Source organism: Chelonoidis abingdonii, chromosome 11 (assembly GCF_003597395.2).
Source record: "Chelonoidis abingdonii isolate Lonesome George chromosome 11, CheloAbing_2.0, whole genome shotgun sequence".
Taxonomy (NCBI): Eukaryota; Metazoa; Chordata; order Testudines; family Testudinidae; genus Chelonoidis; species Chelonoidis abingdonii.
Genome location: NC_133779.1, coordinates 55,928,087 through 55,996,572, shown reverse-complemented (window position 1 = coordinate 55,996,572; position 68,486 = coordinate 55,928,087). Strand labels below are relative to the sequence as shown.

Sequence of the window (68,486 nt, the reverse complement as noted above, 5' to 3'; positions counted from 1 at the left end):
TCTCCCTAGCTCTGGGAGAGGGGTCTGGTGGGTTAGAGCAGGGGGGCTGGGAGCCAGGACTCCTGGGTTCTCTCCCCAGCTCTGGAAGGGGAGTGGGGGCTGGTGGATTAGAGCAGGGGGGCTGGGAGCCAGGACTCCTGGGTTCTATCTATGCCTTCATGTGTTTTGACTCTTAGGCAATGGTTCTTCCCAGCACTTGGGAGGGTTCCTGTTTGTTGTGGGGCCCTGTAATGGGTCAGTGAGTTCTCACACCTCAGTTTGATTCATGACAAGGGCCCAGCTGGTACTAAACTGGGCCCCTCAGCAGGAAGGTAAGGGCTGAATGGACTAAGAGGAGAAAGCTCCTTCCCCACCCGAGAAGGTTTCCCTTGCCTTTGACCCTCAGTTGCCCAGCACCAGGGCTGCCCAGAGGATTCAGGGGGTGTTCAGTGGCAGGGGGGTGGCCGTCAGCCTGCAGATGTGGCCTGGAGATTGGAGTTAACAGGCCCCAGCATCATGTCTCTTGGGAGCTTTTTTCCAAGCACAGGCCTGGGGGGACTGTAGGGTGAGATCATGGAAGAAAGTGGGGCAGAGCGCGGAGGGTAATTACCTCCGGCGGGAGGCTGGCTTTGTGCCAATCATGGAGCCGAGGCTGTGTCCCGGGCACCAGCTCCAGGGGGAGCGCAGCCTGTGGAAAATAAACAGCGCCTGGTGATGGGGCTAATTAAAGCACCTTTTGTGAGCCGCCTGGGGACAGCGTGCCTGGCTGTGGGTTGGATGGGAGACCCTCGGGGCGGTGCCGGGGGGCTTTAGTGGAAGGAGTGCAGGGAACAAGGGGAGCATCCATATGCAGTCGGGGATGGGGGTCTGGTGTCACAGCTTGTGGTTGATAGGAGATTGATCCCTAGCTGGAACCTTGACCCAGAGTGCACCTCTGTACACGCTGCCTCCCACTGCACCACTGTATATCCTTCTTCCCTCCTCTACCCTCCACTCTGCCCCCTATAGACAGCCACATTATATCCCCATGTACCTGCCCCCACTGTCCCCCAATATACACAGCCTCATTATATCCTCAATGTACCCTCCCCCACTGTGCCCTGCCCCCACTGCACCCCAATATACAGAACCTTATTATATCCCCCATGTACCCTGCCCCTCAATATACACAGCCCCATTATATCTCCATATACCCTGCCCCAAATGTACCCCAATATAAACAACCTCATTATATCCCCCATGTACCCTGCCCCCAGTGCGCCCCAATATACACAGCCCCATTATATTCCCCATGTACCCTGCCCCCACTGTCCCCAATACACACAGCCCCATTATATTCCCCATGTACCCTGCCCCCACTGTCCCCAATACACACAGCCCCATTATATTTCCATATACCTTGCCCCAAGTGTACCACAATTCAATATACACAGCCCCATTATTCATAGGGACCTCGAAGGTTCGTCGAGTCCAGTCCCCTGCCCTCATGGCAGGACAAAATACTGTCTAGACCATCCCTGGATAGAACAATGTATCTAAACCTACTCTTAAGAGATTCCATGACCTCCCTAGGCAGTTTATTCCAGTGTTTAACCACCCTGACAGGAACTTTTTCCTAATGTCCAACCTAAACCTCCCTTGCTGCAGTTTAAGCCCATTGCTTCTTGTTCTATCCTTAGAGGCTAAGGTGAACAAGTTTTCTCCCACTTCCTTATGACACCATTTTATATCCCTCATTTACCCTGCTCCCACTCCCCCCCAATACACAGAGCCCCATATATCTCCATATAACCTGCTCCCACTGTGCTCCCCCACCTTGCACCTCCAAGACTCCCTGCTCCCCCAGACTCACTGGGTACCCTGCCCCCCATCTCCTCCCCCCCACACCTCGGCCTGCCCTGCCTGTGGCGCCCTGTTGCCATTCAGGGGCTGACAGGCGGTGATGGACGGTGTGGCGGCCATCTGTTCCCCATGTGGGGATGGGCTGGTAGTCATCTGCCCTCGCCAAGGGCCGCGGAGGCCTCCAGATGGGGCTAGGCCTCTGCAGCCATCATGGACCTTGTGTCCACAACGGGCACTGAGCCTGCCCTGACTGTGGGGAGTCCTACCCGTTGCCCCCCAGCAGGGCAACATGGATGCTGATGTGATCCCCACAGCCTCCTTCAACTCACAGGGGAAACTTGGGATCAGAGAACAGTTCCCAGGAGTCCTAGCTGTCAGCCCCCCCATACTCTAACCACCAGACCCCACGACCCTCCCAAAACAAGGCAGAACTCAGGACTCCTGGCTCCCAGCCCCTCATGCTCTAACCACTAGACCCCATTCCCCTCCCACAGGCGGGGGGTCAGGCAGGGGCAGAACCCAGGGGTCCAGGCTCTGAGCTCCCATAGGCAGAGTGATGAGGGGCACATCCTGGGTGTTGGGGGGAGGAGGCCAGGGTGCTAGGCTTTGCATCAGGCTTCCCCTCCATTCTCCATGCCAGGCCCTGTCCTCTAACCCCCCATTCCTCCTCCAGGAGCTACCTCACGAGCTGCCCATTTCAGTTACAGGCCAATGTACCTGCCACAGACAGTGGGCCGAGTGGGTTATAGCAGGGAGGGCTGGGAATCAGGACTCCCGAGTTCTATCCACAGCTCTGGGAGGGGAGTGGAGTCTAGTAATTAGAGCAGAGGAGCTGGGAGCCAGGACTCCTGGGGTCTGTTCTCAGCTGTAACCTTGTAGAACCCACTGCCTAAAGCCGTGCCTCAGTTTCCCCATCTGTGAATTTGACACAGTTGCCCAGAGAAGGATGGGGAATTTCAGCCTTGGGCAGAGGCTGGACAGCAGCTGTGAGCAGGACACTGAGCTCCCTCTGCCATTAGAAAGCACCTTTCCTGTTGGAGGGGGAGGGAGAAGAAGGCAGGCTGAGACCAGCCCCAAACCCTAGGCCCTTAGCCTGGGCTGCTGGGACTTTAACTTCTCAGGAGCATTTTGCAGGGCTCCAGAGCCCCCAGGGCTGCTCCTGCCCACCTGGATATCTGCGTCTGAGAGGGGCACGGGGGAACTCCCCCCACCCAACTAGCTAGCTATCATCGCCAGGCACATCTATCTATCTATCTCCAGACACCCTCTCTAGCTAGCTAGCTAGCTATCCTGGCAGTTGGTTTACTATATAACCAAGTGCAAGCCCCTCCTCCCACTTTTGTCCCTGTGAGGCGAGGCGAGGCGAGGCGGGCGGGGGGCCCACTCTCACCATGACGACCTCTGCTCCCCTCCGCGGGGTCGGGGACTCCGATTGTACTGCCATGTCGTGCTTCATTAAATCTTGATCTGAGTTCATTAAAAGTGTGGTTTGGACATTCCTGCATAGTCTATTAATCCTGGCCCCCCGCCCCCACCCCCTCCCCCTTCACTCCCAGCCACGGCACCATTATCCCCTGCAGGGGTCACAAAAGTACCATCTGTTTCTGCTGCGTTCATTCCCTGCTGACATGTTGGCAGCGTGGGAGGGAGGGGATGGGGGGCTGCGTAGCTGGGCCTGCTCGCCTTCCTCTGGGCATTGCCCTGTGGCCTCCTTCCCTCACTGGGGTGAAGAGCCTGGGGATTGGCAGGCTACGGACCTAGTTAACCCCAGACACTCCCTCGGCTCTGTCTGTCTATCCCCAGACACCCCATCTGTCTATCTATCTATCTATCTATGCCCTGTCTATTTGGAGTGCAGGCCAGTCGGTCTCCATGGCCCATTCTAACAGGCTGCTTCTCTATAGAACATGGCACCTGGTTAAAGGACGTGGCAAAATGTAGTTCACCCCAAATCTTCATAGACGATGGAGACAGGATGGAGACAGGAATGGCTTTCACTCCTCCTCCTGCCCTGGGGCCGGAGAAAATAGAAGAAAGGGTCTGTGTCCCGTTCACCATCCCCTGAGCCAGCCAGTGCCCCCTACCCCTGGGCTTGATTACAGCCATTGTCCCCTGGAGGAGAAAGGCCCCAACTCCCATTCCCCACCCACCTTGATGGATAGGTCTTACAGTTGCATGGTGCTGTGTGTGGTGGGGGACACAGAGACAGGCTCACCCCACGGGGGACCCCTTCATTCCCAGCACCAGCATCGTCTATGCTTAGTTCTCTGGGAAGTATTTAATTTGGATTTTTGGGAAGCTCTCTAGTCCCTTCAAATGGATGAAAGATGGAGGCCAATACCCCAGCCAAGGTCATGGTGCCCACCAGAGCAGGTCTAGAGCAGTGCTGGGGGGAAGAACCTCAGGGTTGGTTTCACCAAACCAGCAGGCCTCATTTCTGTGGCAGGACCAGGGTTAAGTTACAGGACAGAGTGTGGGGGTGTGTGTGAAGAGGGGCAAAATGGAGTGGCAGGACCCCATTTTCCTCATGGGGGGAATCTTTCAAAATTTTGGGATAGTCTGAAATTTGTTTGGATTTCACCAACCACCCAGAGATCCCAGCATAGGAGTCTAGAGGTGGATGGCGGATTCCTTATGGCCCCTGCCCCACAACACCCCTCACCCTGGCATCTGGGCACATGTCCAATTTTATGCCCGCTGTCCAAGCGGCTGGTGTGTTTGGGGTGACGGGAGGGGAAGGTGGCCTCTTGCTAATCCTGTAATCTCATTAAGAAAAGATGATTAATTGCCAACAATCCTTAGAATTAATTAGAAAAGGGGACAGGGACAGGAGAGGCTAGTGAGGGGTGAGGTCACCAGACTGGCATTGTTTGTGTGGGGTGGGGGCAGGTATTCAGAGGGACTGTGATGAGAGGTGGCATCAGCTGGAAACAAGGCGGGAGCGGGCAAGGGGGACAATCCTGCCCGTTGATCCGTATTTCCTAGCTGTGGATTTTCGCACAGTTGGTCGGTTTAAAGCACACGGCCTTAAACCCCTCGTTTTGTTGGCGGATTAAGCCCTCAGCCCGTTTGTACAGGGCATATGTTGTGCCATTATGTTCGCTTGCGCGCACACACACACACACACACACACAAAACCTGTTGGCATTTTGCCGCCACCTGATGGCCAAGCGGTGCAATGCTGGGTGACTCCCACCCGCTGGGCCTCTCTCACAGCAAATTCTTTACAGGATTAAATAATTAATGGCTGGAGGGAGGCTTTGGTGAGCCTCGGCATCCCCCAGAGGTCCAGGCAGACGAATTCTTCACCCCTTCGGAACACCCTGGGAAAATGCTGGGTAGGCAAGGAAATGAATTTCCTGCCCACAGCCCCAGTAACTCCAGAGCTCTGTGGAAAAGAAGGATAATCTCTGTGACATGAAGCCAAAGCATCTGGCATGGCACTGAGCATGCAACCGGGCCAGTCACAAGAATCCCCCCTCCGAACAGCTCCCAGAGAGGGAAAAGTTTAAGGGCTCTGCGATGCGCAGGCCAGGAAAGACGGGGATAGCATATCCTTGGTCCTGGCCTTCCATCACAGGCCTTGCAGAGAGCAAGGTGGTCTGCATTGTCCTCCACGTGCTCTGCTGTCATATGATTGGTTCTGAGCCAATCACATGCTTCAGGGTGGCAGAGGAGCACCTGTAGCAGCCAGGAAGAGTTCCCCCCCTTCTCCCCACAATGCACATCTGGCCAGATGGCTTCTGTTTTTTTCTTTCTCTGCCTTCCTCTGCAGCGTCAGAGATCAGCCACAGCTGGGGACAGGACACCGGGCAGGGTTATCCCCTACTAGGGAGCTCTTTCTGGCTGCCTGGCTGGTGCGTCTTACACATGTGCTCAGGGCAGGCTGATCATCAGAGTCGGGGTGGGACAGGGCCAGCAGTGGTCAGTAGGGGGAACACCAGAGCCTGGAGCCATCCATGGCATGGCGATGCTATGGACCTCGAGGGCTGTAATGCCAGACTGAGCACCGGGATCCCATTGCCTGGGGAATGGGCCCTGCTGTGAGGGGGGGGTGGGGGGGGGCAGGCAATGCTGGGAGATGTCCCAGCTGGTGCCAGCTGGTGGAAGGGATGGGGGGAGGGCAGGAAGCGTCACCCAGAGCTGGAATCTCATCTCTTTCCCTCACTATTCAGGCAGCTGGGAGGCAAAAGTACCCAAAACAAAATACAAAACTACTCAAGATACTACTCAAGAAACTACTCAAGATTGTTAAGTCCCAGGCAGACTGCAAAGAGCTACAAAAGGATCTCACAAAACTGGGTGACTGGGCAACAGAATGGCAGATGAAATTTATTGTTGATAGATGCAAAGTAACGTACATTGGAAAACATAATCCTAACTATACATATGATGGAGTCTAAATTAGCTGTTACCACTCAAGAGAGACCTTGGAGTCATTGTGGATAGTTCTCTGAAATCATCCGCTCAATGTGCAGCGACAGTCAAAAAAGTGAACAGAATGTTGGGAATCATCAAAGAAAGGGATAGATAATAATACAGAAAATATCATACTGCCTCTGTATAAATCCATGGTACATCCGCAGCTTGAATACTGAGTGCAGATGTGGTGCTCCCATCTCCAAAAAGATAGATTGGAACTGGAAAAGGTTCAGAAAAGGGCAACAAAAATGATGAGGGGTATGGAACAGCTTCCATATGAGAAGAGATTAATAAGGCTGGGACTTTCCAGCTTGGAAAAGAGACGACTAAGAGGGGATATGACAGAGGTCTATAAAATCATAGGTGGTGTGGAGACAGTAAATAAAGAAGTGTTGTTTACTCCTTCTCAATACAAGAATCAGGGGCCATCAAATGAAATTAATAGGCAGCAGGTTTAAAACAAACACAAGAAAGTATTTTTTCACGCAATGCACTGTCAACCTGTTGCCAGAGGGTGTTGTGAAGGTCTGAATGAGGGCAGGGGATATGGGGTGGGATGGACCCATAGGTCTGATCAGAAAGGAGATACACGGCAGGACGGGCCTATTGGTCTGATGGGAGAGGAGGATATGGGGCTGTAGGGGCCATGGGTCTGATTGGGGTGGGAGGGAGAACACGGGGTGGGATGGGCCCATAGGACTGCTCAGGGGTGGGGTAGGGAAGCAGGTTACACGGCAGGGCATTGAGGCACCTCAGTCCCTCCTGTTCTTTGCCTTGGCACTCAGCAGCTGAGTCTATTGAGGCCCGAAATGTTCCAATCTAAAGTTACGGGGTTCATTATCCAGGGTTCTGTGGTGGCCCCTGGCCTGGGCTCTCCTGGCGCGCTGATTGGGCATTGAACTCCATGACACTGTGAATGGCAGATACTCGGGGGGCGGCAAGGCACGGAGGGCAGGAGATGCAGAAGGGAAGGCAACTGCACATACAGCCACCAAGCCCTGGCTTTCTGTCCTGAGCCCCAAATCCCAGAACAACTCCCCCTGTGCCCCCGGAGCCTGCAGCTCCTGTCTATGTCAGGACCGGCAGTGGACAGTAGGGGGGACACCCAGGGCCTGGACACCGACGGCTGTAACGCCAGACTGGACACTGAGATCCCATCACCTGGGAACAGGCCCTGCTCTGTGTGTGTGTGTGTGTGTGTACGCAGATGGGTGGGTGTGTATGCCCCTGCTGGATGGAACTAACCCTGCTCTGTGTATCCTACCCCTTGCACTGCTCCTGGCTACAGGGGATTCTCCTGCAGCTGATCCCTGAGCGGTGGGGTGGGTGGAGGCAAGTGCTGAGCTCTTGCCTGAAGAGCTCTGAGCCCAACCAGCCCCTCGCTTGCCTCTGCTTCATCCTGTAATTAACTGCGCCGCCCCCAGGGACTCCAGCCACATCCCTGGGCCAGGTTCACAGGCCAGGGGAGGCAGCCCTGGGAGATGTCCCAGCTGGTGCCATCTGGTGGGAGGAATAGGGGGAGGGCAGGGGGCGTCACCCAGGACTGGAATCTCATCCCTTCCCTTCACTCTGCAGGCAGCCAGAGGCTGGGCACACACGGGCTGGCATAGCCCCACGAGGATTCTCTTGCCCAGAGCTGGGGACACTGTGTGGACCTGGGCACCGGGTGAGTGGGGGGATATGGGGTAGGACAGGCCCATAGGTCTGATGTGGGGATGGTGATATGGGATGGGAAGGGCCCATGGGTCTGATGTGCGGCATACGGGGCTGGATGGGCCCATGGGTCTGATCGTGTGTTTGTGTGCAGGATACGGGGTGGGACAGGCCCATGGGTCTGTTCCGGGGGGCGGGGGGCAGGATAAGGGGCAGGATGGGCCTATTGGTCTGATGGGAGGGGAGGATACAGGGCTGGACGGGCCATGGTTCTGATCAGGGGTGGGAGGGGGAACACAGGGCGGGATGGGCCCATGGCACTGATCGGGATGGGGGAGAGGAAGCAGGCTCTGTCCCCAGCATCTCACTCTGGCAGCAGGACTGGCCTCCAGGCAGGGGAGATGGGGCACGGCCAGGGGATGAAGAGCAGAGCCCTCTAGTGCCAGGCAGGGGAGATGGGGCACGGCCAGGGGGATGAAGGGCAGTGCCCCCTAGCACCAGGCAGGGGAGATGGGGCACGGCCAGGAGATGAAGAGCAGCGCCCCCTAGCGCCAGGCAGGGGAGATGGGGCATGGCCAGGGGATGAAGGGCAGTGCCCCCTAGTGCCAGGCAGGGGAGATGGGGCATGGTCTGGGGGATAAAGGGCAGAGCTCCCTAGCGCCAGGGTTGGGAGAAGGGGCACAGCCAGGGGGTGGGGAGATGAGGCATGGCCGGAGTGGGGGTGAAAGGCAGCTCTCCTAGTGTGAGGCAGGGATACAGGGCATCGCCAGGGGGAAGAACGGCACCATGCTGGGGAGATAAGGTACATCCAAGGGGATGAAGGACAACTCCTCCTAGTGCCAGGCAGGGACATGGGGCATGGCGAGAGGGATGAAGGGCAGCTCCCACTAGAGCCAGGCGGGGAAGATTGGGCACGGCGGAGGGATAAAGGGCAGTGCCCCTTAGTGCCAGGCAGGGGAGAGGATGTACTGCGAGGGGGAAGAAGAACAGAGCCCCCTATCACCAGGCAGAGAATATGGGGCACAGCCAGGGGGATGGAGGGCAGCGCCCCCTAATGCCATGCTGGGGAAATGGGGCATGGCCAGGGGGATGAAGAGCACTGCCATTTAGCGCGAGGCTGGGAAGATGGGGCAGAGCTGGGGGGATGAAGGGCAGTACCCCTTAACACCAGGTGGGGAGATGGAGCAGAATGAGGGGGATGAAGGGCAGCGCCCCTTAGTGCCAGGTGGGGAGTTGGGGCAGAGCCAGGGGGATGAAGGGCAGCGCCCATTAGTGCCAGGTGGGGAGCTGGGGCAGAGCGAGGGGGATGAAGGGCAGCACTCATTAGCGTCAGGTGGGGAGAAGGGGCATGGGCAGGGAGATGAAGGGCAGCGCCCCCTAGTGCCGTGCTGGGGAAATGGGGCAGAGCCAGGGGGATGAAATGCAGCGCCCATTAGTGCCAGGTGGGGAGATGGGCCAGAGCTGGGGGGATGAAGGGCAGCGACCCTTAGTGCCAGGCAGGGGAGATGGGGCACAGCCAGAGGGATGAAGGGCAGCGCCCCCTAGTGCCAGGCAGGGGAGATGGGGCACAGCCAGAGGGATGAAGGGCAGCGCCCCCTAGTGCCAGGCAGGGGAGATGGGGCACAGCCAGAGGGATGAAGGGCAGCGCCCCCTAGCACCAGGCAGGGGAGATGGGGCACGGCCAGGGGGATGAAGGGCAGCGCCCCCTAGCGCCAGAGTTGGGAGATGGGGTATGGCCAGGGGGATAAAGGGCAGCCCCCCCTGGCCAGACGGCAGAGATGGGTCATCACAGGGGGAAGTAGGACAGCGTGCATTAGTGCAAGGCTGGAGAGAAGGGGCACAGTGTTGGGGATGAACGTCAGCGCCCCCGAGCACCAGGCAGGAAGATGGGTATGGTGAGTGGGATGAAGTGTAGTGCCCCCCATTGCCAGGCTGGTGAGATGGGGCACAGCCTGGGGGATGAAGGGCAGTGCCCCATAGCGCCAAGCTGGGGAGATGGGGCATGGCCAGGGGATGAAGGGCAGTGCCCCCTAGTGGCAGGCTGGTGAGATCCGGGACAGCCAGGGGATGAAGTGTTGTGCCCTCTAGTGCCAGGCTGGGGAGAAGGGGCACAGCCAGGAATGAAGTTCAGCGCCTCCTAGCGCCAGGTGGGGAGATGGGGCTTTCCGAGGGGATGAAGGGCAGTAGTCCTTAGAGCCAGCCTGGAGAGAAGGAACATGGGCAGGGGGAGGATGGGTAGTACCCCTTAGCACTAGGCTGGGGAGATGGGGCATGGGTGGGTGAGGAAGGGCAGCACCCCCTAGTGCCAGGCTGGGAAGATGGGACACAGATGTATTTCAGTATATCTCCAACTGTATTTCAGATTCACAACCATCCTCTGTGGTCCCAGTTTATCCTCCCAACCTGTCCCAGCAGCACTGGCGGGGATGGTGTCCAAGGGACCAGTCACCACGTTCCTCTGTCTTCTCCTTGGTGCCTTCACAAGAGGTAAGAGAACTTCCGCCGATGTTCTCTGCAGACGATCATCTCTAAGTAGTGCCAGGAGCCAGACATGGACCGACTCTCCCTTGCCTCCCAGCCACCTGTTCCCCATTGCTCACAGCTCTCCCAAACAAAATCCTGCCAGGCTAAAGATTTCTATGATGTATCTCGCTCCAGAGGGCACAATTTTTGTGAAGTTTCATTCAAATCTGTCTGAGCTTTTCTGAGTTACAACCAGAGGATCCCAAGCCCCAAAAGTCATCAGTGTTGGGGTTTTTTTTGCCCAGCTGTCACATCAAAACACGTGTACCAATTTCCTTCCAACTTGGCTTATTTTGGAGCTCTCACTGGTATCTAAACAACAAGCCGGAAAGGATGAGAAATGGAATAAGGGGGTTTAAACTTATGGATATTTCCATCTGTATTTCCACCAATGATCACATCAGAAATTTTGCATGTAAGTCAATTGAGAAACTCTGGGCCAATTTCTTTCAATCTTGGCTCACTTTGGAGTTCACAGAAAGATCTAAGGAACAGGCCAAGTTGGATGAAAATAGAACAAAGGATTTAAAGTCACATGGTTCTTCAGCACATTGTATCTTTCTGAGCTTAGGCGAGAAGGTGGGCCAGAGTGGGAGATTCTGGTGTGTGATCTCCTGGAATAATTAATTAATTTTGACAAGAAATCTTTAAAAATTAGAGATTAATTAAGTCTCTCCTCTTTCCTCTCGCAGGGGCCAGCACCCAGCAGGCTTTCAGAGTGGAGCCAGATAACATCACAGTCCTGGAAGGGGCTGTGGCTCTCTTGCAGTGCGTGGTGGACAATCCCTCAGGCGTGATCCAGTGGGTGAAGGATGGGTTGCTGCTAGGACCAGACACAAACATCCCTGGATTCCCCCGCTACAGTATGACGGGAGACCCCAGCAAAGGCGAGTGGCTTGGTCTGGCCTCTAGACAGCCAGCTGAGGCTAAGTGTGTCTATCCCTCCCACCCCCAGTTCAGCCATTGTGGCTGCGAACCAGCTCTGGGGACACCTGTGTGTGTGAGAGCCCTGACTGGCCCAGTTCTAGGACTCCTGGGTTCTATCCCTGGCTCTGGGAGGGGAGTGAGATCTAGTTGCTAGAGCGGGGCTGGGAGCCAGGAGCAGAGCCAGCATAGAACCCAGGCATCCGGGCCGTATAGATTCACCATCCCCTCTGTGTCCTGCCCAGCAGGGGAGCACCACCTGCGGATCGTGGGCACCCAGCTGGCAGACGACGGGGACTACGAGTGCCAGGCAGGGCGCTCCGAGGAAAGCCCAGGCATTGTGTCGCACACGGCGCTGCTCAGTGTGCTGGGTGAGCTGCCAGGTTGCAGGCGGGAGGGTAGCCTTGGCTCTGCGGAGCTGGGGGAGGGGTGACTCTTCAGGGCCATTCCTCCTTTCCCCTCCCCTGCAGTGCCCCCCAAGACACCCGCCTTCAAGGAATATGAGGCCAACAGCACAGTGACCTGGGTGGCCGGTGTGGAGTACAAGGTGACCTGCAGCGCCGCGGATGCCAAGCCGGCTGCAGAGATCTCCTTCAGCAAGGGTGAGTGCCCCCCATGGATCTGATTGGAGGAGCTGAGCTGGAGGGGCCCATGGGTCAGATCCAGGAAGGTGGATGGGCTGGAGGGGCCCATGGGTCTGATCTGGGGGGGATGGGCTGAAGGGGCCCAATGGGTCTGATTTCTGGGGGGGCTGGGCTGAAGGGGCCCAATGGGTCTGATTCGGGTGGGGGGCTGGGCTGGAGGGGCCTATGGGTCTGATCGGGGGGGGCTGGGCTGGAGGGGCCCATAGGTCTGATCCGAAGGGGGATGGGCTGGAGAGGCCGATGGGTCTGACTGGGGAGGGAGACTGGGCTGGAGGGGCCCATGGGTCTGATCAGGGAGGGGAGACTGGGCTATTATATGAGGCCAGCACTCACCATATTGTACCATAATGTGAGAGGGTCTTTCTTTTTCCATATACACCCCTCTATCTAATCCAGCCCCTCTCCCTGGTTTCTGGGCACCTGTCCCCCAGGGCGCATGGCTGTGGGGTGTCTCTCAATCACCCCATCCCAGCCCCCTGGTATCTGGGCATCTCTTCCCCGGGACACACGGCCGTGGGGGTGCCCTCAGCAACACTGTGATATGTTGGCCAGGGTGGGAGTGCTGGGAACCCCCCTCCCCTCACAACCCCTCCCGCCCCCAGGTGGCAGCCCCCTCCCTGACGTGTCACACCAGGTGCACTCTGGGTCCAGCAAGAAGCTCTCCAGCACCGTCGCGGTGCTCAGGTAAGAGGGTGCAGGGATGCCCCTCCCTGGTCCCTTTCCCTGTTGGAGCAGGGAGGCCCCGACTTAGGCAGGGGGTCACCAGCCAGGTGCCCCCTTTCACATACCAGCGCAGTGCCCCCTTCCCTCCCCAGCCTCCACTAGCAGACCTGAGCCCTCTACAGCTCTGCTGGTGTTCCTCACTCCCAACCTGCAGCTAGTTTGGGGGTGTGGGGGCAGGCAAACTTTTTGGCCTGAGGGCCACATCGGGGTTGCGAAACTGTATGGAGGGCCGGGTAGGGAAGGTTGTGTCTCCCCAAATAGCCTGGCTCCCACTCCCATCCACCCCCTCCCACTTCCCGGTCCCTGACTGCCTCCCTCAGAACACCCGACCCATCCAACCCCCCTGCTCCTTGTCCGCTGACTGGCCAGAGTGTTGATGGCGGGGCAAGCTGAGGCTGCGGGGGAGGGGAGACAGCAGGGGAGGGGGCCATAGTTTGCCCACTTCTGCGCTAGTTGGTATAGCCCGTTCCCCTTCTGTCCCCAGGGTCACCCCACAGAGCTTGGACAATGGGAAGCGTCTGGTCTGTGCAGCCACAAATGAGGCCATCTCGGCCTCTGTGGTGGCTGGCTTCACCATGAACATCTTGTGTGAGTAATGCCCACCATGCCCTGGGTGTCCCTCCAATCTCTGTGGGGACTCATTCACAGCTGGGGACACCAGTGAAAGGGTTAAAAAGATTCCCACAGCCATATTCTCCTGCATGTACATCAGCTCCTCCTATCAGCTGAAACTCAGTGGCTTCCCACTTAAAATATAAGCCTCACCCTATTCTCTCCTGAGTGTCTCCCCTTCCCTAGCCTGCACCCAGCTGTGGTGTTTGCCTCTGGCTCTTTCTATTTGCAGGCTTTCTGTTTACCACAATTAACTCATTAAGGAGACTATATAAATTGACCCCTCAGTCATTAACCCTTAGGAAAAGATCAGGAAGTGACATTTATATAAGTCAACCCTCAATGGCTCACCCTGAAAACAATGAGGTCTTGGAGACTCCTGTTGACTCATGTATATAAGTTGACCTCTCAAAGTTTAACCCTTCGGACAATGAGGCTACAGAGACTTGTGTATATAAGTTGGCCCTTCAATGTTTAACTGTTAGAACAATGGGGATTGGAAGACAAGGAACTGTCACTGAAAGAGGAGGGGAAGATGAGTTGGGTCTAGTATTTCAGTTGACCCCTCAACCATTAGTCTGTGGTGCCCTGAGGAGGTGACTCATTGGTAATCCCTAGAGCAATGATTTTCTGAAGAGCTGAGGTTGGCCCATGGATGTACTTTGAGCCCTCAGAACAAGATGTGGAATCCCTTCACTCTATAAGCTGGCCCTTTCTGTGACCAACTCTCAGGAGAATGAGGGGTCAGCTGCAGCGTATATAAACTGGACCCTCACCTCTTAACCTCTAGAACCCTGAGGAACTGGGGGCCTGTGCCTCAGTCAACCCATCCTCAGTTACTCCTTAAAGCAATGGAGAGTCAAAGCTGAGGATGTGACTGTCACCCCACCACCATTAACTTCACTCCCTATATATGTCAACCCCCTTAACCATCAACCCCTAGAAGACTGAGGTTCTGAAGGGGGAGAGCTGGCATATATAAGTCGACTCTTCAATAAGTAATGCTGAGAGCACCAAGGAGCTGTATTTTGAGTATATAAGTCAACCCCTGAACTGTTAACCCTGTGAGTGCTAGAGATGAAATGGGCATAGAATGCCAAACCCTAACCATTAACCCGTATCGCACCAAGGAGCCAGAGATGCTAGGAGGGTCTGTCTCTAACTGGCTCGAGGAACATGGGATACGTTGGTGTGGGATTGGAGGGGCTGGAGAATTCTCCCTGCTCCAATCCTACTCTGAGGAAACCCAGAGGCATAGGGCTCTGCCCCCCAGTTGGCGAAGGGGGTGGGGAAGATTATTTGATGGGGGGGTGATTCCACATCCGCTCGTCTCCAGCATGAGAGTCATTAGGCAGCTCGTTAAACAGCCTAATTATACACCTAGCACCCCGGGCTGTTCCCCTCCCCAAGCACCCTGATGAAGGAGCAGCTGCAGGAGGCCCCAGGCCATGGAGGGGGCCCTGCAGTGAGGAGAGGACTGTGCATGTTTCACGCATCCTTCCCATCCCCTTGTCTGTCTGTCCAGGTCCATCCCCTTCTCTATCTCCCCCCACCACCTCCCTTCTGTCCAGCTCCCTGACTATACTGCTACCCCTCACAGCTACCAGATCTGTCTGCCCCCCGGAGCGGGGTGGGGGGCAGCATATTTCAGCTCCAATTGACTGGGGCCATCTACGCCTGTCTTCCCAGTCCCCCAGCTGGCCCCACTGACTCCTCACCCTGGTGGCAGGACATGGCACTGTTGTGCCACAAAGGGGTGCCCCTGAGCACAGGCTGCGCCACAGTTCCCCCACCACCCGTCCTTGTCTCTTCGCCCCCAGTCCCACCTCAGCCACCCACCATTGAAGGATACAAACGCCCCGAAATCAAAGCTGGAGAGACTCTGAAACTCACCTGCATCTCGCTGAGCGGAAACCCACTGGCCACGCTGCAATGGCTAAAGGTAACAAGGAGAATGGACAGCAGGGGTTGTGGGTCGGGAGTGAGGGGCATTGGCAGAACTCGGGGGAGCCCAGGGCTGGGCTAGCAGGGCCTGCAGGTCGGGAGTGAGGAACACTGGTAGAGCTGTGTGGGGGAAAGCCCAGGGCTGGACTAGGAGGGGCTGTGGGTTGTGAGTGAGGGGCACCAGCAGAGCTAGTGGAGGCAGGGCTTGGCTACCAGGGGGCTGCGAGTTGTGAGTGAGGGGCACCAGCAGAGCTAGTGGGGGCAGGGCTTGGCTACCAGGGGCTGCAGGTCAGGAGAGAGGGACACTGGCAGAGCTGTGGGGGGGAGCCCAGGGCTGGGCTAGCAGGGGCTGCGGGTCAGGAGTGAAGGGCACAGGTAGCGCTGTGGGGGCGGAACCAGGACTGCGCTAGCAGGGGCTGCAGGCCAGGAGAGAGGGGCACCGGCAGAGCTGTGTGGGGGAGCCGAGGGCTGCGCGTTAGCACAGGGCTGCGGGTCAGGAGTGAGGGGCACCGGCAGAGCCATGGGGGACGCTAGCCCATGTCCCCACAGAATGGGAACGTGGTTTCCACCAGCTGGGAGACAGAGGATGCCAGCGGCGCCTCCCGCAGCCTCCTGACCCTCAGCATCAAACCCGAGGACAATGGGGCTCAGCTGCGCTGTGAAGCCATGAACCAGGTGTCGCCCCTGCCCCTGGTGGCCAGTGTGACCCTGCGTGTGGTCTGTGAGTGCCGCTTCCATCCCGCCAGCACCCTGTGCCCCCCAGCACTCCCTGCTGGCCAGTGTCATTCTGCATGTGGTCTGTGAATGCCCCCCCCCAGCACCCTGCACCCCCCCAGCGCCTCTGGACTGCCTCCCGGCTGTAACCCGCCAGGCAGTGCCCTGCTCCCCCCAGGGCCCCCTGCTGGCCAGTGTCATTCTGCATGTGGTCTGTGAGTACCCCACCCCCACCCCCCTAGCACCCTGCGTCCCCCTAGTGCTCCCTGCTGGCCAATGTCATTCTACATGTAGTCTGTGAATGCCCCATCCCAGCACCCTGCGCCCCCCAGCACTCCCTGCTGGCCAGTATCATTTTGTGTGGTCTGTGAGTGCTCGCCCCCACTCCCCCCAGGACCCTGTGCCCCCCAGCGCCTCTGGACTGCCTCCCGGCTTTAACCCACCAGCGCCCTACTCCCCCTAGGGCCCCCTGCTGGCTGGCGTCACCCTGTGTGTGGTCTGTGACTGCCCCCCACAGCGTCCCCTGGTGGATTAGGCTGGATCAGGCTGGAGTAGCCAGGAGTAGGGAGCTCCCTCCAAACCTGCTCCCCTGGCAGTGGCTGGGTCTGCAGTTCTGAGGTCTCTCCCCCTCCCCAGTTCTCCCCACAGAGATTTCCATCCTGGGCTCCAGCAGCACCCCGGAGAACAAGCAGATCTCGCTGTCCTGCTCCACCACCCCCAGCAACCCCCCGGTGCAGCTGCGTTGGTGGCTGGGGTGGCGGGAGCTCACCACCACCGAGGTCACCATCACTGAGGTCAGTCCCCAGCCACAGCCGCCCAGAGCTGCCCCATTTGCTGCCCCCACGGCCACCACAGGGGGAGACATTGAGCCAGGGAAATTGAGAGGGGCTGGGAGCCAGGACTCCTGGGTTCTCTCCCAGAATCTTTTGTGAATTTCAATGAGCTCCTCCCATTATGGGTACTTCAGTTTCCCTCCCTGCATAACAATAGTGATGGTCACTGTCCCTGCCCCCTACGCCAGCCAGTCCCCCTGGGACAGATCAAGGCTGGCGCCCCCTGGAGGGAACAGGCCCTGGGCCCCATTTCCTGCCCCCAAGCCCGCCAGGCCCCAGGAGCAGGGGCTGGGTGCCGGGTTCTCTCCCGCAGGCAGCGCACGGCGGGACAGTGACCGTCTCCAACTTGACACACGTGGCCCGGCGCGAAGAGAACGAGCTGCCCCTCACCTGCGAGGCCTTCAATGAGGTCATGCTTTTCACCCGCAGCACCAGCCTGCTCCTCAGTGTGCAGTGTGAGCCCCCACCCAGGGCAGGGGGTGCCAATGGGTGGTGGGGCTGGGCAGGCTGCGAGGCAGGGTGGGGCGGGGTGGGAGGAGGGCTGGAGGAAGGGGAGGGGGCAGGAGGAATGACGGGCAGTGGGCGGGGGGATAGTGGGGTGGGGCTGGAGTGAGAGCAGAGGGTGCTGGGGGCAGAGGAAGTGGAAGACCAGAGGTGTGGAAACGCCCCCTGTGGAGACTTAAGACCCCCTCAAGTCCCCACCTATGTGGAATCCCCACCCACCAGCAGCCTAGTCCCATCTCACTCCTGCCTGGGGCACATGGCCAGACCTACAGGTGGAGAGGGGCCCTGGGGAAGAGGGGGCTGCACCCCCTGTGATGCTGTTGGGGACGGGGGCGGGGAGCTGACACAGGTTGTCATGGCAACATAGGAGTTGATTGACATTAACCTTTTTGTTCCTCATCCCGCTAGACCCACCCCAGAAGGTTTGGATTGAGGCCCCGCCCCCTGACAGCCGATTCCGGGCTGGCACTAAGGTCAGGCTGATCTGCTTTGCCAGTGGGGGAAACCCGGCCCCCCGCCTCGTCTGGATCAAGGTCATGGGGGGGCACCAGGCCATGGGGGGATCAGCAGGGGGTGCTGTGCTGCGAGGAGCGGGGCTCGGGGCTCGGCAGGGGAGGCTGTGCTGTGGGGAGTGGGGCGGGGAGCTCAACGGGGGGCTGTGCTGCGAGGAGTGGAGCGGGGAGCTCAGCTGTAGCACCATGGTGCAGGCAATGGAGTGGAGGTTCAGTAGGGGGCAGTCTCCCTTTGGAATGAGCTCCACCCTAGCCCAGAGCCCTACCCATGGGGTGTTATATGCGGCTGTTTCCCAGCTGCCCTGCCCCAGAGGTGGCTGCATCTCTGCGTCACTCACTGGGCTCTGGGCTCTCTCCCGACAGGACACCAAGTCCCTCAAGGAGGGGACCCAGGTGGCCTCTGGCAAGATCATCTCCAAAGAGCTGATCCTGACCACCAGCCCCAGCGACAACCTGGCCATCTACCGCTGCAATGCCTCCAATGGCGGCAAGAGCCCGGCGCTCACAGCCCAGACCCGCCTCCGCGTCCAGTGTGCGTCCTTGGCCCTTGGGGTGGGGGGAGGAGAAGGGCGGTGTGTACACAAGGCGGAGTCAAGTAAATCTACCCCTTAAGGGCACAGCACTCCCATTGGGTGGTGATAGCAATGCACCAGTCTAGGGTGACCAGACAGCAAGTGTGAAAAATAGGGATGGGGGTGGGAGGTAATAGGAGCCTATATAAGAAAAAGACCCAAAAATCAGGACTGTCCCTATAAAATCAGGACATCTGGTTACCCTACACCAGTCTCAGTTCTGCCCCTTTGCTCCCCCCCACACACCCAGTCCCACCCATAGATGTGAAGATCACGACCACGGCCAAGGAGGTGCGACGTGGCCAGACACTGACCCTGACCTGCGTCACCGGCAGCAGCAACCCCTTTGCCACCCTGGCCTGGTTCAAGGACGCAGAGAAGTAAGAGAGGGTGCCTCTCACTCCTGACCTGCAGCCCCCTGCTGTCCCAGCCCTGGGCTCCCCCTACCTGGCTCTGCTGGTGCCCCTCACTCCCGACCCACAGCCCTGTGCTGTCCTATCTTGTGCTGCTCTTTCAGGCTGAAGGGTGTGGATCTGGGCCAGAAGCCGGCAGAGTTCGGGGGTCTCTCCACCTCGGGGAAGGTGACCCTGGTAGTGTCATCCTCTGACAACGGGCTGCGGGTGACATGCCAGGCCTACAGCTCCATCCTGGCTGAGGCTGTCAACACCTTCTACAAGCTCAACATCCTGTGTGAGAGCTTTCCCTGCCTGGGGATAGGGCGCACCGTGCTGCGGGAAGCAGGGCAGGGGCTCAGCAGGGGGCGCTGTGCTGCGGGGTCGGGGGGCTCAGCAGAAGGTGCCGTGCTGCGGGGAGCGGGGTGGAGACTCTCTGTGCTGCACGGAGTAGGGGGCTCAGCAGGGGGCGCTGTGTTGCAGGAATCAGGGCAGGGGCTTAGCTGGGGGCGCTGTGTGCAGGGAGCAGGTGAGGGCTCAGCAGGGACGCTGTGCTGTGGGCAGTGGTGTGGGGACTTGACAGGGGGTATTGTGCTGCAGGGAGCAGGTGGAGGGCTCAGCAGTGGGGAACTGTGATGCAGGGAGGGGCCAGAGGCTAAGCAGGGGGCTCCAGGCTGCAGGGAGCAGGCAGCGGCAGGGGTCAGCAGGGGGCACTGTGCTGCAGGGAGCAGGGCAGGGGGCCCAGCAGGGGCACTGAGCAGGGCGGGGTCTCAGTTGCTACTGCCCCCTGTGTGGCCCCAGATCCCCCCGAGTTCTCGTCAAAGCAGCCGGCTGTGGCCCAGGGTGTGGAACACGGAGCCGTGGAGCTGCCCCTGCATGTCTCTGCCAACCCCGCCGAATTGAGCTGCAGCTGGAGCTTCCGTGGGGAGGTGCTGAAACCAGGTGTGTGGTGGGCAGGGTGCTGAGACCAGGTGTGTGTGGGGGGCGCTGAGACCAGGTGGGGGGGGGTAGGCACTGAACCAGGTGTGGGTGGGTGGGGGGCACTGAGGCCAGGTGTGTGTGGGGGTAGGCACTGAACCAGGTGTGTGGGGGGCACTGAGACCAGGTGTGTGGTGCAGGGGAGGCGCTTAGCCCAGGTGTGGGGGAGGCTCTGGGGGGACGCTGTCCCTGCCCAAGCTGGGCATAGCAGCCCTGCATCACTCCTCTCTCTGTCTCTCTCACAGAGGGGTCCCCCCGGCACCACCTGCGAGCAGGGGGCAGCCTGGCCATCTGGAACCTGAGCCGAGCCGACATGGGTCAGTACCGGGCACGGTGCCAGAACCCCGAGGGGCGGAACGAGACGCACCTCCACCTGGACGTGCACTGTGAGTTCCACACCCCACACCCCACTGCCCCCTGACCTCAGTGCCCTCCTCTAACCCCTGCCCTCTCTCTGCCCCCCAGATGCCCCCTCCATCCGCAGCCTGGGGGACCCCATCTATGTGGACCTGGGCGCCACGGCTGAGCTTGTATGCATAGCCGATGCCAACCCCATCCCTGAGGGCATGTTCCAATGGACGTGGCTGGTAAGGGAGGGCTGCTCTGGTGGCATCTCTCAAAGGGGCATAAGCCACCTGTGACCTTTGCCACCTGGCTGCCCCATCTGACGTTCGCCATCTCCTGACCTCTGACCCTTGACATCTCTTATGTGACCTTTGTCTCCTCTGACCTTTTAATTTAGCTTATGGTCTCTGACCTTTGACCCTCACGTACACAGGTCTGCCCTTTGCCCTCTGATTTGTGACCTTTGCACTTTCTGTCCCTGACCTGTGCCCTCTGACCCCTCTCTCCAAACTTTAAGGTTTGCTGTCACCCATCTAGCCATTGACCTCCCCAAGGTGGCTTTTGACCTATGCAGTTATGTGAGTGACCTTTCGCCGGTGGCAACCTTTGTCTCCACTCTGACCTTTGCCCTCTCCTATTTGACCTCTGCACAGAATTCTGATGTGTCTTATGTGATCCTTGTCCCTCACTGGCCTTTTTTATTTCTTTTGTCACCTTTGACCCTCATTTACCCGGATCTACCCTTTGCCCCCATGACCTTTGCACCTTCCCCTCCCTAACCTGTGACCTTTGACCCTCTGCTGAGCTTTCATTTTTCTCTAACCTTTAACATTTGCCATTGCCCATCCAACTGCTGATCTCCCCAATGTGGCCTTTGAGCCATGCAAATATCAGGGAGATCTTTCCACCCTCTGACCTTTGTCATCTCTGTGGTAACCTTTGACCCCTCTGACCTTTGCTCTGCCTGGTTTGTCTCCCCCGCCTTTGCCTGCTGACCCTGGCTTTCCCACAGGGGGCAGAGGAGCGCAGCCTGGAGGAGCTGGAGCTGGAGCCAGAGGCCTCGGGGGCTGTGGGGCGGCTGCGGATCCGGGGGGCCCGGAAGGCACAGGCCGGGCTCTATGAGTGCCGCGTGGACAATGGGCTGCCCCCCCCAGCCCGGGGCAGCGCCCGCCTCATCGTGCGCTGTGGGTGCCCCATGCAGACCCCCCCACCCCAGGGACCACCCCAGAAACCCCTGCTCCCAGGGCCTCTGACTCACTGGTCCCCCACCTCAGAGATCTCCCCACCCTCTGCTCCTACCCCACCTTGAGGATCCACCACATGCACTGCTTCTCCATCCTGGGGACCCTCCCAGCCTTTCTTGTGCCCCCCCCCACCTTGTAACCCCCTCTCCAGGGACCCCCCCTGAGAACAAACCAGAACCCAGCACCCCTTGATGTGACCTTTGCCCATCCCCTCTGATCTCTTCCCTCCCTCCTCCAAACCCCTTCCCTTGGGAAACCCCTTGAGGCCTGGGGGACCCCCCCACAGAACATCCCCCTCCCCAGGGACTTCCCTGCCCCTCTAAGGCCCTCCCTACTCTTCCCCCACCCCGATTCCCAGACTACCATTCACTCTCTCTCTCCCTGCAGTCAAGCCAGAGATTGAAAAGGGCATGGGGCTGGGGAAGGTGGCCATGCCTGGGGACAGGAGCTCGCCTGCCACCCTGCAGTGCCGTGCCCAGGGGGTCCCCAGCGTGAAATTCAGCTGGGAAAAGAATGGAGCAGCCCTGCACCCTGACAACCCCAGGTAGGAGGGGGCCCAGCATGTGTGAGGAGAGGAGGGGACATGAAACCCCACAGATCCGTGCAACCCCGCCAATATGGGCAGAGACTCCCCGGGGCCTTGGTCAAGCTGGCCGGGGTTGATTAGTCCTGGCACACAGGCATTGGGAAGCCCTGAGCTTGGCATAGAGAAGCAAAGTCAGAGACCCAGGCCAACCCTGCATTGCTCCTGCCCAGCTCTGTCCTTTTCCAGCTCCATCTCACTGGCAGCGCCAGGGTACAGCTGGGCATTGCTCCAAAAGCTGGCCCTTATCCCAGGCATCTGGCAAACAGTCATTCATCTCCTGCAGACCCCAGGACCCACGTAGGGTGACAAGACAGGAAGCATGAAAAATTGGAGCGGCAGAGGGGATAGCTGCATATATAAGACAAAGCCCCTAGTACTGGGGCATCTGGTCACCCAAGACCCATGTCGTCTGCCAGCCGGAGCTCGCCGGGGACCCTGTCAATTGGCTCCATTACAAAAACTCCGCCACTGCAGAGCACCACTTTCCTGAGCAGCTGGAATTTAGGGCCACCTGCCAGTGGCAGGAGAAGGCTGAAAGGATCCAACTTTCATCCCTAAATGCTGATCACTGTCGATTTCACTGCCCACACCTTGGCCAATCCAATATGCCCAGGAATTTATGAACGATGCTGGCTGAGACCTTGGGAGAGGCTGCTTTTCAGCAAGTTGTTTAACATATTTTGGCAGGTGACCTTGGCAATTTGTATTTTCACAGTTAATGAAGCTTTCACTTTTGGAATCTTACCAGCTACTGGCATCAAATCATGATTCCCGCCCCCCACCCCCCATCATTTCCCACAACTGTGAAAACGTCAGCTGATAAAAACAGGAGAAAATGCTTTAAAATAAACATTGTGATTGTCTGGCAAAAGTACCAAAACTAAAATCTGCCAGAGAAAAAGATTCTTTGTTAAGAATTGCTGGTCCCAGATTTCACCACTAGGGTCACTTGACGATAACGACCTTCTGGGGACCCGGGTCGGTTCCAGCCAGTTCTTTAACCCCCCCAGCCAGCTCTGGGACACACACACCCCATGCCTCCGATGCTGCTCCAAGACCAGCACGTTAGCCCTTTTTCACCCCTGGGAGAGTGACATGAAGCAGAAAGGTAAACTGAGGCAGGCACAAGCTTCATAAATATGTCACAGAAAATTCCTGCTTTGTCACAGTAATGACTGGCAGAGGCAGACCCTCATTCTAATGTGCCCCTCGTTGCCTGGACACAGGGCACACCAGTGAGACCCCAACCCCGGTGAGTGCCCCCCCACAACCCCTCCTCCTTAGATGGGGGTCTCTGACCTACACCCCCCCTTGAGTTTGCTGCTTCCATCCTGCTTCTGATGCGGTTCCTGGTTCTCATCCAGTCTCCATCCTGATCAAATCCTTGTTCTAGTCCAGTCCCTGTTCTGATTCAGCGCCTGGGTCTGGGCTGACCCCAGTTCCACCCCCGCCCCCAGGTACACGGAGCGCACGTGGCACGAGGGCGCCTGGCACAGCAGCACCCTGACCATCACCAATGTCAGCGCCATGCACGACTACGCCACCTTCACCTGCCGCGCCAGCAATGCATTGGGCACGGACAAACTGGACATCCAGCTCCTCAGCACAAGTACGGCCCGGGGAGGTCTGCGGGTCAGGCGTGGCGGGGGAGGGAGGCCAGGGCTGGGCTAGTAGAGGCTGCAGGTCAGGAATGAGGGGCACCGGCAGAACAGGATGATCTCTCTCTCTCTCTTTCTCCCGCCTCTGCAGGCCCCCCTGACCCCCCCACGGGGTTGAAGGTCGTGAGCATCACCCACAATTCAGCCACTCTGGAGTGGATCCCTGGATTTGATGGGGGGCTGCCCCAGAGATTCCGCATCAGGTGGGGAGCAGTGGTGTGAGGTGGAGAAGGCAAGGATGGTTGGAGGGGACTCTGGATGGGCAGTAGGAGGATGAAGAGGGGGTTGTGGGGTGGGAACAGTGGGGCTCAGAGCTGGGGGGCTGCATGGGTGGGGGGGAGGAGAAAGGCCGGGCAGGACTGTGGGCTCAGATGCTGGGGGGCTGGTATGGGTGTGGGAGGATGACAGGGCTGGGGGCAGGGATAGCGGGGCTCATAGCTGGGGACTGGCATGGGTGGGGGAGGAGGAGGGGCTGGGAGGCTCAGCTAGGGGGGCTTGCATGGGTGGAGCCATTGGGTGGGGATGGATGAGGCGCCCCCACCGGGGTCTGGGGTGCCTCACCACCTGTGTCCCCCAGGTATCACTGGCCAGGCACCCCCGGTGCCCTGTACATGGACGTGTTCCCTGCCCAGACCCCCGCATTCACCCTGACGGGGCTGAGCCCAGCCACCTCCTACAATATTGGTGTCAGCGCCCACAACACCCTGGGGGAGAGCACCCAGGGCCCCAGCATCACCATCACCACCGCAGGTAGGGGGTGCCTTGCTGGGGGAGGAAGGGGGTGCCAGGCTAGGGGAATGGGAGTCCCAGAAGGGGGCACCATGTGGTGGCAGGAGGTGTAGTAGGAGCCCTGTGCTGGAATGGGCAGGGGACTGTGCTGAGATGGAGGCAGTCATGCTGTGCAGAGGTGGGGGCTCAGCTGGTGGGGGGATGTCTGTGGGTTTCGACCCTGACGGAGCTGATGTCGTTTCAGAGCTGCCCTTAGAGGAGCCGCCAGTTGTGGAGCCTGAAGTGCCAAAAACAGGTGGGTACTGGAAGGGGTGGACTGCCCAGACTCCTGGGTTCTGTTGCAGCTCTGGGAGGGGAGTGGGGTCTGGTGGTCAGAGTGAGGGACAGGCTGGCTCAGGGGGTGGCAAATGGGACCCCAGGTGTTTCCCCTCTGGCGGATGCTGGCTCCTGGCCGCTCTGTGACACTTTCCTTTGCTTTCCCAGAAGCCCTGTCGTGGCCCCCGGCCCTCACTGGGGGACTGAGCGCACTGGGGGCCTTGCTGCTGCTCTCTAACGCTGCTCTCCTCACCTGCCTGCTCAGACGGCGCCAGACCTGGGCAGGTAATTCCCCACCCCCCTGGACCAGGGCACTGCCCTGGGGAAGCTCACAGCACCAAACAGTCTCCCCCCAATGAGGCCCAGCCTGGGCTGATCCTTGCTGTTTTCTGGTTCTGACTGCAGGTGTCCGGGAGGAGGCGAAGGAGAGGTGAGCGTCAGGGGCAGGTCACATGGGGGGCAGGCAGTTCTGTGCATCCTGTCACACTATGACACCCAGACACATGGGCCCTCCCAGCTCCAACCACTAGACCCCCCCCCACCCCTTCCAGAGCTGGGGAGAGAACCTAGGCATTCTTGCTCCCACCCTTTGCCTTTCAGGAGGAAGCCCAGTGCTGGGAATGACTACAGCTTGGGGGAAGCAGTGAATCCAGCAGCATGGCAGACACTCCTGGACAGTTACTCAGAAAGGAGTGCATCCTCTAGGGTGAGAAGATGAGGGAGTGGGGCGGGTGGGGAGATCAGCAGGAGGATTGTGCTGCTGGGAGTGGGGTGTGCTGCAGGGGCAGGTCGAGGGACTCAGCAGGGGTAGGGGCTCAGTATGAGATGTTGTGCTGGAGGGACCTCAGCAGGGGGCGCTGTGCTGCAGGGAGCAGGGTGGGGGCTCAGCAGGGGGCGCTGTGCTGTGGGGAGCATGGCCGGAGGTTTCAGCAGGGGGCTCACCAGGGGGTGCTATGCTGCAGGGAACAGGGTGGGGGCTCAGCAGGGGGTGCTGGGCTGTGGGGAGCACGGCAGGAGGGCTCAGCAGGGGGTGCTGTGCTGCAGGGAGCAGGGTGGGGGGCTCAGCAGGGGGCGCTGTGCTGCGGGGAGCAGGGTAGGGGGCTCAGCAAGGGGCTGTGCTGCAGGGAGCAGGCTGGGGGGCTCAGCAGGGGGCACTGTGCTGCGGGGAGCGGGGGGGGCTCAGCAGGGGGCTGTGCTGTGGGGAGCAGGGCAGGGGCTCAGTAGGGGGATCAGCAGGGGCCGCTGTACTGCAGGGAGCAGGGTGGGGGGCTCAGCAGGGGGTGCTGTGCTGCAGGGAGCAGGGCAGGGGCGCAGCAGGGGGCTCAGCAGGGGGTGCTGTACTGCAGGGAGCAGGGCAGGGGGCTCAACAGGGGGTACTGTGATGTGGGGGGGCTCAGTTAACAGGTGAGGGTTGGGTCTGGCCTGGCGGGGAAGGAAAGATACCAGGGTTGGGGGTTACGGGGCACGTGCACTAGCAGAAGAAGAGCAGGGTCAGGCAGTCATAGCAGGGGATGTGGGAGCCAGAACTCCTGGGATCTCTTTTTGGGGGCTAATGTTCCCTTGGCATGTGACAGGGTCTCTCTGTGGCTCCCCTGTAGGGCAGTTCCATGGGCACCTGGGCAGGGTACGTGCCCAGCCGTGAGTATCAACCCCGGCTGCCCCCACACCCCGAGAGAGCCGAGGGGGAGACAGATGCCAGTACCACAGGTGGGTGTGAGGTGTCAGAACTGGTGCCCCCTAGAGGGGACAGCCCCCCTGCCCTATTCCCTGCCGCCCAAGTCTGGGAGTCCCCAGCCTGGGGCTGAATCAGAGCCAGCACTTCCTAGAGGGGAAAGGCTCCGTAGTCCTTTGCTGTGATCCACCCCACAGGTCCCTCTGCCATTCCGGACTCTGGGTTCCTTGCACACTGGCTCGGCCCCTTGGGCCCCCATGAATACGAGGATGTGACGGAGCCTGGGGTCTATGAGGAACTGGGGGCTCTACACCTGCAAGCTGCTGCCCCACTCTCCCCGGGGGCACTACCCTGCCAGGATGATGTGGTGAGTGGCCATCCGCCCAGCTTCAACAGGACTTCTGGGTTCTGACCCTGGTTCAGGGAGGGGAGTAGTGTGTAGTGGTCAGAGCAAGGAGTCAGGACTCTGGGTTCTCTGCCTGGCTCAGCAAGGGATTGGCATGACAGGCTCTCTCTCTTCCCAGGGCACCTATCCATGGAGGGGCTGGTCCCTGGCTGGCTCTGAGGAACCCCCGAGGATCTACGAACAGGTGGCAGATACCCCATCCCCTGGGGCAGATGAGGGGCTGCCCTTTGAGCTAAGGGGGGAGCTGGTGTGAGGGGGCCTAGGCTGGGAGCCTGGTGTCTGTCTGACCATAGAATAAACCTCCTGAACCCCACGGTGCCTGGACCTGGCCACTGTTGTATGGGGACAATGGGGAACAGGGTGAGGGGCTCAGCGGGGGGAATTATCCATCTGTCCTCTCAAGCTGACTCAGCGACTACCCTTCTCAGTAACTGCAAGCCAGGTAGCAGGATGTCAAAAGCCATTTATTATTTGGGGGTGTCTGGGAGTCCTCTTCGGGGGCCAGGAGCCCCTGGTGCCAACACCCCATTCTGCCACTTCCTCCGCCCCCGCCCCAACACCTACTACAAAGCAACAGGCACCTGCCCAGGTGCACCCTCAGGCTGGTTTGTGGGAGATGTAACCCCCCCCCCCCCAGACTGAAGTTTGCTCCCTACCCCCAGGAGTGGGGCCAGAATCTCTACCACCGTGCGGTTGTTGCTGGGGGCTACTAGGGGCACTGGGAACAGGAGTCACCATGGGGAGGGACACTGCTGGGTTAAGAGGAGCAGCTCTACTGTTTATCCCCAGACAGGTGAAAAGGGGTCTTGGACAGGGGGCACCCTCCCCCAACAGGCAGGGCTGGCCTCTTTGCCCCAGCCTGGCACAGTAGCCCCAGTATTGTGCTGGCTAGAGCCAGAACAGCCCTGGCTGTCACTGGGGAGTGCGGGGGGGAGAAAGGAAGGTGTTTAGCTGGGGGGGTGGCATTGATTCCTCCCAGGTCTGGACTAGCAGTTGTCTTAGTTCCATCATGGAAGCTGGCAGGAGCTCTAGTCATAGGCCCGGCCCACAGAGTGCCAAGGGCTGTTTAAACACAGAATAAAAATACAGTCCTGCCCCCAAAGGAGCTTACAGTCTGCCCCTCCCCCCTTGTATAGTCAGAGCTCAGGGGACATGCACTGAGATGCAGCCACCTCTGGGGTGGGGCAGCTAGGGAACAGCTGCATATAACAGATCCCCAGTGCTGAGATGCAGCCACCACTGGGGCAGGGCTACTAGGCCCAGCTATAAGTTGAACCAGGGTATCTGGCCTACAGGTCTCCAGTAACACAGATGCTGTGCGGGAAGTTTGAAAAGGCGAGAAGCACTAAACCTTATTTCTGAATGAAACGTCTCATGTTCCAACAAGGGAACAAACTTGGGACCCCCTGTGTGTGTGTGGGGGGGTAATACTAGCAACGCTGGACCCCCAAGGACAACAGCCCTTGGTAGTACAGGGACTGTGAAACAGGCAGCAGTTCTGCTTACTGCCCGAAGAGGGCACCACTGTGCCATTGCCCTTATCACAGTCAGTCACTCCAGGCTGTTTGGGGACACAGCGCTGTGTTAATGTGGAGGGTGTAGGTCAAAGGCCAGTCGGACACATGGGTCCGGCCCACACTCTGCCTCACTCTTCCTTCCCTCTACGTGAACCACTGTGGTTCATAAAAGTTCATTTCACAGAAATGATAAGACTGAAGGGGGGGGTAGCTCCTCCCCCTCTTGGTGGGGCTGGACACCTGGGTTCAATTCCCAACCAAGACATGATTTCATAGAAATTAACAAAGGACCCTCTGCTGCCGCCCCCGCCCCCATCCCAGCAATATGGGACCATGGGGGAGACAAGATGAGGTATGGGGCTGCCCCCAGACAGAGAGATTTGGGCTGAGTCAATGTTCAGCAGAGGAAAGGTTAATGGGGCAAACCAACCTCCTTCCCCATGGGGGTAGGTGGGTGGGAAGGAGGCTGCTGCAAGCAGGATGTCTGGGTTTGGGGAGTTAGGTCTAGGGGGCTTAGAGATGGGGCTGCCCTTGGCCTGCCCCTCAGCTGCCACCCGCTGCATTGGCACGAGCGCATGCAGCCTCACCGGGGGAAGGGGTTTAGGCAGAGTCTCACCTGCTCTGTCCAGTAGGGGGCAGTCACACACCCAGCCCCAAGAGAGGGAAGGCAAAGAGCTCGGCCCCCCAAGTGGTGCAGCCGCACATGGCAGGCAGCAGCAGACCCAGGCATCTGAGGGGCCGTGCTACCTGCTACTGTGGGACCCAGGGGCGTCCAAACAACAAGGGAGCAGGGGACTTGGAAAACCCAGGTGTCCGGGCAGCCCCCATACAATAAGTTAGTTAAATACAGAAAATAATTACAGACAACTTTCCAAAGAAATGCCAAATCCTCTCCCCCACCCCACTTCACTGAGCGGCACCAGATAAGCCCCCCACTGCCCCCTTCCTTCGGCAGCCATGGATCTAGGGGGGCTGGGCGGGACGGCGGGCAGTGCCAGGAAGCGGGCGCCGGCTCTTCAATAAGAGGCGCAGCTAGGGGAAAGAAGGGGAGAGGTTGAGTTAGGGGGATGCTGGAGAACTCCCAGCCACACACTGTGCCCCCCCTGCAGGCTGGGGTGCACCTGCTTCTGTTAAGGCCAGGCCCCAGGGCTGTGGGGGAGAGTTTTGGGGTCCACCAGGGCTAGGGAGCCTCAGTGGCTCACAAAGGCTAGGGAGGCCTCACTCCAGGTCTCTGGGGGTGGGGGTATCAGAGGGACGATGGAGCTCCTGGGGGTCTCACCTGGTCTCCTGTGGGCCCAGGGGGCAGCAGATGGGCCGGCTGCTCATTCTCCAGGTTGCGGGCACTGGGGTCAGCCCCCCGGCTCAGTAGCAGCTGCACAAGGCTCTCCTGGCAAGGGGGGCTCGGCAGGGCTGCGGCCATGTGCAGAGCTGTGTTCCCGTGGGCCTGCGGGGTGGAGGGGGGAGAGACAGAGGATCACACACAGCCCCTGTCGCGCCCCTCCCCCCAATCAGGAAGGCACCCCCTCCCCCGCAGGCCCAGCTGAGCGCACCCACCCCCTGCAGCCCAGATTCCCCCACCCAAACAGCCCCCATCGCATCCCACCCCATCCCCCTGCAGAATGGCCTCTCCCCCATCCAATCTCCCCCCTTCCCCCCACAAGCAAGGAGACACCACCCCTTCACCTTCATGTTGATGAATTGCCGGGGCCCAGGCAGCTGCAGGAAGAACTGAACCAGCGGCAGGTTCCCATCCTGCACAGCCAGGTGCAGAACTGTCTTGCTGCTCTTTATGTCCTGTGAAGGCAGGGATGGGAGAGTGGTGAGGACCAAATCCTGCCCCCCCCAAATCCCTGGGCAGCCTGTCCCTCCCGCCCCCACACCCAAGAGGGAAGCCAGGACAGCTGGGGCTATGTGGGGTGGGAGTGGTGGAGGAATTCCCAGCACCGTCCCCATGCTGCACCAAGGTCAACTGCAATGCGGTGGGGGGAAGGGGGGGCAAGAATGGAAGGGGCAAGTTTCAGGTAGCTAGGAGGGCCCTCCTAGCCAATTCCCCACCCATCCTCCCCCACCTACACCAAGCACGGGTCAAGGCTGACAGACCCTGGAGGCGGGCACAGAACTCCCCCTCCTCCACTCCAGTCACCTACCTGGCTGGTGTAATCTGCCCCCATGTGCAGCAGGGTCTGAATGCAGGCCAGCATCTCCTGCAGCCGCTCTGGGGTCAGGGTCCCGACGCCCAGAGCCTGCAAGGCCTTGTTGTGGGAGATCACTGCACAGTGCAGAGGGGTCTGCCCTGGGGGTGACAAGAGAAGGGGTAAGAGCAGCCCCCGCACGGCCAGCACTCCCTGCTGGGGGAGGTCAGACTTCCCCCCCGCATGCTCTCCCCCTTTCCACAGCACCTCCTGCTGGGAGAGGCCAGGAGACCCCCACCCCCAGCATGCTTCCTCATTCCCCACAGCTGGATGCATCCTACCTTCAAAGTTCCTGGCCTCCACGTTGACAAGGACTCCAGATGCCACCACAGCCTGGGGCAGAGAAACCAGGTTAAATTAAATCGAGGGAGAAGGGGGGAGTAAATCGACACTGGTTTTAGACATTGTATTTGGGTAGAAGGAGTAGGGTCTAGTGGTTAGAGGGGGTGGGGGAAGGGACTGAGAGCCAGGACTTCTGGGTTGGATCCCCAGCTCTGGGAAGTGAGGGCGGGTTGCCTGTGATCCCAGACACCTGGGCTCCTTCTCAGCTACACACTCACCATGAGGACGTTGGGGAACCCGTAGGTGGCTGCCAGGTGCAGCAGAGTCTGGCCCTTGTGGTCAGCGGCATTGGCATCGGCTCCCAGCGCCAGCAGGTCCCGCACCAGCTCGGCCTGGTTGGCTGTGGCTGCCACCAGCAGCGGGGTCTGGGGAGGCCGGGAAACCCCAGCGTTAGAGAGCAGCAAAGGGGCCCAGGCCATGACCCTTAGCCCCCAGTAATGCCTTTATCCTGACCATCCAGTGACCCTTGACCCCTATATCTTGGTGTGACCCTTGGCTCCTATCAGTGCCCTCACTACCCAGTGACCCTTGGGCCCATCGGCACTGTTGGCCAACTCATCTGCATGACCCTTACCATCCACCCACAGCACTGCGACCTTTGACCCACAGCAGCTCCATTCTCCTGCCCATCCACCCCCAGAACTCCCCAGCTCACCTTGCCCTTGTGCTCCTTGATCTCCAGCCGCCCGCACTCCTTGAAGGCCTCAGCAGCCGCCTGGGCAAAGTGACGCAGCCCCCGGGCAGCCAGCAGGTGTAGGATCCTGCCATGGGGGGCGGAGGGGAAGATGTCAGTGACCCCTTGCACCCCCAAAACCCCTGCTGCTCTCCCCATCCAGTGCCACCCACCCCTGCAGCTCCCCCAACCTGCCTCCTGCACCCCTAGTGCTGCCTGCTCTCTGCCCCTCCCTAAACCCCAGGAGATCCCCCATCCCCTCCGTGCCACCCTCCCCTCTGCTTGCACTGCCCATTCCCCCCCACCCCAAGCTTCCACTAACATTACCACACACCCCCACACCTCCAGACAGACCGTCCCATCCCCTCACGACTATGTGCCCCCCCACCCAGTCCCATTTCCCCCCTGCCAGCTCTATCCCTTACCCTCCCTGGGACACAGCAGCTCAGTCCCCACAACCCAGATGGCCCCTTTCCTCCACTCCCAGGAGTCGGGGGCAGGGTGAGTTTTGGGATTCCCCCCGCCCCCCCCCAGACACTCACGTGTCCCCATCTTCATCCTGATGCAGCAGCTGCGCCGGGTCCATGCTCTGGATCTCGGCTCGGGCGCTAGCCAGCTCCCCGGGATCCAGCACCCCAACTGGGTCCCCGAAGCTACCCAGCTCTAGGGGATCAGCATAGGGGGTGCTCCGGGCAGGCTGCATCCAGGGAGCAGCAGATGCCTGCGAAGTTGGGAACAGGCCCAGTGAGGGTGCTGACACAGTGACCTGATGAGGTGAGAGAGCAGGGGGGGTTATAGCCCTCACTCCCGACCCACAGCCGCTGCTAGCCCAGCCCCATAGCTCTGCTGGTTCCCCTTACTCTCGACCCACCGCCCTCTGCTAGCCCAGCCCCACAGCTCTGCCAGTGCCCCTCCCTCCTGACCCACAGCCCCTCATCTCACCTCCAAGTCCCCTGTGGCTGCCATCATGGTGCTGTAGGGATCCCCTGCTCCAAACGCTCCGGTTCCCACCGGGGCGTAGGACTCTGTTGCACCATATGTGGGTCCTGGGGGCTGGTAGCTGCTGGCCGCAGCCGAGCAGTGATAGTGGCAGTCGGGGAAGGCCGCATGGCATGAGGGATCGACCTGCCAGGGTGGATAGGGAGCCATGGGGGGGCCAGAGGCAGATTCCCCCCCAGATCCCCTTCCCAGCCCCATGGGGTCCGGGCACTCATCTGGATGGGAGAGAGAGACATGGATGGTGGGTGCAAAGCATTGGGGGGCAGACTGAGCAGGGGGGTCCCAGAGCTGGGAGGGGATGTGTCCTGGGTGGGGGGACTGGGAGACTGCATGGGGATCCCAGAGGGAGGGGATGGCACTCCTGAGGGATCAGAGGGTCTGGGGCACTCAGGTTGTCATTCCACAAGCAAGGAGTGGGGACCCCAGGGGAAAAAAATCGAAGGGTATCTAGGGTTAGGGGAAAACTACAATGTGGGGTCCATGTTTGACTCACCCGTCTGGGAAGCGTCAATGGCATCTGTTGGGATCTAGAGAGAAAAAACAGAACTTGCTGAGTAGCCACAGGGCAGCTCACTTGGTGCTGAGATGCGGCCACCTCTAGGGTAGAGCAGCCAGGTAACAACTGCACATAACACTTGTGAGTGGCCAGGAAGTAAAGGAGCATGCGCCTTGGGAGGCGGAATGGAATTGACACGAAGGAGTCATGCCTGAGGTCTGGGGCTAGAGAGGTCTCAGCTGTCGTCAAGACACCCAGGGAAATTGGGGGGCAGGGCAGAGGGGCTCACCTGAGAGCTGGCCGCATAGCCCAGCACTGTCTGCTGCCGTCTCTTCTGCTCCAGAAGCTTCTTCACTGTCTGGGGTGGGACCGTGCTTCTGTCTCCTCTACCGCCTGGCGAGGGGAAGGGAGACCAAGCACTCAGCCCAGGACTCCTGGGTTCCATGCCCCAGCTGTGACAGGGGAGGGGGGTCTAGCAGTTAGAGTTGGGGTGGGAGCCAGAACTCCTGGGTTCTCTCTCTGGCTCTGGGAAGGGAGGGGGAGGCTAGTGGGTTAGAGGCGGGGAGCCAGGACACCTAGGGTCTCTCCCCAGCTTTGGGGTCTAGTGATAGGTAGGACACTAATGGGATGTCTCGGCGCTCTCCGACCGCCCCTCCCCACACCCATGGAGCAATCGTTTCCACCCAGGCCGGTGCCTACACAGCGGATTTTTCCTTTCCAAGCCGCCCCAGGAGGAAAACGTGTCATGGACCGTCTGAGACACGGAGAGACAGAGGCCGCCGCCGCTGCTGCTGCTCGCTGCGGCCCGCCCCGTGCCCCCGGCAGGGCTGCCCCTGGCACCGGCAGCGTGTTCCTTCCATGCTGGAAAGCAACAGCTCACGCACCCCCACGCCGCCCGCCGGGGAAGTGACGTGGGCCCCAGCGACAGGTGGGGGCGGGGAGCCCGGACGCCTAGGCTCTCTGCCCAGCTCCAGGTAGAGGGTGAGAGCTGGGGAGAGAACCCGGGCGTCCTGGCTCCCAGCCTTCCTCCAGCTATAGACCCCACTCCCCTCGGAACCCAGGCGTCCTGGCTCCCAGCCTTCCTCCAGCTATAGACCCCACTCCCCTCGGAACCCAGGCGTCCTGGCTCCCAGCCCCCTCCAGCTATAGACCCCACTCCCCTCGGAACCCAGGCGTCCTGGCTCCCAGGCCCTCCCTCCTCCAACCACTGGATCATGTCTCTCCCGGACCTGGGGCTGACACACCCAGGATTGGGGGTGGGGGAGAAGGGGGAAAGAGTCAGTCTCTGGTGGGGGAGAATCTGAGTCCCCATTCTTGAGGGGGGACAGGAGGCAGCCCCCTCACAAGAGCCTAGTGCTCCCAGCCCCGTGACACCCCCACCCCATCTGCTACCCAAGAGCAGCTCCTGACTCACTCTGTGTCGGGGGTGGTCCCATCTGACCAGTCAGAGCTCCCTGTGCTCCTCTTCTCGGGGGGCCTTACCCCCCGCCTGCCCTTCCGCTCTGTAGCTGCCCTGACCATGTGCCCCCTTTCCCTGCCCCCTCTCCACTTCTCATCCAATCCTTGGTCAGTTCTGCCCTTCCCCATCTCAGCCCAGCCGCCTCCTCCTCCTCCCAGAATGCCCCCCCAGCACCGTCCTAGCTCGCCTCCCCCCTGTGGATTTCATTTCCGCTTCCCTCGCCCCCACATTCAAACCGAGACTGAATTTGAGACATTCGCACCCGGATGACACCGACCCACTGGGCAATGAGACAGTGTGTCCTGGAAACGGGTGTGGGAGGGTAACGCGGGGGGAGTCAGGACTCCTGGGTCCTAGCCCTGACTCTGAACCAGGACTGGGAGGGAGAGTGGTTAGAGCGGGGCTGAGAGTCAGGGTTCCTGGGACAGGATTCCTCTACCAAACCCAGGGTTCGCGCAGGGACGGTCCGTCCCCCTCTGCTCCGGGAGACCCTCAGCGGGGTCTGGGAAGGATTGAGGGTTCCCCAGACCTTCCACTCCTCCTCGGGCTCGAGGCCTGTCATTGGCTGTTCACTGGAGAGGCTGTTTCCTCCTGATCATCAGGGTTCCGCGCTAGCAGGGGTTTCCCGGTGACGCAGAGCTACTGCTCGGGGATTCCGCTCCACGCACCAATGCCCTGGGACTGTCAGGCCCACAGGAGGGAGGGGACAGCCCAGACCATCCCCCCTGCCCCAGAGGAGATCCCTTTATCCCTCCACCCACTAGCCCCCACTCCCCTCCCAGAGGGTCCAGGCAGCCCTTAATCACCTAACCCGCCTGTTGCGTATATCACTGCACTCTAGGCACCAGCTGTCACTAACAACTGGTCCATAGCCAGTTCCTGTTACAGCAGCAGTATATAGAGACCATACAGCCCTGGGAACTCCTCCCATCCCACGTATTATAGCCCTGTTTCAGCTCTGATGGTCTTCACCGAGACCAGTCTAATACAGGTTTCCCCTCTCCCACTCACTGCAGACTAGTCTGTACGGCTGTAACTCAGGTGTCCGATATCCTGTTCTGTATAGGGACTGTTCCAATATAGAAGGCCCCTACACCCGTCTATGATAGCTGTGTCTCAGGCCCAGCAATACCGGTCCAATATAGAGCCCTTCCTGCACAATACACTCCAGTCTATGACAGCTATGTCCCAGGCACAGCTATATTGGTCCATACACAGCCCCTCTACACAATACAACTCAGTCAATGACAGCTGCAGCCCAGACACAGTAATACCGGTCTAATACAGCACACACACACACCGGCACAATGCAGCCCACTCCAGGATAGCTGCATTTCAGGCACAGAGATACTAGGCCAACACAGCTGGGTCTATAACAGCTGTATATCTCATAGGACAGCTAAGCAAATCTGTATACTGACTGGTCCCATATAGACACCCCTCCTTAAAGGTACAGCACCCTGCTTTTATTCAGCAGCTTATAAAGGGAGCAAAGAAGCAACGTGTCACTCCGAAAGCAGCCACACCCCTCTCTTAAAGGGCCAGTGCACCCCACTCACCTTTCTGAGAGCGCATGCCCCCCAGCCGCTGTTCCCCGCGAGCTCACTGCCCCAGTAAGACCAGCTGTCGTGTGTCCCGGCTTATAGGGGGCAAGCACTGCTCCGCCCCTTCAAGTGGAAACACCTGCTTTCTGAGGCCGGCTAGTGACATTTTCCCCACCCCCTCAGCAGGGCGGGGCTAAAACAAAATCGCTTTCTGATTGTCCCCAGGTCACTGAGAGCCCGGACGCCTGAGTTCGGGGGGCGGGGGGCGCTAGTGGTTCTCTCCCCAGGTCTGGGTGGGGAGTAGGGTCTAGTGCTTAGAGCATAGTGGCTGGGACTCAGGACTCCTGGGTTCTCTTCCTGGCTCTGGTGGGATTCAATGGTTACAGCAGGAGGGGGCTAGGAGCTAGGGCTGCTGGGTTCTATGCCCAGTTCTGGGAGGGGAGTGGGGTCTAGTGGTTAGAAGGAGGAGGGGCTGGGAGCCAGGACTCCTAGGTTCTCTCTCCAGCTCTGGGAGGAGGGGTTCCCCAGGCATGACATCAGAGTTCCCAATGACCACGTTTGCAGAAGTGACACCGGACGGGCGCCCTGCTCTGGGGGCTCAATATGTCACAGCGGGGGCGGGAGATTCCCCCCAGCCCTGGGGTGTTCCCCAATCCACAGTCCAGCGCCCAGGCGCTGCTGCTTGGCTGCCTTTCCGGGGGCGGGGGGCCTTTAAATACACGACACCCACTTGTAACCACAGGTTCCTTATGAAGCTACCGGCCTGGACAGCCAATCAGAGACCGCCTCCAGGTGCGACGCAGCTGGTTCCCATGGCAACTAGTGAGGCGTAAGAGAAGAGCCAGAAAAAGCAATTTAAAGGGGAGGGAGATGGGAATGAGCCTGGGGCCTCTCCCCTCTAGGGGGCGCTGGCTCCCTTCCAGCCCCAGGGCAGGGGGCTGGCTGGCTGGGGGGTGTGGAATGGGGCACGGGCCCTTCTCCTCTAGGGGGTGCCAGCTCTTCCCTGTATCTTGAGCTGTCTTGGCTTTTGAGGAGGGGAGTCTTTCATTCCTGTCCCTAAATCCTTCATTTGCCCCATTGCTCGTGCCACTACTTTCTCTAACCACTAGACTCCACTCCCCTCATGATCCGGGGTTAGAACCCAGGGGAGTAAGAATAGAGATAGTTAAGAGACTCCTTATGTGAGCATTTCCCTCTCCATCTGTCTGCTCTAATTAACAGGCTATTTCTATGGGACACTATTATCTATCTATCCCCATACACCCTATCTAGCCACCCCAAGGTCCCAGGTTTGCAGAGCAGCACCACCCTGTGGTGGCAGGTGGAAATGCTCCTCGCAGCGGCAATGAAGCTGTTGCCCGTAGGGTGAGGGCGGGCAGGGGAATCAGTGGGGCAGAGTCGTGGATGGGGCAGGGTCCCCAGGTACTGAGTCATCAGTGGTGACTCACCACATCACTGGTGAATCTGCGACAAAGCATCGGGGTATTTACCCCACTCCACGCACCTCTCCCGGCCCCAGGCAGGAGCTCTGTATCTGTCTGTCCACTGCCTCCAACTCCGGGAGGGAAGGGGGAGCTAGTGGGCGAGGGCCACGAGGGGGGAGCCAGGATTCTCGGGTTCTATCCCCAGCCATAGCAGCAGGGGGGTCTGGTGGGTTAGAGCAGGGAGAGAAGCCGGGAGCAGATCGCCTGGGTTCTGTTAACAACTGTGCTACTAGAGACAGACTGCAGTGCTGCGAGCTCACAGACCTAGAGCGGCTCCACCCTGGCCCGCGGGGCTTTTATAGCAGCGATAATTTTAGTCCCCAACACACAAGGGGAAGTGAAGAGTCATTAGTTGTAGGAGCATAAACAGGGCACCTGTGTGACTCAGAGCAGGTCACCCTGCCTAGGGAAGACGCCCACTCGATAGATGGCTAGATAGTGAGGGATGTGTGGGGAGAGATAGTGGGCAGTGGGTGCTGATGGAGAGATGGGCAGTGCGTGTGGATGGGGAGGGATAGATGGGTAGTGGGGTTTGATGGGTATGGATAGATATGCGATGGGGGTGGATGCAGATGGAGAGCTGGGTGGTGGGGGTGGATGGGGATGGATAATGGGGGTGTGGATGGGGATGGATAGTGGGGATGGATAGTGGGGAGTGGATGTGGATGGAGAGGTAGGTGGTGGGGGTGAATGGGATGGATAAAGGAGGGTGGATTGGGATGGATAGATAAGCACTGGGGAAGGGTGGGGAGGGACAAACAGGCAGTGGATGGGGATAGATAATGGGGTGGTGGGAAGGATAGATAGCAGTGTGGGGGTGGATGGGAAGATAATGGGGTGGGATGGAAGAGGATATATAGGCAATGGGGAGTGGAATGGGGGACGGAGTAATGGGGGTGAGTGGAGAGGGATAGATAGGCATAGTGGGGGTGGATGGGTATGGATAATGGGGGTGGATGGGGATGATATATGTGGGGTGGTGGGGATGGATAGATAGTAGTGGGGGTGGATGGGGACAGATAATGGGGGTGATGGGAGGGATAGATAGGCAGGAGGGGTGGATGGGGACAGATAATGGGGGTGGATGGGGAGAGGATAGATAGCAGTGGGTGTGGATGGGGACAGATAGGGGTGGATGTGGGAGGCATAGATAGGCAGTGGGGTGGATGGGGACGGATAATGGGGTGGATGGGAGGGATAGACAGGCAGTGGGGGTGGGATGGCATGGATAATGGGGGTGGTGGTGGGGAGGGATAATGGGGGAGGGTGGGAAGGGATAATAGGCAGTGGATGGGGATGGATAATGGGGGTGGGTGGGGAGGGATAGATATGTGTAGGGTGACCAGATGTCCTGATAAAATGAAGATTATCCCGATATTGAACCCTTTGTCCCACATCCCGATCAGTGTACGATAATCAGGTAAGGAGGCAGCGGGAGGAAGGTGCCAACTCCATGGCCCTTTTCTATTCTCTGCTATGTGGAAGGCCACGCCTTTGTTCTTACTGTGGAAAATCAAAGCAGCAAGATGGAGTTTGGAGTCACACGTCTATGCATGACTCAGTTTGCAGGCGGCAGCCATTGCTCACAAGCTACCTCCAACGTTCCCCACGAAGACTTCTCAGTTGTGGATTGGAGTCTCCCAAGGTCCATTGTAAGTTAAGAGTCTGGAGTCTTCCAAGGGCCATTGTCAGTTACGTGTTTCTTGACTGGACACTTAATCTACAAATTCCTTTCTCAAGAAGCTGACCAAATGCTTCACTAATGCTACTTAGGATCAAACACATTGAGCTACCACTACAGAGCCAATATTCATAATTTCAGCTACAACAATGAAAGAGCATAATCATAATCAGCAAATTATAACCTTTTTGTGGACACCTCACTTGATCTCCTTTGTACAAGATTTTGGGCCACTACAGGACCTTGGTTGCAACAATGATCTATACGGTTACAGTTCAAGTCAATAACGTCACACCCCTCTAGCAGGCACTGGCTCTAATCTAGGGCAAGAGTTTGGCTGGCACAGTGGGTGGGGAATGGGACATGGGGCCTTTCCCCTCTAGCCAGCTCCAGCTCCCATCTAACCCCAGGGTGAGGGACTGGCTGGCTCAGGGGGCCAGGGAATGGGGCACGGGGCCTTCCCCTCAATGGGGTGCTGCTTCTGACCCATCTCCAATGGCCTTTTCAGCCCCCTGCCTGAAGGTCCTGGTGGACGCAGACAGCCCAGGCCTGATCAGGGAGGGTGACTTGTTCACACTGAGATGCGTGGGAACAGCAGGTCGCTGGACCAGTTCTACTTCTGGGTTCACAACTACAAGGACCTGCCCGGGCACCCCTGTCCAGATTGAACAGGGGGTAACCTTGTGTCACGGGGGCAATTACACCTGCATAGAGTGGGTCTCTGGCACCGGGCGCAGCTACCTGGCCATATCCCCCACGACCTATGTGGCCATCCTTGGTGAATAGCAAGCGCCAGTGCAGGGCCACAGCTCTGGGGGTGGGGCCAAGGAGCACAGATGGAAGGGGGCCTTCTCTCACCACATTCCAGTTGGGGGTGGGACCACAGCCATGGGTGTGGAGCAGGAGAGCACAGATTGGGGGTCCCTTCTGTCACTGACGTTCCAGTTGGGGGCAGGGCCACAGCCATGGGGGTGGAAACAAGTTCACAAATGGGAGCGGGCTAGAGCATTGTGGACGGAGCCATGGAGCCCCTCTGCCCCATGCCATGCTGTGCCTAAGCCCCCAACTGCCATCCTGCAGGGGCACCGTTAGCTAATATCTGGTTCTGCTTCCTCCACAAGCCCCTCCTCTCCCCATGGTGCATGTGGCCTCAGGCCCTTATTGCAGAATGGGAGAACACCTGTCCCTGATGTGCCGGCTGGACACCAGTGTCTATGGCAGAGGATGGTGAGCCTATGGTACAAGGATGGTGAGTAGCTGGGGTGGGCACAGCCAGAGCTGGCTTTCCTGCATGTCCGGGTGGCTGATGGGGAAGAGTATCAGTGTGAGGTGCACAGCACCCCAGGGAAATTCACCTCCCTGCCACTCACCATCACTGTTGTGTGTAAGTACTGGGTGCATTTGACTCCACGTTATACATTACATAGCCAGGGAATGGCTTAGAGCCCCCCATGCACCATGGTTGAACCCCTACCCGATGCCACCCCAGCACCATCCTTCTCCAAGACCAACCTCAATTAAAGAAGCTCCCAGCTCATGCTCCAGCTGGGTCCACTTTGTTGACCAGGCTCCAGTATCCCTGTCCAGCGCACAGAGCCATCAAGTGGCCAAATGACATTGCAAGTCAACCTGACATCAGGCCAAAAAACACCTGTTCAAATAATGTAGATTTGGCTGAAATTTAATATTTTTTAATCATTATGAAAAAATGTCTGGTTTGCTCCCCTCAAAATTAGCTCTTTGCCAGACTTTTCATTAAAATTTTCATCTCAGCTTTTATCTACAGTGTTTCTGAAGGAGCAACTCATGGGTGGCGGGTGAACAAGCGATTGGGGGAGGCTAGCCCCTTGCCCCTACTTCTCTGCCTGAGGCCCCACTCCCCTTCCCCACCACAGTCCAGAGCCCTGGTGTGTGTGTGTGTGTGTGTCCCAGGTGGCGTGGCATGGCCCCAGCCTCAGCACCCCCAGACCTGGCCCAGGTCTCGCAAGCAGCAGTCCCAGCCTGTCTGCCCCAGCCTCTCAGCCACAGAAGAGTGGGAAGGGAACTGGAAGCAGGTAGGAGATTGCCTGGGGATGGAGTGTGGTTGGACCATGCCTGGCTGGGGAGACACAGCCTTTCCCAACCCATGATACCTGCTGCCCATGGGGCAATTGTTGAAAATTATAATCAGTTAAAATTAAAGTTAAATAATCTTTTAAACAGAAAATGGTGTGGGTGTGCGGGAGGGTAAACAAAATTGTTTAGGTTTTTCGGAAACAGACAATTATGATGGCTGAACAGAACCATATTTGATCAAAATGCAGATGAAACAATGGATGAAAATTTGGAGGAAATGTCCGCTCACAGTCAGATTCAAAAGGGTAGGTTCAAAGTTTAGCAAAAGTTTCAAATGCCAAATTCCCAAAACTTTTTTGGGGAAAAAAGGGAAAACGGCTCCATTTTGTACCCAGCGAAACAGAAACACACACATTTTTGTGATCATTCACGTTTTTTCTTCCATTGGCCTGTGCACCTGCCAGCACAAGGGGGCTCTAGTTTCACTTGGGGGAGGGTGTGTCTCTCACTCTGAGTCTGTGATCTCAGCAGCGACAGGAACTGTCTCTTTCTCTGTGTCTGGGCAGTGCTCAGCACAATGGGGCCCTGATCTCAGCAGAGGCTTCTAGATGCTATTGTAATAAGAGGAGATTGGAGTTTTTATGAACCTGAAAGAAACTCCAATGTCCAATAAACACTTGGGAGGAAAATTCTCCTGGTTAAAAACCCAGCTTCCTTCCTGCCCCCTCCACTGAGACTTGCCTTCACTATCCCTAGGACTATGCTGCCCCCTCCATCACCTCCTATCTTCCCATCTTCCCTGTGCCTGCCCCACTGCACCCTGCATGACACTGGAGCTAATGACCCTATTCTCCATCCCTCCCCCTACCACAGACCCCAATGACTGGTACCAGCTGAGCCCTGGCCCCATGGCAGGCTTCGGAGCAGGAGTCCTGCCGCTCTTCCTCCTGAGCAACCTCGGGGTTTATTGTCTGGCCAGGAGAATCCTACAGTGGAAAGAACTAGGGGGAGGGAGAGTCTGCAAGGTAAGGGACCCCCCTGGGTGGGAACTGAGGGAGGGGCAGAAAAGGGGGGGCTCTGGCTGCATCATGGAAAACCTAGAGTGTGAAGAAAATCAACCCACTGCTCTGTGTGTGTGTGCGTGTGTGTGTCCCTCCACTCCCTGCTGGAGGGGCTGAGCCCTGTACTGTGTGTGTGTGTGTCACTGCCGCCCCCTGCTGGAGGGGCTGAGCCCTGCACTGTGTGTGTGAGGGTTGGCGGAAGCAGCTTGCTTTGTGGCGAGAGGGCGGGGGTTGCCAGAAGGGGGAAACAATTGGTTTGGGGGGAAATGTTTAAAGAAGTAAAATAAACAGTGAAAGGGGATAATTGTGTCTCCTTCCCCAGGGGACAGCAGAGAGGACCCCAGTGCCCCACAGAGAGACTCGCTCTATGAGGTCAGTTGGGGGAATCTGTTAACCCCTGGGTCCCCACTGCCCCCACATACTGCCTGGAGTTGAGTATGCAGCTGCAGCCTGTGCCCTCCCCCCCAGCAGGGTGAAGCTCTGCCCCCAGCTGGATGGAATCAGCACTCCCTGAGTATGCATCATAGATCCCATCCAGATAATGGCTCAGGGGAGATTTTCCTTCACATCCAATAGCCAGATCCTGCGCTGGCACAGGAGGCTGGGAGATCTCTCCCCAAATACAGTTGGGGATGCTCGTCATTAGTGCATTAGGTAATTGCAATTCACAGCTATGCAGGGCAGTAAAGATGAGCATGAAACCCAGGAGTTCGGGCTCCCAGACCCGCCCCCCTGCTCTAACCACTAGACCCCACTCTCCTCCCAGAGTTGGGGATAGAATACAAGAGTCTGGATCCCAGCCCTCCCCCTTAACCATTAGACCCCACTCTCCTCCCAGAGCCAGGGAGAGGACCCAGGTGTCCTGGATCCCACTCCCCCTCCCCACTCCCATTACTGTAAGTACAGGCAGACATCAAACATAGGTCTCCTGCTGGGGGAGTGTCCCCTCTTTCACACAATCTCTCTCTCTTCCTGTGTCTCCAGCAGGAAATCCCATGAGCCAGGGAGATTCCCTACCCCTTGGACAACACGGCAACTATTGTAACAGCCTCATGGACTATTGTAACTGAGCACAGCTGAGATCCCTGCTGTCCACAGTCCCCTCCGTGCTGCCACAACCTGGATCTCGATAAGAGTCCACTGCTCATGCCCCAGGCAGCATTCACCCTCCTCCATTAGCTGGGGAAACCCATGAGAACCCAGGCGTCCTGACTCCCATCCCTTCTTCCACTCCGCAGCAGAGCCAAGCCCCAGGGCAGGCCCCACTTGTGCCACGGGAACTGGGCATTTCTGGGGCAGTTTAACTGTAGTTTTGATTTTCCAGGCTGTGTTGGCTTTCGGGAGGCAGGTCAGCCTAGGAGATAGAGAACAGAACTGGGAGGGAAGCGAGCTGGAGGTTTGCTTGCCCATGGGCAACTCACAGCCCTGCTCCATGCCTCAGTTTCCCTGTCTGTGCAAGAGGGGTAATGGTCCTGCCCTCCTGTATAGAGGGGTAATGATCCTGACCTCCTGTGTGTAGCACTTGGAGATCTCTGGCTGGAAAGCGCCAGACACGGGCAGGGTGTCGTTACCAACCCCACTGCTTTCTTTCAGTTCCAGCCCCTTTCTCAGCTTTAACACAGTTTTTGTCAGGGAATTGCCTTCATTTTGTTTCTTGTTATTGAATAATAAAATGGTTTTATAAAACCATCAGCTTGGGTGACTGCTGCTGGACTGGGGGGTTTGCCGAGGGCACGGGGCTCCAAGGCTTGAAAGCAAAAGGAAAAATGACGCAGCAAGCAACCTTTCAAAGGGTTTTTTTAGCAGATTGCGCAACCGGGAGCCAATCACACTCTCCTGCCAGGATCCATTTTTGACCAGATGTTCCAGCTGAAAACCGGACGCCTGCAACTCTACCTATAAGTTGGTCTACTAATGCGTCAACTTATGATCAAAGATGTCAGTTTGTTGCCATGGCTCTCTTGTGGTAAGACGTCTGCCGATGGCCTCATCCAAACATATCCTGAAGCTGGTGTCAGCTTACGTTCCTAGTGTCATTGTGGACATAGCTCCCCCTTAAACACTCTGTTCTCAGGCCTCTAAAACTTAGGGGTCACTGTTGGGCCATTTATCTGTGACAAAGTTCATAGGCCTCAAGCCTTATGCTAACTGATGCAGCCAGCAATTTACAAGAGACAGGCCTGTAGCTTGCTTGCTTTACTGTCCCATAGGATAAATGCTAAAGCTAGCTCTTATGGGCTACACAATGCTGCCATAGGGCACCATGTGACCATGAGCAAGCCATTGCAGCACTCCATGCCTCAGTTTCCCCATCTATACAATGAGGATAAAAATCTTACTTTTCTCTTTTTAGACTGCAAATGCTTTGGGGCAGTCTCTCGCTGTGTCTGAGCAGCACCTGGAACAACGGTACCCTGATCCCAGCTGGGGCAGGGATGGTCTCTCGCTGTGTCTGAGCAGCACCTGGAACAACGGTACCCTGATCCCAGCTGGGGCAGGGATGGTCTCTCGCTGTGTCTGAGCAGCACCTGGAACAACGGTACCCTGATCCCAGCTGGGACAGTGACTGTCTGTCATTATGTCTGGGCCGTGCCTGGTACAGTGGGGCCCTGATCCCAGCTGGGCCTTTAGATGTGACTGTAACACATGTGGTAAATTGTAACAATGACCTCACAGTGTTTAGCTTTATTCAGCATCGCAGCTTCTTGCCTCGCTAGGAAGGACTCAGAACCTCCTAGCCCAGCGACTTACAGTATGTTCATTGATCTGCCCATCTTAACACCAGAAGGGACCATTGTGCCCACGCAGTCTGCCCAGCCTGGAGACCTCCCCCCAGGGATCCCGGACTCCAGCCTAGATCTGATGGTCAAGCTACAGCACTGTTTTTACGGATGTCTGATCTCCATAGAAAGACTCAGAGGGCTGGAGACTCTGTCCTGTCCCTGGGGCAGTGATTCCCAGGGTCAGTTCCCTTCCTGGGGAAAATCTGCCCTTTATTCCCAGTCTTGATTTGTCTGGCTTCATCCCCCAGCCATCAGCTCTCGCTCTTTCCCTGTCTGTTGGGTTGATGAGTCCTCTGCTCCCCGAAAGCTCCTCCCCAGGGAGGTACTCACAGACCGGGATCTAATCTGCTTGTCTCTGTCTCTGGGAGAAACTCACTAGATCGAGCTCCTTCAGTCCTTGGCTCTCAGGCAGGTCTTCCAGCCTTCAGATAGTTCCTATTGCTCTTCTCTGACCCCTCCCTGATTTCCTGAAGTCCTGAAGCCACAAAGACTGTGGCGAAAGCCGGCCTCCTGGGTTCTTTATCCAGCTCTGGGAGAGGAGCGGGTGTGACACTTTGTACCTCAGGGGAACATCCAGCATCCCCATGTTTACCCTTGTAAAATGACTGTGTGGTATCCAGTGCAAAGTTTGTCATGTCAGGTGTCTTTGGAAGGCTCATGTTGCACTGAGCATTGTTATTACAGTAATGTTATAGTAAAGTTACAGGTTGTGTCCTCATGACTTAAAATAAGCCCAGGAAAAAACTCCCCAAGAGCAGAGGGGCAGTTCACACCTCATCAGGGCAGGTATGGGACAAACCCAGCCCAGCCTCACAGGAACAAAGGACACTGGCCTAGGCAGCAACAAAAGGAGCTGATGGGCTCTCGAGTGAGTCACCCACTTCACTTTGGCCACTTTGGGACTGCGATGAGGTAATGCTCACCTGACTCTGAAGGGGGCGGGGGCAAAGCCAAGAGGGAAGAAAGAACATGATAAAAGGAAGGGAGCTTTGCCAGGCTCTTCCTCTCTTCCACCTACATCTACAGACACTACACCAAGCGACTGAAGCGCTGATCAAAGGGGACAGCCTGGCTGAAGGGCAACCAGCCAGCCTGTGGTGAGAAGCATCTATGTTTGTAAGGGCACTGAAAGTGTTAAGATCAGCTTAGAATGCATTTTGCTTTCATTTCATTTGACCAAATCTGACTTATGATGTTTTGACTTATAATCACTTAAAATCTATTCTTATAGTTAATACATCTGTTTTTTTCTCTACCTGAAGCAGTGCATTCGGTTTGAAGTGTGTCAGAGACTCCCCTTGGGATAACAAGCCTGGTACATATCAATTTCTTAGTTAAACTGACGAACTTCATATAAGTTTGCAGTGTCCAGCGGGCATAACTGGACACTGCAAGATGGAGGTTCCTAGGGTTGTGTCTGGGACTGTAGATATTGGCTAGTGTCATTCGGTTGCACAAGCCAAGGAGCAGCTGACATGCCAGAGGCTGTGCATGAACAGCCCAGAGTGGGGTTCTTACAGCAGAGCTGTGTAAGGCTGGCTCCCAGAGTCAAGGATTGGAGTGACTTAGCAGATCACCAGTCCAGATAACCAGAGGGGAATGTCACAGTGGGGTCTGCAGGTTAGAGCAGGGAACTGGAAACCAGGACTCCTGGGTTCTCTCCCTCACTCTGGGAGGGGAGTTGGGTCTTGTGGTTAGAGCAGGGGGACTGGCACTGAGGAGTTTTTTGTTCTATCTCTGGCTTTGGGATGAGTGAGGGTCCAATGGGTTAGAGTGGGGGAACAGGGAGTCAGGACTCCTGGGTTCTATGCCTGGCTTGGAGAAGGGTGTGGGATCTAATGGTTGGATCAAAGGAGGGGGGGAAGGGGCTTTTCCCTGATAGGTGGCTGGGTGGAATGAGCTGTGAGCATCTCAGACCTGTTCCTAGCAAACGTGTCTGAAGCACAAAATTGACACCAGGGCTGGCTGAACAGGCCATGGGGACAGAGGGGGCTATCATATACAGTCCCCAGCTAAAACCTGTACAACGCATCATCAGGGATCTACAACCCATCCTGGACAATGATCCCACGCTTTCATAGGCCTTGGGTGGCAGGCCAGTCCTCGCCCACAGACAACCTGCCAACCTGAAACATATTCTCACCAGTAACTGCACACGGCACCATAGTAACTCTAGCTCAGGAACCAATCCATGCAACAAACCTTGCTGCCAACTCTGCCCACATATCTACAACAGCGACACCATCACAGGACCTAACCAGATCAGCCACACCATCACTGGTTCATTCACCTGCACGTCCACCAATGTAATATATGCCATCATATGCCAGCAATGCCCCTCTGCTATGTACATCGGCCAAACTGGACAGTCTCTACGGAAAAGGATAAATGGACACAAATCAGATACTTGGAAAGCAAATAAGTACAAAAACCTGTAGGAGAGCACTTCAATCTCCCGGTCAACTAATAGCAGACCTTAAGATGCATCCTGCAGCAAAAAAACTGCAGGACCAGACTTTAAGAGAAACTGCTGAGCTTCAGTTCATCTGCAAATTTGACACCCTCAGCTCAAGATTAAACAAAGATGTGAATGGCTAGCCAACTACAAAACCAGTTTTCCTCCCTTGGTTTTCACACCTCAAACTGCTAGAACAGGCCCTCATCCTCCCTGATTGAAACTAAACCTATATCTCTGCTTGCTTTGCATATATATACCTGCCCCTGGAAATTTCCACTACATGCATCTGACGAAGTGGGTATTCACCCACGAAAGCTCATGCTCCAAAATGTCTGTTAGTCTATAAGGTGCCACAGGATTCTTTGCTGCTTTTACAGATCCAGACTAACATGGCTACCCCTCTGATACTAGAGGGGAGGTGGGCATTAGCAGGGAGGCCGTGAGCATGGGGGCACAACAGTGGTTCTCAAACGTTTGTATTGGCGACCCCTTTTACACAGCAAGCCTTTGAGTGCAACCCCCCTTAGACATTAAAATCACCTTTTTTATGTTTAACACTATTATAAAGGCTAGCGGTGAAGCAGGGTTAGGGACGGAGGCTGACAGCTTGTGACACCCTCATGTAATTACCTCACGACCCCAGTTTGAGAACCCCTGGGCTACAGACTGGCTCAGCAAAGACCCCAGGGGGAATTCTGTCTCCAGGGCACATGAGCTGTGCCTTACCTTTGTCTCCAGGTGGCACTATTACAAATTGCCTAGGGGACCATCATGGGGCCTACGGTGTGACCCACGTGAATGGGGGAAAATGCAAATTGCAGCTCCCAGCAGGCACCGCCCCCCGAACTCCGCCCCCACAGAACTACGGCCCCCGCCCCCGGACTACAGCTCCCGGCAGGCTCCGCAGCTCCCGTGGGGCTGGAGCTCTAGGTGGCCCAAGAGATGGGGCTGCCCCCCCGACGGGGCCTTCCGCCGGTGAGAGCCCCGGGCCCCCCAGCATGGGATCCCCCCGGCTCCTGTTCCCGGGGTTCCCGTTTCCCTCCTTGTGCTCCCCGGGCTCCTGCGGCTCCCTCCCCGGGCCACCCTCCCCTTGCCCCCTCGGGGTCCCCGCTCTCCTCGCTCCCTGCGCCCCGATCCTCCTCCCTCCTCGGACCCCCCCTTGCCCCCTCTGCTCCTTAGTACCTCCCTGCCCCTCCCCCCTGCCTATCATACCCCCACCTGGGACCCCTCTTCCACGTGGGTTCCCTGCCAGCCCCCCGCCCCATGGCCCCCACCTGTCCCCACTCATTATGTCTCAGCTGGGGGGCCAGAGCCGCCGCCTCCCCTCCGCTCTCCCCCAGAAAAGGGCCTGCTAGCACCCGGAGATGTTACCCCCCAGCCCTGTGGGGTTACCTGGATGAGCCAGGCCTGGTGGGGGGAGGGAAGGAAAAGGGGCAGGGACGTGGTGGAGATATACGGCCCTGTACCGAGGGCCTCCCATGCTCCTTGTACCCCAACCCACCACTTTGGGGGTAGGGGGCACAAAGTCCACCCCAGTCCTCCCATCTGTTCTCCCCCAACACACAGTGGGTTTGTGCCCCTGCAACCCAGCTCCATTTTCCCCCATTTCTTCATGGGGGCAGAATTGTTTCTCCGCCCTGCCCTCTTTGGGGGCAGCATCTCCCCACATGGTCTCTTCCCCAGCCCCAAGGTTCCTGTGGCCCATGGGGCTGCTGATTTTTTCCCCCCATGCTCCCTCCCCAGACAGTCACCTGTGCGGTTCACACCCATCACCTCAGGATTCCTGGGTTCTGTCTCCTACTCTGGGAGGGGAGTGGGGCCTAGTGGTTATCATCTGGGGCTCAGGGTGCGGTTTTCCTGACGCTCTTTCCCCTTCACACCCCACAGAGGTCTCCCTGGAGCGGCCCAAGAGTGGATCCACGACGCCCAGCGCTGCTCCCTGCTGCTTAAGGCCTATGCGGCCCGCACAGCCAAGGAGCACAAGCAGCTGCAGGGCAACGTAACACAGCTGGGAGGCGGCTGGAGCAGCTGCAGGACATCAGCAGGTGTGTGGTGGAGTGGGTCTGTCCTTAGCATGGGGTCCCCACTGTCCTGGTCACATCCCCCAGAATCCTTTGCTCCTGAAGCACTACCCAGTGGACATCTGTGCTGAGTAGTAACTCCCCGAATCCTTTGCTCCTTGGAAGGGGGTCCCATGACGAGTGGCATTAGAGATAGGGAACTGCCCATCCTGAGTAGCATGTCTCAGGATCCTTTGCTCCATGGCAGGGTCCCACTGGGGATGGGGGATGGGTTGAGGTGAGGGTGGGGGGATGTCCTGAACTTTGCTCCCCCTCTCCCCCATCCCATTTTCACGGCCTTCTCTGGCCTTTGCAGAAAGGCCAAGGTAGAGCTGATGATAGGAGGGAAGGTGCCTGACCTCGGATTTGCTGGCGTGGAGCCGGAAGTACTGGTGAGTGGGGCAGAAAGGAATTTGGGAATCCTGCTCCCTTGTGCTAGTTGGGGATGGTGATCTGAGATGCCAGTCCTGGGATCTTGTGGGGGATCTGGAGATCCCAAGGCAGGATCTAGTGACAAGCAGTACCTGGTGATCTGAGCCCTATGAATGCCAGCATGGTCTCTGATGATCTCACTGTGGGATCTGGTGATGGGGTTTGGTTGGGGAGGAGGAGGGAATCAGACTGAACCTGGTGCTGGGACCTGGAGGGAGTCTGTCAGGCCATTGGCAATAAGGTCTTGGGATCCTGAGGGATCTCACTGAGCCTGGTACCTGGATCCCAGTAGATCCTGGTGATTCCACCCATGATTCCTGGTGATCTGCAGCTTTCTTGAGAGCCGTTGTCTCCTCCCCACACCGGTAACCTATCACCGTGTCTGTCCATCTCTCCACAGCCTGACATGCGGACAGCCTGCCAGCTGCGCTTCCACTTCCTGAAGTCGCTCTTCGAGCACAGCATGTCTGGGGCCTTCCCATAAGATTCTGCCCCCCCACCCCACTCTGTTTTTTACCTGCCCCACGTGTTTCCCTCATCAGCGGGACAAGCAAGGAGCTACTGGATGCATCCTACCAGCACTGGCTGAGCATGGTGGAGGTAGAACGAGGAAGGGGCAATGGGGTAGGGACCCTGGGGACGGCTCGCATGGTGCAGAGATGCAGCCACCTCTGAGCTGGGAACAGCTGCACATAACGCTGCACTAGGACAGCTCACCTGGTGCTAAGGTGCAGCTACTCTGGGAGGGGCAGCTGGGTGTCCCTTAGCACCATGCTGGGGCACTGGGGCAGCTCTGACTGCTAGGGGGGATCCCCCCTGCCCTGCTCCCTGCAGCACAGCTCCCCCAGTGCCGGGCTGGGGCATTGGGGCCAGCCTTGACTGCCCTGGGAGAGCCCTCTGCCCTGCTCCCTATAGCACAGCGCCCCCAGTGCTGGGCTGGGGCATTGGGGCAGCCCTGACTGCTAGGGGGGATCCTCCCCGGCCCTGCTCCCTGCAGCACAGTGCCCCCAATGCCAGGCTGGGGCATCGGAGCCAGCCCTGACTGCCCAGGGAGAGCCCCCTGCCCTGCTCCCTACAGCACGGCACCTCCTAGCACCGCACTGGGGTATTGGAGCCAGCCCTGATGGAGGGTACAGTGTCCCTGCCCTGCTGTGGCTCATCCCACCTCTTTGCCCACGCAGGACATCCTGGATTCCCACCCTCCCAACCACGTCCTGGCAGCCCTGGAGCACTTGGCTCTGGAGAACACCCTGCAGATGCAAGAGCTCACCAGCTGCATTGACATTCCCCATGACGTAGAGGCCCTTTAGTGGGTACCACTAAGGAGGTGGCAGTGTGGGTGCATGGTGCTGTACAGAGCTGTCGCCCCCCGCAGCAGTGGTGGCGCCCTGTACTGGGAGGGGCAGGGTCAGAACTTGGGAGAGAAGGTGCTATGGGGCTTTGGCCCCCTGGTGGTAGTAGCTTGTACTGCAGGGGGCAGAGTCAGGGCTCTGGGGGGCTGTCACCCCAGTGGTGCTGCAGTGACCCACGGCACCAGTGCTGGGGCTCGTACCTCTGCCCTGGAGGTTCTGCTACGAGAGCTCCCGCCTGGAAGACCTGGCGGGGCCACCAGCACCCCTGCCCTCGGTCTGGGGCCTCATGCAGGTGAGTGGGGACATGGGGAGGGGCAGGCAGGGCCGTGTCTGGGGGCTGGGCAGTCCCAGCAGCTAGGATATAGTGCGGGGGGCACAGCAGGGAGGGGAGGGGGCCCCATCTGGGGGAACTTCCCACCCCAGGGGCCTTCCTGCGCAGTCAGGGGCCCCTGGAGAGCTCTTCCTGCTGGGGAGACTTCCCAGTTCCATGGGGGCCCCTCCGCATGGTTGGTGACTGTCCTGAGTGCTCCCTGCTGGGAGACTTCCCTATCCCATGGGGTCCCCTGGTGCTGTTGGGTTCCTGTGGTGAGCACCCCCTTCTGGGGAGACATCCCCACCACCCAGGGTCCCTCCTGCACAGTCAGTGACCACCCACCCCTGGGAGAGTGTCCCCTGCTGGGACCCCTGGTGCTGTTGGTGCAACCCAACACCTACAGAGCGGGCCCCCTGCTGAACCGGCCTGTGACCTGTCCCGGAGCTGGAGCTACGGGATGGGCTGCACCGGGGCTAGTGGGAGCAGGAGGTGAGTGACCGCCACGCGGAGCTGCAGGCCTTGCAGAGCAAGCGGCAGCGCATCCTGGACTTCCGCCACCTGGTGGGGAGCGTGGGGGAGATGGAATCTGGGGGTCAGAGCAGGGCAACCACTGGAGATGGGACCTGCCTGGGGGGGTGGGGTAACAATAGGGCACACAGGAGGATGGGGGGGCTTGGCTGGGAGGGGACCCATAGGTGGGGGGTTCCTGGAGGGGGATCCACAGGGTATCTGGCTGGCCTAGGGGGAAGGAAGTAGAGGGGGTGCATGCTAGGGGGAATATAGGGGTGTGGGGATGATGGGGGAAGGAATGGAGTGGACAAGTTGGGGAAGAGTGGGGGTGCCTTCTGGGGGGAAGGGGAGGGATTGCAGGTGTGAATATGGGGGTTTCTTGCTGGCATAGGGGGAGCAGAGACAATGTCTTGAAGCAGCCCCAGGACTTCCGTCCCCCATATTCCAGCGCGAAAAGCAGCAGCACATCCAGGCACTGATCAAAGGCATCTCCTAGATCAAATCCCTGCTCTGCAAGGACCAGGTCGAGGTGAGACACATCCACCCCCGCACGTGCACACACTCTCTCTCTCGGGTGGCAGAGGAAGGGGGAGTCCAGGGCCAGGATACCAGGAGGTTGTGGGTCGGGACTGAGGGGCACTGGCAAGGCTGGGGGAGTGGGGTGCAGGGTTGGGATGGCAGAGATCTGCTGGTTGGGACTGAGTGGGGATGGCAGCAGGCTGTGGGGCAGGATCGAGGGGTACCAGCAGGGCTGGGGAAGTAGCATCAGCATGGTTTCCCCCACACTGTCTCTCAGGTCCAGGCCTTCGTGCAGAGGAAGCTGCTGGGCCCGGAGCAGGACGTGATGCTGGAGTCTCAGCGGCTGCATGGGGGGGTGGAGCGTGAGGTCCGGCAGCTGGGGGCCATCGCCCTCCCCTGCCTACTGTGCTGCAGCCTCCTGGGATGAGGCCTCCACTCCTTCGCTCTGTCTGATCTGTCCCGTCCCCCCCTGCGGGCCCTCTCCCCCACAGCCAACAGGGCTCTGGGGCCGACTGTCCTCTCTAGGGTGCCCCAGGGGCTGGATCCCCATATGGGGGAGCCCCCTGGCCTTAGGGGGCAGTACCTTGGATGAAGGGCTCTGCCCCCCCCCCCACTGGACTTGGGGTATGCAGGATTCCTGGCTCTTCTCCCCCCTCCCTCCACCTGTGCCCCATTGAAATGGGGCTCAGACCAACCCTGGGAAAAGCACCCTGAGATCGGCAGGTTGGAGGGGGTAGGTGCCTGCCCAGCAGGACTGATACTCTGCTCCTCTGCCCCATGCTGGGGGCGCTGGTTCTCTGCCAGGAGCATCAGTACTTGGGCAGTGGTATTAATGCTGCAGTAGTGGCATGGAGACAGGCAGGAGCATTGGTGCTGGGGAACAGGCCCATCCCGAGCTATTCTGGGGCCCTATGTAGGCCCCCCGGGGGGTGGGCAGGCCTCCACGTGGAGGCAGTGGGTGAAGAGCGAGCCCCAGGCCTCCATGGGCAGGGGAACATCCTGCAGCACGGCTGGGGCCGCGTCACTGCACTCCTGCCGCTGGTGACTGCACCCTGGCCCTGCTGCAGAGTTTGGGAGTGCGGGTGGGGCTGGGCAGGGGCCCTGGGGAAGAGCCAGAGCAGGGACTGGAGCAGCACGCAGGTGTGCAAATTTCCTGGTGCCCTACGCTGCTGCATATGGGTAAGGACGGCCCTACTGGGGAATACTCATGAAAACCCAGTGTTCTCTGGAATGGGCTTTAATACTCTGGTGGGAGCATGAATATTCCCTCCAGGGTAATAATGCTCTGAGAGCATTGGTACCCAACATCTGTGGTGGGAGGATTAATACTTTCTGGGCTGATAATGCTCTAGGAGCATGGGTAGCCTATAGCAGTGAGAGGAGCATTGATACTCTCTGGGGTATTAATACTCTGGGAACACTGGTACCTGCTGTCCCCAGGGTACCAATTTGTACTACCCTGGCAGGCGGCTGTGACGACGGGGTCCCACCAGTCCTTTCTGGGGAGCAGGGGAGGGGAGGTTGGCTGAGATGTCTGGTGAGATGGGGGGTGCCTGAGGGTGGGGGGTTCAGGGGCTGATCCTTGGCGTCCCTGACCCAGTCATCCCCCATCTCCAGGTCCCAGCCCATGAGCTCTCCATCCATAGGCTGGACTGGACGGCGCTCGCCCAGCACCGGGCCTTCCTCACTGTGTGCCAGGCTTCCGGCTTCCCTCTCTACAAGGTGAGACACTGCTCCACCAAGTGTGCGAGGCAGGGATCAGGGATGTCTCCCCACAGGGCGGGAGTGTGACCCTCTTCTGGGGGGAGTTGGGATGGGGGGTCCTGGAAGAGGGGGTGGGGCAGGAGCACCCTCCAGTTTATTCTGCATTAAACCTCCCTAGAGCCCCATGGGGGCTGAAGGGGGCGGGGCGCGGGCAGGCCCTGTCTCTCCTCACCCCATCTCTGTCTGTATCTGCCCCAGGCCCTGGAGCACCCCCTGCCCCACATGGCTGAGCTGAAGAAGGAGCTGCTGGCCCTGTGTGCCCAGCTGGGCTACAAGAACTGGGCACTGGCCAGCCTGCAACAGCACCAGGGCTCCCCGGGGACCAATGCGCAAGGTGAGATCCCTTCCATGGCTCCAGATGGACAGGGGGATGCCTCCCCAGGCTGAGGACCCTTCCCAGGGTTTGCAAGGGGCACCCTCCTGGCACACGAGCTGGCCTGAGGGTGGCAGGACCATGGCATCCGCTTATAACTCAGCACCCCACGCCCCACCCCTAAAGCCGTAACTCCTCCAGACCTCACCAACGTCTCTTCCCCCAGCCCTGGTGCAGGCCCTGCAGGACCACGACCGGGAGCAGGCCGGAGCCCTGGGGCTGCAGATCCAGCTGGTGACGGAGCAGTGCAGGCAACTCGTTGAGCGCTGGCCCGAGGTGCAGGCCGCTATCAACGCCTGGTGAGGAGGCCCCACCCACCTAGTTTATGGAACTTTTTGTTCTCCGGAGGGGGGAGGCCCTGCCCATCCTGCGCTGGGGGTCAGTTCTCCCCTGCCTGGAGTGGGGGCTGTGAGGAAGAAGGGGGCTTGCCCAAGTGGTGGGGGCACAGGAGGAACTTATCGGGGGGTGTTAGTGTCTGGGGTCAGAAGGAAGGGGATGGCCTTGTGCCTCTGGAGAATGGGCGTACCTAGGGAGGAGCTGGGGGCATGTGCCATGAGGGAGGATGTTTGGGGGGGAGGTTGTGCGAGGGTGGTAAGGGTGGATGTGGGGGTGTCTGTGCTGGGGGTGGGGAGAATGCGGAAGGAGCCATCTCTCCCCCTCCCTGTCTGCAGGTGGGAGCAGGTGGGGCAGTTTGTCCTGCCTGCGGAGCACCGTCTGGGCTGGAGCTCTGGACCCTGGCCCTCAGGACCCTCCTGCAGCAGCAGCACAGCTGGGCCTGATGGCCCCATCCTGCCTGGGAGGGGCTGGGGAGCCCCGCCCCCAAAGGGGTGCAGTTGTAGGTAGCCATACCCCTGTTAGGGAAAGAGTGTGGGTGGGACATGCCTATATGGGGTGGAGATTTGGGGGGCTTAGCCCAGTCCAGTCCAGCTGTCTCCTCTTGTGCAAAGTGGGGAGGGTCAGTGTTAAAGGGGGTGACCAGATGCTGGTCATGGGAGCGGAGGTGGGAGAGCGGGAGTCAGGTGGGGGGGGATCCCAGATGGGTTTTATGGCGTTCTGTAATTCACATTGTTCTGAATAAACTGACTCACATTCAGGCCCATGGCAGGGACTGGGACATGGGGCCTTTCCCCTCTGGGATGCGCCAGCTCTGATCTCCCCCAGGGCAGGGACTGGCTGGCTCAGGTGGGCAGGGAATGGGGCACGGGACCTTTCCCCTCTGGGCCCCAGCTCTGATTGGGCCCCAGGGCAGGGACTGGCTGGCTCAGGTGCGTGGGGAATGGTCCCCTGCTAGGAGGCACCAGCTCTGTCTGGCTGCTCCAGGCTGACTGGGCCTGTGGTTCTGCCTGGACCATCCTGATGTCCTTTGTGCCCTGCCCAAGGGGCTAGTAAACACGGCCTTGTCCCGAGTGCCTGAGCCCAAGGCTTTATTCCTGTGCTGAGGTAGCAACAGCCTCTTAAATGTTTTATGAAACAATGCTAGAGTAGAAGTAATAAGAGTAGCCACCATCTGGGTAAAGCCCCACCAGAAAAAGCAAAGACAAACTGACAAACTAGGGGAGGGATAGCTCAGTGGTGTGAGTTCAGTCCTTGAGGGGGCCATTTAGGGAACTGGGGTAAAAATCTTTCTGGGGATTGGTCCTGCTTTGAGCAGGGGGTTGGACTAGATGACCTCCTGAGGTCCCTTCCAACCCTGATAGTCTATGACAGAAAACACAGCTCAAGGTTACAAACAAAAGACACGTTTTTTTCCTTTTTTTTTTTTTTTTAACAATGCATGGAGTGGATGGAGCAAGCTCCTATTCCATCTCCCTGTTCCAAAAATCCATTTAATACTTAAAAAAATTATTAACTTTAATATTTACAGAAGGGAAGATACTGCACAGCTGGGGTCAGGCTTGGGTTATGGGGGATTACAAGTATCAGTTATAAGGTATATACATATCACACAACCAGCGTAGATCCCTATTGGGGTGCAGAAGTTTTTTAAGCATCAGGAGATCTTAGCCTTCAGACCAAAAAGAAATACCTTTGTTTTGCAACACTGCACTACCCTTCCCTCTTGTTCCCATTGCTTTTCACCAGGAGCTGCTTTGATAACTTCGTAGCTAAGTGGCAATCACTGCCCCGACGTGACTCTAATGCAGTCCCTCAAAGCACGGACTCGCCACACTGGATTCTGCTCACGCAGAGAATTCCCTCCACCCGCCCAGTTGCTTCGGTTCAGCTGGCTGGTCTCTGTTGCAGCCAGACACTGTTGATCTGCATTACCCCGCCCATTGACATGTGTGTCAACTACTCTCCCTGCAGCAGAGGCAGTGTGCCACACTCTGCCGGAGCACGGCTGCCCCTCTTCGCCCTGGCCCCACTCTGAGAACCAGCCCGTCGGGGCGCGTCCCTCCCCACTGAGCCAGGCACCGCACCGTCCTTGCCCTGAGCTCCCCACAGCTGCTGCACTCAGCGCAGGGAGCCAGGCAGTGTGAGCCGGCCTGTGTATCAAGGGGCAGGGAGCGTGCAGGAACGATGGAATTTCCAGTCCCTAAAAGTGGGGGGCCACCAGTGCCGGAATGTGGCCGCCTCTGAGCCCCCTCCCTTACGCTTCACCTGCAGGCCCCACCCTTGCTCCACCCATTCCCCTTCATCCCTGTCCCTGCATCACCCCTTCCCCAATGCCTTGCCTTCCCACCACCTTTCCCTCCTAGTCCGTCCTCATGCCTTCCCCCCGCCCCCCGAATCCCTGCTCCACGTTGCCCCTCCCCTCTAGGCCACCCCCACTCCTCCAAGGCCCCGCCCTCACACCGCCCCTTCTCCTGAGCTCCCCCCTTGCACTTCACTTTCTCCCTGATCCCCTGCCCTCATGCCGCCTCTTCCCCCAAATCCCCTGTCTCCACACAAGCCCTTCCCCCAAGGTGCTGCCCCTTTTCCCTGATTCCCCAACCCTGCATGGCCCCTTCCCCCGAGGCTCTGCCCCACACTGTCCCTTTTCCCCAATTCCCCAAGCCTGCATGGCCTCTTCCCCCGAGTTCCCGCCCTTGTGCTTCCTCTTCTTCTTGAAACCCTGGCCCTGCACTGCCCCTTTCCCCAAGGCCCTGCACCCCCACCAGCCCTTCCCCAAGACTCCACCCTCACCCAGCCCTTTTCCCAATCCCCTACCCTCCCTCACCCCGTCCCCCCATCCCTGCTCCTGCATTGCCCCTCCACTGCCCAGCCTCTTCCTCCAAGGCCCTGCCCTCGCACCAGCCCCTCTCCCCGAGGCCCCGACCTCATGCTTCCCCATCTACCTGAGCTCCCACCCTTGCACTGCCCCTTCTCCCAGTCCTGTCCCCACATCACCCCTTCTGCCTGAGCTTCCACCCACATACTGCCCATCATTGCATCGCTCCTTCCCTCAAGGCCCCACTCCTGCCCCACCCTCGCTGTCACGCTGCCCATTCCTGATTCCCCGCCCCCGTACTGTCCCTTCCCTCTAATCCCCACGTGCATCACCCCTTTCCCTGATGCCCCGCCCATTCCTTTGATGTACCACCCTTGCCCCACCCCTGCAACACCCAGCAACCCAGGAACAGGCTTCTGAAAACCTCCTTAAGAAAAAGAATCTAGTCCCAGCCCCCTCTCCAGCTCCCAGCACTGAAAGGGGAGGGATCGATGGCAAATCAGGACCCTGAGACTGACAGTCCCCAGGAACAATGGCAAGAGGCCGATGCTCCATGTCAGCCTGATTGACAGGGTGGGCAGGCTAATCAAAGAGACAGAAGACCAGGGTGGGTCTCATCCTCTGTGTGAGCTAAAATTGCCTGGGTCAGACAGAGTGGGGCTGAGCTAAGGAGAGAGCAGGGGCCTAAGCTAAGCTGCTAGGAGCAGAGCTGCAGTCCAAAAAGCCAGAGCACAGCCCAGAGAGAGCAGACCTGCCCTGGGAGGGGAGCTGCAGCAACCAGAGCCAGAGAGGCCAGAGAAGCAGCCCAGGGAGCTGGAAGCAGAGCAGCAGCAGCAGACGTGGTGAGGCAGTGTGGAGCTGGGGCTGGAGCTGGGTACGGTGAGCAGCTGGGGAGAGTGAGGGGGACCCTGGGCAGTGGGCCCTGCACAGGGAGATGCCTCAGCCAAGAGGCTCTGCAGGCCAGACTTGGAGGGGGATCATAACCCTGACAGAGCGGGGGTGACACTGGGGAGAAGGGTACCTGCCACCCAGAGCCTGAGTGTGTGTGGCCACTGCCAGAGCAAGTGTCCAACCAGCAGCGTCCCTGCAGCATCCTCCTGGTATCAACATTGGTCTCCCCTCATTGATAGCAGAGTTTTGGTCCTTTGTTCCACCAGTGCCTGGACTGAACTGTTTGCCACCCCATGATGTGGTACTCCTGTATGCCAAAAATGCTAACTAGGGGTCTGAACCAGAAGAAACAGCCTTATGTAACAGGTCAGCTGTTTTCACAGCTGATTCCACCTTACCATCACTCTATGGGTGTGTGGTAGGTAGACTCCCATTTACATGCCAATTTCTTGAATTCTGCTGAAGCAAATTGGGCCAGCTGTCAATGAATACAGTATCCAGAAAGCCATATCTCACAAAGTAGTCCCTCAGTTTGCCTATCAGTTTCTTGTATCATGCATTGCATCAGGGCATTGAGCTCAGAAAAATATTTACAGTTTTCACTGTAATCAAGTACTGGAGTGGAAAGTAAGTCTATGCCCACCTTTTCCCATGGTTGGGGGCAGCTCCTGTGGTATCAGTCTTTTTGCTGGTGATTATCACATAACAGGCCTGTCACACCCTTTTATCCAGGAGTGGAATTGTGTATTCATTCCCAGCCAGTAAACTCACTCTTGAGCCTACCTAAAAAGCTGTCAGTGCCCATGTGTGAGGCAGGTAGTTTCTGCATGATATCCTTATGACAGGAGGCAGGGCCAATGGCTCCTCAAAATATGGTTCCATTCTGCACGCTCAGCTCATCTTTAATTTGGCAATGGGGTTTTATGCCTATGAGTGCTTGGCCTTTGTCTTCCCATGCTGCTAGGATCACTCTCTGGACTGCTAGTAGCTGGGTAGCCTTTTCTGTAGTGTTTTTGATTTCCATCAGCTTCGCTGTTGAAACTGAGAGACAGAGCAGCATGTTAGTGGATTCAGTGTCCTGAGACCCTTCCCCCAACTGGCTCATAGAATCATAGATTTTAAGGTCAGAAGGGACGATTATCATCTAGTCTGACCCTCAGGGTATATTTGCTCTGCTGTGGGTTTCAGCCAACACCAGTTGTTATCATGGACAATATCCAGGGGTTAAACTCTCATAGAGTATTTCCAGGAGGGGCCCCCTCCATCTCCACCCCTCAAAATGCTATGAAAACTCCAGGGGATCTGAAAATATTTACTGGAGCTCTGCTCTGGACAGCTCTGGCTGAAATTAAGCCCTGATGATATCCACTCTCTACCTGGTAGTGCTGGAGGTGCATCAACATGTGCTGCTATCCTCTTGAAGCACTAAGAAGGGGCTTTGCCTTGATTGTCTCTCGGGGTTTCTGGTCTATTACTAGGTAACTGTAGATGCATTGATGGAATTGCTCCACTACAGCACCAAATATCCTAGTCAGAAGTTCATTTTCTGCTTGGGCGTGTCCCTGCCCATTCTTTGTCAGGGCTTTGCTGTCATAACTGACTGGCTGCTCCTGCAAAACAGCCCCCCCATTCCTTTCCCAATGCATTCCACTGAAGTGTCACTGGCTCTCCTGGCTGGTGGTGCTTCAGGACAGGGGCATCCATTATCACTTGTTTTGGCACATCAAATGCTTGGTGGGGACCTGCCCTGTCCTACCCAACATCCTGCCTTGTGAGCTAACGTCTGGGTTCAGCTCCTGCAGCCAGGTGTGGACAGAACTTGGACAGAATATGTACCATTCCTATGAAGTGCTTGTGACATTGGGCCACAAAGGGTTAAGCAACTAGCAGGCTAAATGACCAAAATTCAACCTTTAAAGACATATTAGAAAAGTATGTAAATGATAATTACAGCCATTCCTTATAATTAGCTAACAAAGCCATGTTAGATAGCGCTTTGAAATGCAGACCTATATTATTAGAGAAATACAAATTTTACTTGTTTACTGATCCCTTGTTAAATGTTAACCATGTAACCAGATGGTTCCTGTCTCATTGGATTCTATTAATTCAGAGATCAAAAGGGAACAGTAAGCGATAGATGGAACTTGGGTGTGATAATATCATTGTCCTTATTTCTCTTTGAAGTTTGTAGTTCACTGATTATATTACCTGGTATACATAGGAAATAGAAGGTTTTACTTCAAAGTCACTATTCTTCCCCCAAGGAATGAATACCTGTTGTCAAGAGGCTATTGATAGCCTGCCAGAGATCCATACAAGAACTCAAGGGCCCTTACTCGTTATCTTAGATCTGCTTAAGCTTGGTCAGGGGAAGCTTGTGTCACAAGACTGAGGTCTCCAGCTCCAGTCTGGATTATCCTGCTAATTCTCATGGAAGAATTAGAACAAACTCTGGATATGGACGACATATTTTGGACATAACCTGATGAACTGATTCGAAAAGAACTTTTTGCAACTCAGCAGCTCACCATCTCTGCTATGAAACTGACGAAAGAACTTTATTCATCTCTGTATGTATAATGATCTGTTAACCACAATACTCTCTCTTCTTTTTTTAAGAAATCTTAGTTTAGTTAATAAGAATTGGCTGTAAGTGTGTATTTGGGATTGATCAGTGTGTAATGTGCCTGATCCTTTGGGATTGGTAGAACTGTATATATGATGAACAAGATTTTCAGTAATCCTCCTCATATTTGCTTTGGCTGTCTGAGTGAGAGTCAAAGCTGAATAGCTTTAAGGGAGTTGGCTTCTTGGTAAGCAGTAAGATACTATAGAAACTGGGTTGTTGGTGCAGGTTTGGTGAATCTAATTATTAGAATAACCATCAGTGTTGGGAATTGTGTGCCCTATTCTCTGCAGTTTGCCCCAATTGAGCAATCTCAGCGTGGCCCTTCCTAGGACCCTGGTCACAGTGCTGTGCCCCTTTCCCATCCCCTGCTCACGCTTAACAGGCACTGACCACCCTGGAACATGGCCTATTGTGCTTCTTTCCCTCCTATTCCTCTCTTCAGCTTCCCTCTCTCCACCAGCCCCTTGCAGCCTCTGCGCTCTGCTTCCCAAAGCTCCAGGCCTGTCTGCGCTAAGGCTCTACACTGGCTACTGTGTCATGCAGCTCACCCCCAGAGAGCCGCACTGCACTGGTCTGGTTTATCCCATGGTCTGCACCAGTGGAGCAAGGCCATGACAAACCACAGCTGCTGGGGTTTTCTAAGAGAAATAAACCAAACAGATTGGAGCCCCATGCCATAGGCAATTAGCCACGAGTGTGCCATCACCCTGATCATTGCTCATAGGTTGCATCCCTTCCCCCATTTTGTGTCTGTCCATTATTTGTCATTGGAAGTGTTGGGGCAGGGGCTGTGTCTGTGCAAGGAAAGTGGGGTTCTAACCCTGCCTGGGGCCTTGGGGAGTGACTGTGTGGTTAATGGCTTAGGGAATTGAACTAATGATGCCCCAGCCAGGACAGAATATGCTTCCCTCTCCCAGTGCTGTGGAAATAACCAGTGCTAAAGCCAGTGGCTCTGACTCCAGTACAGACAGGGAGCAGTAAGAAGGGGCCATTATACCAAAGAGCCACACCTGACATCCTGATATCAGCTGGGCAGCAGATTGGGCTGGGTTGGTGCCGCGTTGTACTTCCCTCAGGTACCTGCCAGCTTGTTTCCCAAGATCTAGGCTTCTGTCTGAAGGTGATGAAGAAAACCTTCAAGCCATGAGCTAAAGGGTGAAGCGATGTCTGCTGGCATCTGCAGCCAGCCTGAAACAATAGAGCTGAGAATTGTGAACTGTGCCCAGTAATGTCAGTTGACCCAATGGTCAACTGACATTACTGGGCACAGTTCACAACACTCAGCTCTATTGTTTCATAGCTAATGAGAGCAAAGCCACACTCTGAGATCCGGAAGTCTCTGGACCAATCTCTATGGACAACAACCCCTCTGGGAGTATTGTTACATCAACCTGCTTAACGATTCCATGGCCAATCGCAGCACATGGGGGATGAAAACCAGCACAAGGCTGCTGTGAATGGCATCCCAGCTGAGCTGCAGGCAGAGTCTGGCATAGCACCAGCACTCTCCTCCCCCAACCCCAGCACCTGAGTGAAAGCTGCTGAGGACACCATCTGCCCTCCGGCCCCCAAGTATCCAGTCTGGCAGAAGGGTATGTGGTAGCGAGCCAGCCATCTTGAAGAACAGCTGAAGCTGAAAGTGGTGCCTATATCCAGCTGTTACATCTTGCTGAACCTTCCACTGCCGTAACTTTGCTTCCTTCCATGGAAGCTAATTTGAACCAGCTGGCCACTTCTCATTACACCTATGCTGCTAGGGCCACCACCACCTTTGGGTTTGGCTACAGTATGAAATTATTTCAAAATTATTCTATTAGACTTTTCAGAAGCAATTTTATACATTTGGTCTTTTGTGTCCCCACTATAGCGCGTGAATTCAGCAGAGTGCGTCCACAGCACTGAGGCTAGCATCGAATGTCGGAGCGGTGCAGTGTGGGTAACTATCCCACAGTTCCTGTATTCTCCACTGCCCATTGAAATTCTGGGTTAAGCTCCCAGTGCATGATGGGGCAAAAACATTCTCGCAGGTGTTTCTGGGTGTGTCATCAGTTGCTCCTCCCTCCGTGAAAGCTATGGCAGACAATCGTTTCGTGCCTTTTTCGTGTACAGATGCCATCCTGCTTTCAGTAGACGGTGCAGTACGGTGCACCGCTTCTCTCCTGGTACTATGAATCCACCTCGCATTTCCTCTTGTCTTTCTATATAATCTCCATAAGTATCTACTCTTTCTCTTCCTCTTCGACCACTTCCACTGCCAACTCTGCTTGGCCATCGTGAACCGAGCAGCACAGCTTCTGCTGCCAACTCTATAGATCAGATTGATAACAGCATGTCTCCTCACTCTCACATGCCTCAAACCTTCTCACACACATGCTTGTGTGTTGGTGGGCAGCCACTGTATTTGCAACAGTTTTGATCTGTTACCCTTACACTGCAGAAGTGAGAACACTGCAGCATCTTTAGCGGGACACCAAAACTTTTAACACACTATTGTGATAATAATGCCAATCTTTAGACCAGGGTTAAAAAACCCAGAAGATTAAATTATTTTTCTGGCAGCTGGCAAACCCATAAAAAAAAAAATCCAGGCCCCCAGTCAAATACAGCCAGGATGGTGACCCTACCCCAGGCGAGCCAAGAGTGGAGGGTTTGTTGACAAAAATGTCTTATGGAAATACCCAATTTGGGGAAACCACCAACCTTTTGTTGGGAAGGATTCTCAGGTCTAGGATGGAATTTCTGGTCAAACCCACAGAGACTCCAGCAAAAGCCCTCAACCAGGCTGATGATTTCAGCTATTTAAATCTGAAATGTCACAGTGTTGTAACTGTAGGGGTCCTAACCCAAAAAGGAGTTGAATCATAGAATACCCAGGTTGGAAGGGACCTCAGGAGGTCATCTAGTCCAGCCCTCTGCTCAAAGCAGAACCAATCCCCTGATAGATTTTTGCCTCAGATCCCTAAATGGCCCCCTCAAGGATTGAACTCACTAACCCTGGTTTAGCAGGCCAATGCTCAAACCACGGAGCTATTATGTATGGGGTGGGGAGGGGGGAGTTGCAAGATTATTGTAGGAAGGATTGTGGTACTGCTACCCTTACTTCTGCGCAGCTGATGGTGGCAGCGCTGCCTTCATTGCTGGGCATCTGGAGAGTGGTGGCTGCTGGTCAGGAGCCCAGTTCTGAAGGCAGAGCCACCGCCAGCAGCAGCACAGAAGTAAGGATGGCCTGGTGTGGTATTGTCACCCTTACTTCTGTGCTGCTGCCTGCAGAGCTGGGCCCTCAGTCAGCACTCGCCACTCTCCAGCCACCCCGCTCTGAAGGCAGCACAGAAGGGTCACAATATTGCTACCCGCAAAAAATAACCTTGCAACACCTCTGCAACTCCCTTTTGGGTCAGGACCCCCCACTTTGAGAAATGCTGGTCTCCTCTGTGAAATCTGTGTACTACAGGGTAAAAGCACAGAAAACACCAGACTTCATGGGGGGAGACCAGATTTCATGGTCTGTGATGTGTTTTTCATGGCCACGAATTTAGTAAGGTCCTATGTATGTCACAGCCCCAGTGGGGACTCTGGCCACTGCGCTGCAGTGTCAAATCTCTTCCCTTCTGGCCCAATGGCTCCATGTTATTTATACCAAGAGGAACAGCTCCAAGAGGAAAGAACGAGAGACTGACACTATAGCTGTAGCTCAGAACTCTCTCCACAATCAGACAGAGCAAGGGCTCCCGTCCCCCAGGCATGGGCTCTGACCATTGTCCAGCACAGCAGAGCGCTTTCTCTTTCAAATTTTTTGTGAAATATTTGGCAAGGGCCTATTCTTGCTCCCACATGGAATGCAAACCCGGTCAGACCCTGCAGTTTTCCCTCAGCACCCTTGTTTTCCGAGCAGTCCTCGTTGCAATGTTGTTAAAGCTGCAGCTATGTCTGGCAGACAGCCGGGAATTGGGCACAGTCTCCTCTCGGAATGAGAGACTGGAGGGAGCTGCAAGGGCAAGCCCAGGAACAACTGATCTCCAGTGCCTGTTACTCACCATTCTCGATCACCCATCTATCCCCTTCGCAGTCTCCAAACCCCAGCACCCAGATCCCTCCCATCCCCTTCACAACCCCCACCCCCATGAGCAACCCTCCTGCTCCTTTCTATTTCCCATGCCTGTATGACCGATCACCTCAACACACCACTCCTTCTCCAGCCCAACCTCTCCCCACCCCCCGGGTCCTCTGCCTCCCAGTCATGGACTGCAAAGGTCAATCGCCCTGGGTCCAGATCCTTCCTTACAACCCCCTTCTCACAGCCAGACAATTATTGCTGCCCAAAGGAATGGCCACCCTACCTGGATCCCTGGTGCAATAGCCTGGGGACCCCTCCTCCATGTAAATGACTGACACTAGCTCCCTCCCTCACATAGATCTCTGGTGCACTCCTATGTGGATGCCTGGCTTGCTGCCCTGGGGCGCCCCTCCCCAACATGGTTCCCTGGTGCACTGGCCTTTGTCCTGCATGGGTCTCTGGCACGCTGCCTCAGGCGCCCCCTCTCCCCAACATGGGTATCTGGCATGCTAGCCCCTATTTCACCTGGGTCCCTGGTGTGCTGCCCCAGGAGCCTCCTCCCCCACACAGATCCCTGGTGCGCTGGCCCCTATCCTGCATGGGTCCATGACACGCTGCCCCAAGGGCCCTACCACACCTGGGTCCCTGGCATGCTGCCCCAGGGCCCTACCCCCCCCCGTGGATTCTCTGGTACGCCACGAGGTAGGAGCTGCAGCTGAAGCAGCAGCCAAACTGGGTGCACTGGTAGGGGCGCTCGCCCATGTGGGTGTGCTGGTGCTGGAAGAGCGTGGAGCGGGCGCCAAAGCTTTTCCCGCAGGCATGGCACTTGTAGGGGCGCTCGCCTGTGTGAATGTGGTAGTGGGTGGTGAGGGTGCCATTCTGCGAGAAGCTCTTCCCACACTCGGTGCAGCGGTAGGGCCGCTCCCTGGTGTGGGTGCGCAGGTGCTGGATGAGGTTGGAACTGCCGCTGAACTGCTTGCCGCATTCCCCACATGGGCAGGGCCTCTCGCCCGTGTGCACCCGCTGGTGCTTGTGCAGGTCCGAGCTCTCAATGAAGCGCTTGCTGCACTCCCCACACGGATAAGGCCACTCACCCGTGTGGATCCTCTGATACTGGATCAGCGCTGAGCTCTCGATGAAGCTCTTCCTGCACGCTGGGCACTGAAAAGGCTTGTCCTCCTCACCTGTGCCCTGTGGCCGGGCATGGCGTGAGTGCCAGGCAAGGCCAGCACGCCACCCCAGCCTCTCCCCCCGCTGCAGGATCTGCTGCACAATGAGGTCTTGCAGCTTCCTGACACCTCCTCTCCCATGGCTTCTCTTCCCTGGAGGGGCTCTTGGCAGCTGCTCTGGTTGGTACTGGCCCTTGCAGGCCCCACGCAGGGGAGGGATGCCTTTGGGTTGTGCTGGTGCCAGCCCAGACAGATTGCCTTTCTGGGGAGCCTGCTCCTGAAGATTGTCCTCCTTCACTTCCTCCTCAGTCTTGAGCCCGTCAGCTGCTAGAAGAAAGAAATCCAGCCATGATGCCCCCTCTGTGCGATGGGCATAATAACTCTCTCCCCCTCTGCTTCACTGTCTGCTTATAGTGTAAGCTCTTTGGGGCAAGGATGGACCCTCGCTATGTGCCTGGGCAGCACCTAGTACAATGGGGCCCTGATCTCAGCTGGGGAAGAGATAGACCCTCACTTTGGGTCTGGGCAGCACCCAGCACAATAGGGCCCTGATCTCAGCTGAGGTAGGGACGGACCCTCGCTGTGGTTCTGGGCAGCGCTCAGCCCCCTGATTTCAGCTGGGGCAGGGACGGTCTCAGTGTATGTCTGGGCAGTGCCTGGCACAACAGGGCCCTTACCTCAGCTGGGGCAGGTACAGACCCTCTGTGTGTGTCTGGGCAGCACTCAGCACAATGATGAGGGTCTCTGTGCCACCATAATACAACATACAAATAATGATTAATATTCAGCCAGTTGATTGATTCCCTGTGCATGGGGATGGGGCACCTGGCAAAGGAACCTGCCAAAGCGTGTCACTATAAACTGAGATGGCTTGTTTTTAGCTAAGCTGATGAAGCCTCCAGCAAATGCCAGGGATGGCTGAGCTTGTGCGCAGGACCTGGCCTGGCACTCAAGAGAGCAATGCTGGCTTCCTGCCTCTGCAACATGCTCCCAACATGACCGTGGGCTCCCGGAGTGGCCAAAGGGGTGATGATCCCTGCTATGTGTGCAGGCCGGGAGCCCGTCAGAAATGGGACTATGTCACAGCCCAGCCAGCAGGACCCGGAGCCTGGCTGGGGTCTCTAGGCACTAGCTCACTACTAACCACTGGTCAGTCCCTGTGCTCAGGAGCGGGGTGCCCAGGCCTTGCTGGGCCTGTAGCCCCCTAGCTGAGTCCTCCCCCTGTGCGGTGTGGGGCAGAGATGGGAACTGGCCCCAGCCCCTTCAGGTTTTGCTCACCCTGGCCCTGGCCCTGGCCCTGGCTCTTTGCTCCTGACCCCTCTGCAGAGCAGGCTGAAGGGGAGGGGATGTACCCACTCCCAAACTGTACACCCTTAAAATAAAAGCCAGTGTGATGTCACCTCCCTTCATCCCCAAACCACCCCGTGCTCTGCACCTGCCTAGCAACAACCAAGCCCATCACAGAACAGAGCCCAGCTTGATGCCAGGGGCCAAAGGGGCTGGATTTGGTTCCCAGTTCCCATGCACTGGCCAAGCACCAAGGCAGGGGATGCCCTGTGCTGGCATCACAGCAGCTTCACTCCATTTTCTGATGAGGCAGAAGGGCACATGGCAGTGCTCAGTGTCCCACTGGCCCTGCCCACACTACTCCCACTCTGCCCGCTGGGGTCCCAGCCTTTCTGACCATCACGGCTAGTCACAGAGCAGGTCTGGCTCACTGCTCACCTCCACAGCCACCGCTAGGGGTCTCCATCTCCTCAGGGTCCCGGGGATCCGGGACAAGCACCTCGGCCCCT

The 68,486-nt window shown here is 57.6% G+C and overlaps 3 protein-coding genes and 1 long non-coding RNA gene across 4 annotated transcripts; 3 read left to right on the top strand and 1 right to left on the bottom strand.

The window, feature by feature from the left end:
• The first annotated feature begins 9,075 nt into the window (after positions 1–9,075).
• On the top strand, positions 9,076–27,006 carry NPHS1 (NPHS1 adhesion molecule, nephrin). Its single transcript, XM_075071387.1, has 30 exons — positions 9,076–9,121; positions 10,259–10,383; positions 11,112–11,187; positions 11,589–11,714; positions 11,814–11,945; positions 12,590–12,671; positions 13,195–13,298; positions 15,143–15,264; positions 15,816–15,987; positions 16,617–16,774; positions 17,127–17,268; positions 17,726–17,850; positions 18,193–18,361; positions 18,652–18,781; positions 18,919–19,091; positions 19,595–19,735; positions 20,017–20,157; positions 20,237–20,358; positions 21,129–21,300; positions 21,748–21,904; positions 23,404–23,555; positions 23,696–23,807; positions 24,182–24,354; positions 24,578–24,628; positions 24,817–24,933; positions 25,054–25,078; positions 25,249–25,354; positions 26,247–26,355; positions 26,518–26,687; positions 26,845–27,006. Exons 1-30 carry the CDS (start codon positions 9,076–9,078, stop codon positions 26,977–26,979), a joined length of 3,765 nt encoding a protein of 1,254 aa, XP_074927488.1. The 3' UTR covers positions 26,980–27,006.
• Positions 27,007–29,206: 2,200 nt separating this feature from the next.
• On the bottom strand, positions 29,207–33,434 carry NFKBID (NFKB inhibitor delta). Its single transcript, XM_032769336.2, has 11 exons — positions 33,235–33,434; positions 32,943–32,976; positions 32,393–32,664; positions 31,993–32,216; positions 31,433–31,538; positions 30,996–31,142; positions 30,717–30,768; positions 30,391–30,536; positions 29,927–30,037; positions 29,523–29,687; positions 29,207–29,275 (listed from the first exon to the last, which is right to left on the bottom strand). The coding sequence occupies exons 1-11, from the start codon at positions 33,388–33,390 to the stop codon at positions 29,207–29,209; spliced, it is 1,482 nt and encodes a 493-aa protein (XP_032625227.2). The 5' UTR covers positions 33,391–33,434.
• Positions 33,435–48,278: 14,844 nt separating this feature from the next.
• Positions 48,279–56,355, top strand: HAUS5 (HAUS augmin like complex subunit 5). The gene is given in 10 exon segments (XM_075071386.1): positions 48,279–48,445; positions 49,358–49,485; positions 49,488–49,515; positions 49,847–49,922; positions 50,363–50,444; positions 54,215–54,378; positions 54,619–54,754; positions 54,960–55,092; positions 55,465–55,511; positions 55,514–56,355. Coding segments are annotated over 10 exon segments (1,020 nt in total). The 3' UTR covers positions 55,573–56,355.
• On the top strand, positions 50,471–54,159 carry LOC142047535 (uncharacterized). Its single transcript, XR_012656856.1, has 5 exons — positions 50,471–50,562; positions 51,144–51,271; positions 51,528–51,606; positions 52,586–52,666; positions 52,934–54,159. It is a non-coding gene; the product is annotated as an uncharacterized LOC142047535 (long non-coding RNA).
• Positions 56,356–68,486: the final 12,131 nt, after the last annotated feature.

Excerpts from the sequence above, each read along its gene's own strand:
- NPHS1 (XM_075071387.1), top strand. The coding sequence starts at position 9,076 with ATGGAGCAGAATGAGGGGGATGAAGGGCAGCGCCCCTTAGTGCCAG. Across the intron at positions 18,782-18,918 it reads TGGTTCAAGGACGCAGAGAA|GCTGAAGGGTGTGGATCTGG; the intron begins GTAAGAGAGGGT and ends CTGCTCTTTCAG. Across the intron at positions 21,301-21,747 it reads CGCCCGCCTCATCGTGCGCT|TCAAGCCAGAGATTGAAAAG; the intron begins GTGGGTGCCCCA and ends CTCTCCCTGCAG.
- NFKBID (XM_032769336.2), bottom strand. The coding sequence starts at position 33,390 with ATGGAACCCAGGAGTCCTGGGCTGAGTGCTTGGTCTCCCTTCCCCTCG. Across the intron at positions 31,539-31,992 it reads CAGGATGAAGATGGGGACAC|GATCCTACACCTGCTGGCTG; the intron begins GTGAGTGTCTGG and ends CCCCCATGGCAG. Across the intron at positions 30,537-30,716 it reads GGAGGCCAGGAACTTTGAAG|GGCAGACCCCTCTGCACTGT; the intron begins GTAGGATGCATC and ends TGTCACCCCCAG.